General features: G+C 43.0%; 4 protein-coding genes, 1 long non-coding RNA gene and 2 pseudogenes across 5 annotated transcripts; 4 read left to right on the top strand and 3 right to left on the bottom strand.

Annotated features, from left to right (window-relative positions):
• Nucleotides 1-3583: 3583 nt before the first annotated feature.
• LOC115569831 (NACHT, LRR and PYD domains-containing protein 1b allele 3-like) lies at nt 3584-4925 on the top strand. The gene has a single exon (XM_030397995.1). The coding sequence runs from the start codon at nt 3597-3599 to the stop codon at nt 4923-4925; it is 1329 nt and encodes a 442-aa protein (XP_030253855.1). The 5' UTR covers nt 3584-3596.
• Nucleotides 4926-16251: 11326 nt separating this feature from the next.
• Nucleotides 16252-17853, top strand: LOC115569931 (NACHT, LRR and PYD domains-containing protein 1b allele 2-like). Its single transcript, XM_030398172.1, has one exon. It carries the CDS (start codon nt 16264-16266, stop codon nt 17593-17595), a length of 1332 nt encoding a protein of 443 aa, XP_030254032.1. The 5' UTR covers nt 16252-16263; the 3' UTR covers nt 17596-17853.
• Nucleotides 17854-21031: 3178 nt separating this feature from the next.
• On the bottom strand, nt 21032-22442 carry LOC115569941 (NACHT, LRR and PYD domains-containing protein 1b allele 3-like; annotated as a pseudogene).
• A 9663-nt stretch (nt 22443-32105) lies between these two features.
• On the top strand, nt 32106-35445 carry LOC115569918 (NACHT, LRR and PYD domains-containing protein 1b allele 2-like). The gene has a single exon (XM_030398150.1). The coding sequence runs from the start codon at nt 32262-32264 to the stop codon at nt 33912-33914; it is 1653 nt and encodes a 550-aa protein (XP_030254010.1). The 5' UTR covers nt 32106-32261; the 3' UTR covers nt 33915-35445.
• A 4163-nt stretch (nt 35446-39608) lies between these two features.
• Nucleotides 39609-41249, bottom strand: LOC115570009 (uncharacterized). The gene is made up of 3 exons (XR_003981669.1): nt 40850-41249; nt 40467-40718; nt 39609-39992 (listed from the first exon to the last, which is right to left on the bottom strand). It is a non-coding gene; the product is annotated as an uncharacterized LOC115570009 (long non-coding RNA).
• Nucleotides 41250-44541: 3292 nt separating this feature from the next.
• Nucleotides 44542-47124, top strand: LOC115569925 (NACHT, LRR and PYD domains-containing protein 1b allele 2-like). The gene has a single exon (XM_030398159.1). The coding sequence runs from the start codon at nt 44572-44574 to the stop codon at nt 46012-46014; it is 1443 nt and encodes a 480-aa protein (XP_030254019.1). The 5' UTR covers nt 44542-44571; the 3' UTR covers nt 46015-47124.
• Nucleotides 47125-49455: 2331 nt separating this feature from the next.
• Nucleotides 49456-50867, bottom strand: LOC115569940 (uncharacterized; annotated as a pseudogene).
• Between the last annotated feature and the right edge of the window lie 3941 nt (nt 50868-54808).

The following is a 54808-nucleotide window of genomic DNA, read 5'->3' as shown; positions in this document are numbered from 1 at the left end:
TAGATGTCGACACGATGGTGTGAGACGCATCCCTCTCTCACTGTCCGTGATCGATATATTATTGATTTCAACTGTGTTATATGTGGTCAGCATTTAAGATGTGTTTTTAAAATCTAAAACAACTTATAAAGGATTTATGATAAATAATATGATAAATTTTTTATCCTCTACTTTATTTTAGGTTCTGGGACCAGAAGAAAAACATAAAGCTGTTTTAAAAGTTTCTATTTGAGATGAAGTTGTAAAAGGAGAAGAAGAGATGGAGCAAACAGAGGGAGCACCTCCTCCTCCTCCTCCTCCTCCTCTTCCTCTCCCTGCTGAGCATGATACAGACTGTGGTGAGAAGGCAGATGACGCACCAGAGACTAAGGAAGAGCTGACGAAAGATGGAGATGAGTCATTACACAAAAATCAAGGAGGTCAAACATCCATCTCAGAAAAACAGATGACTGCAGATGAGAAGTGTTCAAAGGGAGGTGTTCAAGATGAACTGCTGAGACAAGAAGCCAGCGGTTGGCCTCGTAGACCTCCCTCCACTTTCCCTTCCCAGGTTTACGGGTCAGCCAGTGGGCATGTGGCAACATGGTCTTCTTTCTCCTTCACTCAACAATTGGTCCTAGGGTCCAGACCTAGCAAAAAATCGAAAGGACAAGTGAATATACGACCTGCCCCACGCCATCTACATCAAACTGGAATAATGTCCCTAGTACATTACCTGAACTGGCATGCGCAGGATATTCTCCTTCTCCTTACATCCATCTTCTTCCTCTAGTTTTGATTCATCTGATGAGTTAATCCTTGGAGAGAGTAAGAAACGTATCCCACTGCCAGCAGATGCTACACCAGGACACAGTCAGGATGATACCAGGAGAACTGAGCTGTATGAAACAGCTGGTCCATCCACCTTTCAGCCCTCCACCAAAGAGGACAAAGATTCAGGCTTGCTAGTTTTTATGACAGAGCACATCGTCCTCTTCAACGTATCCAATCCTATCACATTCCACCTTCCAGCAATCAGTCCATCCTCAATCCTGCATTCCAGCATGTTCCATTATCTTTATATGGGATGTCTATACCTAAACTGACTGCTGCTACTGACTTTTCTGACTACACGTTAGCTCGACCTTCACCTGGTCTACTCAGAGAAACGGTGATGAAGACTCTCTCCACTGCAGCAGACCCTACACCAGGACACAGTCAGGATGATACCAGGGAAACTGAGCTGCATGCAGCAGCTGGTCCATCCACCTTTCAGCCCTCCACCAAAGAGGACAAAGATTCAGACTCTGCTGCATGTTATGACAGAGAAAAGGGAGTTGAGTTATCTAGTAGCACATTGAATGTTCTTGATAAACTGCCAAGACAAGAAGTCAGCGGTTGTTTTCCAGATCTGCCTCCACTTGCTCTTTCCCTGTTTATGGATCATCCAGTGTAATCAGGGGGGATGGTCTTCCTTTTCCTTCACTCAAACATAAAAGTAGGCTCAAAGCATCTTCCCGGTTGTCCGCTATAGAAAAATTGTCCAGACCAGTGCCTTACAATACTTACGCAGGCGCGTTATATGTTTCCCCTTTTTCTTCGCCTACATCAAACTGGAATAATGCCCAAAGTCCATATATACCATCATATGAAAGGGCACACACAGAACATTCTCCTTCTCTTAACATCCCACCCATTGAACATTTACCTACCGACTCGGATTGGAGAATGGGAAAACAAATGGGAGCTTCCCCTTGTTTTCATTCAGCTGATGAGTTAATCCTTGGAGAGAGTAAGAAACGTATCCCACTGCAGCAGATGCTACACCAGGACACAGTCAGGATGATACCAGGAGAACTGAACTGTATGAAACAGCTGGTCCATCCACCTTTCAGCCCTCCACCAAAGAGGACAAAGATTCAGACTCTGCTAGTTTTTATGACAGAGAAAAGGGAGTTGAGTTATTTGGTAACACAGTGGATGTTTATGATAAACCGCCAAAAATAATTATAAACAGTACGCCTCATGTTAAACCATGGACTAAAAACAGTGCCCAGGATCTCAAAGTATCCATCAGTGGAGAAAAACAGAAAGAACAGGCCACCCACAATGTACTACCTCAACCAGGACTGTTATATGAAGGATTAGTCGGAGCACATCGTCCTCTTCATGGTCTCCAATCCTATGACAATCCACCTCCCAGCTATCAGTCCATACTCAAAAGTGCATTCCATTTTCCACGTTCTTCCTACGCGTCCACCGCTGGAGCATATGCTAGGCCAGGACACAGTCAGGATGATACCAGGGAATCAGCCAGTCCAGGGAAGCTATTACTTGGAACATCAGGCAGTGGATATTTTCTGCCTGGTTCCAGTTCAACACAATTACACTCTGACCCTCAAAAGCCTGAATGTAGTGCCAAAGGACAAATGTTTCCACCTGCTACTGCTGGGAACTTCTCAACTGAAAACCCTCACCTCAAACAGCATTCACCTCTCTCTCGTTCTAATCACACATCCTCACTGAGTCAAGTACCCTCTGCTAAGAACAGCACCTTAACACAGGCTGAATACGTGTCCAACATGTCATTGGACTTATCTACGAAGCATCCTACAGCTGCTACAGAGTCCTGTAACTACACGTTAGCTCGACCTTCACCTGGTCCACTCAGAGAAACAGTGATAAAGACTCTCTACACTGCAGCAGATGCTACACCAAGTCAGATTCAGGATGATACCAGGGGAACAGCCAATCCAAGGAAGCTATTACTTGGAACATCAGGCAGAGGATATTTGATGTCTGGTTCCAGTTCAACACAAATACACTCTGACCCTCAGAAGCCTGACGGTAGAGCCAGAGAAGAAATGTTTCCACCTGTTACTGTTTGGAACGATACTCAAGTTCAAAGGTATTCACTTCTCTCTTGTTCTTATAACACTTCCTCAATGAGTGAATCTTATTGTGACACTTCTAAACGCAGCAAAATAAAGTCAGCTGTGAAACATAAAAGAAAATCAAAAATCCAAATCTCCAGAAGGAAGAAGAAATCAAAGAAATCTTCCCCTGGTGTTGCTTCTACTGTTGATCACTCTGACTACATGCTAACTCGACCTTCACCTGGTCCACTCAGAGAAACAGTGATAAAGACTCTCTCCACTGCAGCAGATGCTACACCAGGACACAGTCAGGATTATACCAGGAGAACTGAGCTGTATGCAGCAGCTGGTCCATTCCTTTTTGAGAAATACAACTGGTGGAGCCCTTATGTCTACACAGCAGAAAGTGCAGAAAATAGATCTGAGATAATGTCTGTGCAGTCTGAAAGTGCGTCAGGAGCTGAAAGTGATGCACAGATGGATATGGAGACATCTCTAACAGATGTGAAGTCCTCAGCCACAAACACCTTGTCAACTGTGTCAGCTGTTCAATCCTCCCTTCAACTACCAGACTTCCAGGTTCAATCAGAATTTTCCGACTTAGATCTAGAGTTTCAATACAATTATCAGAACCGTAACTTCTCTACTACTGTCAACACTGCAGGAAGTGGAGAAAATATAAATGACAAGCCTCAACCGTCTGAATGTGAGGCAGGAGGTGACGATGACGTCTTGGTTAAAATGGAGGCTCCTGTTACAGCTGTGAGCTCCTCAGCCACAAACACCCAGCCGACCCGTCCTCACCTCCAGCTGTCCTCAGATCCTGGTTGGAGTCAAAGAGGCTCCAGCTGTTTGCCTCGTTCTCACAGCGTTCCCTCACTGAGTCAAATAAGCTGTGCAGAGAACAAGACCTTCAGACCATCACAGAGCTTACCTGACATGCTGTTAAAAAGCAGCTTTGAGGAGTTTACACCTGATATCACTGTTGATGACAACGATGAAAGCTACCGGTTCCTGTGCTCCTGCCCAGGCCTGTACCAGTGCAGTGTGACGGGCCTGGTGTTCCACATGGAGGGAGAAGGGGACGTGGTTTACAGGATTGTCTCTTGGGACAGGAGGCTACTGGCCCAACATCACAAGAAGCCTGCAGGACCCCTGTTTGACATCAAATGTCTGCAGCAGTCTGTGTGTCGGCTTCATCTCCCACACTGTGAGATCCCATCCACAGCTGGATGTCCATTCTTGTCAGTCGCTCACCTGAATGATGAGGGCATCGAGTTCATCCCCCCTCATAGGATAACAGACACTCATGTGATCATCAACATCTCAGGGTTTTCTGCTTTCGGTAACGTCAAGGATGAAGACTCACCTCCTGAGCCGGTCCGAGCGCTGGTTCTGCTGTTCTACAGGCCTTTGTCTGATCAAAATCTCACATCATTCCTGAATGTGTTGATGCTTCCGAGGAATGTCGTGGTCCGGGATGTGCGACGCACCAGAAAGAAATTAGTTGGAGATGAGCTCTACATAGAGACGTCCTCACACTGTAAACTGCTGCCAAAGCAGGAATACACACTGTCCACTTGTCCTGAAGACGACTCAGTTCTAGTTCAACCGAAAGATGCAGAATTTGATGAGGAGTCCTATGACAACTACATCCCGTCATTCCAGGTGACGTTAAAAACAATCATGTTGAATATGAAGGTGCTTCTGAGAGACACCAACAGCTCTCACATTGTGTGGCAAAGAGAGGTTTGTCTTCCGTCTGCTGGACTAAAGAGACCCTGTGTGCAGGGCAGCTCAGTCCAGATTCTGAAGGACATACGGAGCAGCTTCATCGAGGGGATATCAGGACCTGTTCTCAAGAGTCTGCTGGACAAACTGTTTGAGAAAAAGGTGCTGACTGATTCTGAGAGGGAGTCAGCGGATGACAAGCACAACAGAGAAGACAAAGCTCGTTTTGTTATCGACACAGTGAGGAGGAAAGGTGAAGCTGCCAGTTTAGAGGTGATAGAGTTCCTCCGTGAGGTCGACCCCTTCCTCTGTAAACATCTTGGCCTGATAGTCATCTGAATGAACAGGTGATACCATCAGAGCAAACCCATTTTCCCAGAACTCTGACCTCCTCCCAAACCCTGAACTTCAACTTCAATCCCTGTACCCTGAGTTTAAATTTGGAGAAAAAGTCAGAAATCCAAGCTCAAACCAAGAATCCTGACCTAAAATACAGAGCTCTGACTTCAATCCCAATACTCCAACCTTTTTCCTAGAACTCTGACCTTCCTTCCAAAATTCCGACCCCAATCCCAGAACCCTGAGTTCAAAGTCATAATCTGGAGGATATAATCAGAACTCAAAGTCCAAAACCAGAATTCTGTCTTCAATCCTTAAACTACAACCCTTTTCTGAGAACTCCGTCTTCTTTCCCAGAACTCTCAGTTCAAGGTAAGAATTAGGAGCAAAAAATCAGAAGTCCACACCCAAAACCAGAACTCTGAATTCAATACCAACATTCTAACCCTTTTCCAGAACTCCGACTTCTTCTTTTGAACTCTGACCCCCTCTCACCACAATCCACGCTTAAACCCAGAACCCAAACTGTTTTCTCGGAATTCTGATCTTCCTCCCAGAACTCCGACCCCAATCCCAGGACCCTGAGCTCAAGATCAGAACTCTGAGAACAAAAGTCAGAATTGTAGATATGGACAGTTTTTAAATGTTGAATCTATTTAATATTTTTTAACTAATGAATCTTTATGACATTTTTAACCTGATATCTTGAACACAGTCTGTTTAACTGTTATGATGTTTATCAACTGATTCTTTGATCACTGAGTCTTCGTTTGTTTGATTTCAGCACTTCTGTCTCTTTATTTTCTTACATTCTGTGTTTGTTGCTGTCGTGTTGCGTTCTGTAAAGTCCCCAACAAGAACCAGGTGTCTTTAAATCTGAACTCCAGCTAAAATCTAATGGGACTCCTCAGGTACAGCAGGTAGAGCGTCTGTATTCAGGTAGCCCTTTTATTTAGATGTCACTTATTGTCAGTAGTGTCAGTAACACTGTGACTCTGCAGCTGAGTCACATTGATTCCAGGTGAGATCATGACTTCATGTGGGTGAAGAGAAACAACACTTTTCAGCCTGGTGTGAGTCTTTAAATTCATCTTAAAGGAACTTAATGTCCCTCCTCTTATTCTGTTGTTCAACAAATGATCTCATCTTACAGTGTGTCAAAATAACAGCTGTCTTTAGTTGATGTTATACCTTCATCAGCCAGCAGGGGGAGTCACCTGCTGGTTAATAATGTGAGAGCTGTTTGGACCGAGTCAGAACTTTACTGTCATGAAACCAAATGAGTGGCTTCTGTTTAAAACACTGCTCTGACAAATAAGCACATGTATGTAAAAGTTAATATCCTTTAGTACTAATATTGTTTAAGTCTCAGGTGTTGGATGATTTGTTTCCAGTGGGTGAAAAAGGAACAAAAAAAGGAAGAACCCATGTTTTTGTACTGAGTATCATTGTGACTGTATCACTGAATATTCATGTCAGTAAATACTCTCTAATATTGAAACTGACGGTGGTCTCAAAAGTGCATTTCTTGTTGGACTATAAGATTGAAATTTGTCTCATTTTGGATACAGAATGATTTACATTCATGAATATTTATGAAACTGAATTTAAGACATTTTAAGGCTGTTTAAAGGATCTGTGCTGTCATCAAACCTACAGGAGGATTTATTGGTGCATCATGGATGTGTTAAGAGATTAGTAGTTGTGCATTAAAGTCATTAAGTGGTAACACCATCTGTAACCCAGTACTCAGTAAATCACACCAGATTTGAACGAAAGGTTGTCTCAGTTCAGACCTCAGGTGAAATGTCTGTTGTAATTTCTATTAAAGATATCTGGTCTGTTTGTTGAGTGTCTGCTTGGCTGGTCTGAACAAACAACAGCTGGATGTAAATCTCTCGGTAGGCCCAAAATCTGTTGTGCCAAATAATTCATCCACCTCGTGAGTTCTTTTATGAAACTTTGATGTGAAACACTGACCAGCTCACGTTGTGGGCTGTTGTGATTGAAATTGGAGAACTTCACATTCACTAACACTCATCTATGCTGAAAAAACACGTGGACGCACTTATTAAGTTTGATTTCAAGACCTTCAGGGTAAACCCTGTTTCTGGTTCATATTCTAGCCTGATGTGACTCATTTAACTCCATATTTCTGATATTAGCTACAAGTCGCGGCAGATAAATGGACAAAATTTTATTTTTCAGCACTTGAATGAACCGTTTATGCTCGTCATTGTGAATATCAGGTCACAGTAAGGACACAAACAAACAAACTGTGACAGTAATCACCAGCTCATACTTTATTTGACTGAATGTATCTGTCGAAGTCCCACCACCCACCCATCAGAACATTTTGAGAACTGCAGCATAAATCTCTGCATTTTGACAGAACCAATGAACAATTAGGAAATTATATCAGTGCCAGCAAATAGATGAAAATTAGACTCAAATTCTGGCAGAAGACAAAGAAGTTACAAATATGGCCAATGTTGACTTAACGGTATTAAACTGATTTAATCTTATTTCTATGCTAAAAAGTACTGACACCAGTAACACTATAATGACCATCATTAATAAATGGTACATTTATAGTTAATCAAACTTCAATTAACAGCGATTTCACTTTTAAGAAGCAACAAAATGCTTTATAAACCATTTATTTGAAGTTGTTTATTGAGAAGTTGTTTATAAAACTGTAGATCATTCATAAATAATATGTAGTTCATTTATCAACAATTACTTAATACATGTTTTATGAATAATTTCATTGTTTCTTAACAGTGAAATTATTTAACTAAATCCAGTTAACTATACATTTACTATTTATTTATGATTATTATAATAAAGTTACTATAAAGTATAAAGTTTTTGTTTTATTTGCTAAAATTGTCATTATGATCTGACAGTAGAATCAGACACAGGTCAACTGTCTGTGGCTCCACCCAGTGGCCATAATTGATTTGGGGGAATCCACCTTTCTGGCTAAATACAACCAATCAGAGCCAAGGAGAGTGTCTGACAAGTGTCAATCATTCTGGTGCCTACCTGCTGGCAAAGTGCCTGCTCTCACCTGGTCAGATAAGCTCCCTCTAGAGTTCTCAACGGGCCTGAAAATTACAACCCGACCCGACCCGGCACGCAGGTTTTTAAGCCCGAACCCGACGCATCCCGACACACCAGCATGAATTGTCTGCCCGAACCCGGCCCGAACCTGACCCCCCCCACGCGCCTGCATTGTTGTCCTCATACACTTGTTATCGTAACTTTACGCAGCAGCGTCAGGTCCACGTCTGCCCCTCCCCATGAAGCAGGCAGCCAGACTCTTCATCACAAGTGAACAGCGATGATTGATAACAAACAATAGGTCTATATAATTTACAACCTGTAAGAAATGTGTTTTATGAAATGTGTTTTATAAAAAAGGAAACCCGAGGCCCAACCCGACCCGGACCATTTGCGTATTTTTTTTTGGCCCGAATTCGGTCCAAACGGGGTCTGGTCGGGTTTGTCGGGCCAGGCCGACCCGTTGAGAACTCTAGCTCCCGCTCAAACTGTAAACAGTGGCAGAGAACAGACAACAACAACAGAGACTAATGCCCCACCATTGCCCACGTCAAAGAGAAGACATAAGTAGACTGATGAAGAAAGCAGTGTAAAAACAAAGAACTGGACCGAGTCAGAGAGAAAACTAGGATAAATATCTGAGCATCATTTCAGAGGTGGAGGAGCTGCAGGATCTGTAAGGACTTTTTCTGCAGGACAGGTAAGAACCCCTGCTTGTTGTATGTTTCATTCTATGTTTTAACCACGAAGCTGAGTAATACTTGCAATAGCGTATATCACTTAGCACTTTAAGATTATATCACTTTGAGATTTGTTTAAATGTAAAGTGCATTACAAATTAAATGTATGATTATTATTATTATTGTTATTATAATATCGCTGTACAATGTTGCTGTCGAGCTGAATTTGTTTATAGAACTAAAGTTCATGCTTCAGAAAGGCAGCATGGTGATGATGATCACCTGAGTGATTACCTGTTAACTTTGTCTACAGCAATGTGAGGAATATTGTTTGTTACTCTGGATATCTACAGTGATCTGCATGAGGCACTCCTTATTGTAATAGAGCTGAACAGTGAGGTTCCGGAAGTTAAAATGCCATTCATATTCTGCATAGAGATTTCGATCATTGGCCATAATGTCGTAACCATCCAAAGTAGACTCACCACGAGTTATCAGACTGTCAAACGATGACATATGATCCTGTAGAAGCCACAAGTCCGTATGATATTAACCTTGTTTTAAGAAAAACATGCTTTATTTGCGATGTCATGCAGAAGTACTACACTACCCACAATCCTATAGTGTAAAAGCGACGTATCTGATTGGTGGAGCTCGCTGTTACCATGGAAATGTTTACAGAACCTGCAAATTTCATGTTAGCTCGTTACTGCTAACACTGAACTCTACGATCGTTTACCAGCCTCCATGATTTCACTTTCTGACCTGCTGCGTTCATTTAGAGATGAGGATAAGAGTTTCTGAAGGGTTCAGCTGAACATGAAATTTGCAGGTTTGGTAAACATTTCCATGGTAACAGCGAGCTCCACCAATCAGAGACATCGCTGTTACATTCACAGTGGTTTATGGGATGAGTAGTTCCTTTACTCTTAAGATTATTATGTACACAGTCTTGTATCTTCGCTTTTTTCTCCGTTTTCCAACATTTTTTTTGCGCCGAATTAAATGTTTTATGGTCACGATTCATCTGCTAGCTGATTGGCTCGGTTCCAGGCCTAAAACTCATAATATACAGATTTTATGAAACGTCAATGGAGTAAATGAATGGCAAATTCACTTCCGGAGCCAGAGCCATTAAAAAAGAAGTGGGCGGTCACTGTTGAGCTCTATTTAGTTGTATTGGTCAGAAATAGAACAATCAGGGCTTATCAGGGCTGTTGTTGTTATTTTGAATGCGCCATCTTGGTTATCTGGCTTCCTCTGTTACCATGGTTACAAGCCTGCTCGTGCATGGCAGGCTCCTCTGTGGGAGGGGCTTTGAAGGACTGACCTGTTAGCGGTATTATTCAAATAAGTCCACTTTATTCTCAAAACTCCAGACTGCAGCTTTAAGTGATGTTTAAATGTCATTATTAAACTAAAGGGTGATTTAAGGGTGGGTATATGCTTTAACACCATAAACTCGGCACTCACTCCAACACATAGAAGTCCAGTGGTTGTGGTTCCGTCAACGCTGAAAACTCACAGCAAAATCTCCCCCGACAGGAAAACAACACAGAAAGTATAAATATAGTGTTACCAGGTCCGCCCCCTTCACTGAGGAAATGTGTCAGTTACCGGCACACATGAGCAACACTGATGGAGGAATCTGTGCGTAAAAGTCCGCCTGCGTCCTCCGACAAGATCCAAAGAGGGACTACAGCTGTCCGAACCGACCGGTGAAGAGAACACACCGAACCCAGAGAGACTCCTGAAGACGGTAAGAGACAACACTGACGGCTACACACACACACACACACACACACAGTTACTTCACAGACTTTTATTTTTACAGGATGACTTTGTCTCTGGTCGTACGACAGATTAGAGAGAACTGGACTATGTTAACTGGTCCACCGAACGCGTCTGTGGTTGTTATGTGGTTTTCCTGTTGATCCGTTTTATTTCATCATCTTCTGTAAAAACCAGCAGCTTTGATACAGCGACTGAACGTTAGACATGTTTCCTCAAACAGGAGCCAAAACGCAGTTCAGCTCTGTTTGGACAGAGAAATCCTGAACAAAGAGGCATGTCCGAGGAGAACTACGTCATCACTTCCTCAACATCTGTTGAGCAAGAAAACCACAGAAGCATTCAGCTGACAGTAACATCAGTCAGCTGAGTACTGAATACATTTTATTTATAAGTGTTTGAGTCGCTGAGCTCTGGAACAGTGTGGTCAAAGTTTAAATGTTAAAAAAGGAGAACATTTTCAGACATCTGTCCTTTTTAAAGTGGGCGTTTCTGTAGAATGACAGAAAACATAAATGTAATTAAACAAAACATTATATCAATGTAATTAAAGCAGTTTTTGAGGAACAGCAGCTGTTTCCTAAAGTCTTATTGCAGGTTTCCACACATTTAGATGCCAAAACGATGGTATGAAACGCATCCTCTCTCTTCTAGTGTCAGTGATCAATATATTATTGATTATCAACAGTGTTATAAGTAGTTAACATTTAAGATGTGATTTTAAAGTCTAAAACAACTTTTAAAGGAATTTATGTTTCAATCCTATGCTTTATTTTAGGCTCTGGGACCAGAAGAAAAACTCAAAGCTGTTATAAAAGTTTCTATTTGAGATCGAGTTGTAAAAAGGAAAAGAAGAGATGGAGCAAACAGAGGGAGCACCTTCTCCTCCTCCTCCTCCTCCTCCTCCTCCTCCTCACCCTGCTCAGCATGATACAGACTGTGGTAAGCAATCAGATGACTCACCAGAGACTGAAGAGGAAGAGCTGACGAAAGATGGAGATGAGTCGTTACACAAAAATCAAGGAGGTCAAACTTCAGTCTCAGAAAATCAGATGACTGCAGATGAGAAGTGTTTAGAGGAAGGTGTTCAAGATGAACTGCCGAGATCTGCCTCCTCTTCCTCTTTCCCTGTTTTTGAGTCATCCAGTGTGATCAGGGGGGGTATTCTTCCTTCTCTTTCATGCAAACAAAAAGTTGTTGTCAAAGGGTCCAGACCTGAAAAAAAATCAAAAGGACAAGTGACTCACAATATACCACCTTCCCCAGGCCCATCTACATCAAACTGGAATGATGTACCTAGAATATTATGTAAACATGCATCTGCAGGATATTCTCCTTCTCCTTACATCCCTAGTTTTGATTCTGGTGAGTTAATCCTTGGAGACAGTAAGAAAACATATCCCACTGCAGCAGATCCTCTACCAGGACACAGTCAGGAGGATACCAGGGGAACTGAGCTGTATGCAACAGCTGGTCTGTCCACCTTTCAGCCCTCCACCAAAGAGTCCAAAGATTCAGACTCCTATGCATTTTATGACAGAGAAAATCGAGTTGGTAGCGCAGTGGGTGGTCATGGTATACCGCCAAGACAAAAAGTCAGCAGTTTGCTCCCCGGAACTTTCTCCGCTGCCGTTGTTTACGGGACACCCAGTGTGTACAGGGGGGATGGTCTTCCTTCTCCCTCACAAAAACAACGGCTCAGCACTGTTTTCCAAGGTTCCAGACCTAGAGAGAAATCGAAAGGACAAGCGACTCACAATATATTTTCCTCGACTACATTAAACTGGAATAATGCCCAAAGTCCGTATATACCATCATTTGAAAGGGAGCCCGCAGGATATTCTCCCTCTCTTTATATCCCACCCATTGAACATTTACCTACCATCTCTGATTGGAGAACCAGAAAAAAAATTGGGGCTTCCTCTAGTTTTGATCCAACTGATGAGTTAATCCTTGGAGAGAGTAAGAAAACGTATCCCACTGCAGCAGATCTTACACCAGGACACAGTCAGGATGATACCAGAAGAACTGAGCTGTATGCAGCAGCTGGTCCATCCACCTTTCAGCCCTCCACCACAGACGACAAAGATTCAGACTTATTTTATGACAGAGGAAAGGGAGTTGAGTCATACAGTAGCACAGTGGTTGGTCATGATAAACCAGACCCAGGCCTGTCAAATGAAAGGTGGGCCATAGGATATTCTCCTTCTCTCTCCCATCTCCCATCCTATGACAACCAATGTAGCTCTCAGTCATCCCTCCATCTTCCATTCTCAGACCATCATCTATTCTCTTCACAATATGCGAAGTATGTACCTAAGGTGACTGCTGCTACTGATTCCTCTGACTACATGTTAGCTCGACCTTCACCTGGTCCACTCAGAGAAACAGTGATGAAGACTCTCTCCACTGCATCAGATGCTACACCAGGACACAGTCAGGATGATACCAGGAGAACTGAGCTGCATGCAACAGCTGGTCCATCCACCCTTCAGATCTCCACCAAAGAGGACAAAGATTTAGACTCATTTTATGACAGAGCAAAGGGAGTTGAGTCATACGGTAGCACAGTGAATGTTCGTGATAAACTGCCAAGACAAGAAGTCACCGGTTTGTTTTCCAGTTTTGCCTCCACTTGCTCTTTCCCTGTTTATGGATCATCCAGTGTAATCAGGGGGGATGGTCTTCCTTCTCCTTTAGTCAAAAATCAAAAGAGGCTCAAAGTATTTTCCCAGTTGTCTGCTGTAGAAAACTTGACTGGACCAGTGCCTTACAATGCTGACCCAGGCCCGTTATATGTTTCCCCTTTTTCCTCGCCTACATCAAGCTGGAATAATGCCCAAAGTCCATATATACCATCATATGAAAGGGCACACACAGAACATTCTCCTTCTCTTAACAACCCACCCATTGAACGTTTACCTACCGACTCGGATTGGAGAATGGGGAAACAAATGAGAGCTTCCACTTGTTTTTATTCAACTGATGAGTTAATCCTTGGAGAGAGTAAGAAAACGTATCCCACTGCAGCAGATGCTACACCAGGACACAGTCAGGATGATACCAGGAGAACTGAGCTGTATGAAACAGCTGGTCCATCCACCTTTCAGCCCTCCACCAAAGAGGACAAAGATTCAGACTCTGCTAGTTTTTATGACAGAGAAAAGGGAGTTGAGTTATTTGGTAACACAGTGGATGTTTATGATAAACCGCCAACAACAATCATGAACAGTACGCCTCATGTTGAACCATGGACTAAAAGCAGTGCCCAGGATCTCAAAGTATCCATCAGTGGAGAAAAACAGAAAGAACAGGCCACCCACAATGTACTACCTCAACCAGGACTGTTATATGAAGGATTAGTCGGAGCACATCGTCCTCTTCATGGTCTCCAATCCTATGACAATCCACCTCCCAGCTATCAGTCCATCCTCAAAAGTGCATTCCATTTTCCACGTTCTTCCTACGCGTCCACCGCTGGAGCATATGCTAGGCCAGGACACAGTCAGGATGATACCAGGGCAACAGCCAGTCCAGGGAAGCTATTACTTGGAACATCAGGCAGTGGATATTGTCTGCCTGCTTCCAGTTCAACACAATTACACTCTGACCCTCAAAAGCCTGAATGTAGTGCCAAAGGAGAAATGTTTCCACCTGCTACTGCTGGGAACTTCTCAACTGAAAACCTTCACCTTAAACAGCATTCACCTCTCTCTCGTTCTAATCACACATCCTCACTGAGTCAAGTACCCTCTGCTAAGAACAGCACCTTAACACAGGCTGAATACGTGTCCAACATGTCATTGGACTTATCTACAAAGCATCCTACAGCTGATACTGAGTCCTGTGACTACACGTTAGCTCGACCTTCACCTGGTCCACTCAGAGAAACAGGACTGATAACGACTCTCTCCACTGCAGCAGATGCTACACCAGGACACAGTCAGGATGATACCAGGGGAACTGAGCTGCATGCAGCAGCTGGTCCATCCACCTTTCAGCCCTCCACCACAGACGACAAAGATTCAGACTCTGCTAGTTTTTATGACAGAGAAAAGGGAGTTGAGTTATCTGGTAGCACATTGAATGTTCTTGATAAACCGCCAAGACAAGAAGTCACCGGTTTGTTTTCCAGTTTTGCCTCCACTTGCTCTTTCCCTGTTTATGGATCATCCAGTGTAATCAGGGGGGATGGTCTTCCTTCTCCTTTACTCAAACATCAAAAAAGGCTCAAAGCATTTTCCCGATTGTCCCCTACAGAAGAATTGTCCGGACCAGTGCCTTACAATGCTTACACAGGCCCGTTATATGTTTCCCCTTTTTCCTCGCCTACATCAAGCTGGAATAATGCCCAAAGTCCATATATACCATCATATGAAAGGGCACACACAGAACATTCTCCTTCTCTTAACAACCCACCCATTGAACGTTTACCTACCGACTTGGATTGGAGAATGGGGAAACAAATGAGAGCTTCCTTTAGTTTGTATTCATCTGATGAGTTAATCCTTGGAGAGAGTAAGAAAATATATCCCACTGCAGCAGATGCTACACCAGGACACAGTCAGGATGATACCAGGAGAACTGAGCTGCATGCAGCAGCTGGTCCGTCCACCTTTCAGCCCTCCACCACAGACGACAAAGATTCATACTCATTTTATGACAGAGGAAAGGGAGTTGAGTCATACGGTAGCACAGTGGTTGGTCATGATAAACCAGACCCAGGCCTGTCAAATGAAAGGTGGGCCATAGGATATTCTCCTTCTCTCTCCCATCTCCCATCCTATGACAACCAATGTAGCTCTCAGTCATCCCTCCATCTTCCATTCTCAGACCATCATCTATTCTCTTCACAATATGCGAATTATGTACCTAAGGTGACTGCTGCTACTGATTCCTCTGACTACATGTTAGCTCGACCTTCACCTGGTCCACTCAGAGAAACAGTGATAAAGACTCTCTCCACTGCATCAGATGCTACACCAGGACACAGTCAGGATGATACCAGGAGAACAGCCAGTGCAGGGAAGCCATTATTTGGAACATCAGTCAGAGGACATTTTCTGCCTGATTCCAGTTCAACACAAATACACTCTGACCCTCAAAAGCCTGACGGTAGAGCCAGAGAAGAAATGTTTCCACCTGTTACTGCTGAGAACTATTCAACTGAAAAGCCTCTCTTTGCACAGTTGTCATCTCTCTCTCTTTCTTATAACCCATTCTCACTGAGTGAAATACCCAGGACCTTAACACAGGCTGAATACATGTCCAACATGTCATTAGACTTATCTACGAAGCACATACCTAAAATGACTGATGATACTGACTCCTCTGACTCTGATTGTGACACTTTTGAAAGCAGCAAAATAAAGTCAGCTGTGAAACATGAAAGAAAATCAGAAATCCACAGCTCCAGAAAGAGGAGGAAATCAAAGAAATCTTCCCCTGGTGTTGCTTCTACTGTTGATCAATCTGACTACACGTTAGATCGACCTTCACCTGGTCCACTCAGAGAAACAGGACTGATAAAGACTCTCTCCACTGCATCAGATGCTACACCAGGAAACAGTCAGGATAATAACAGGGAAAATGAACTGCATGAAACAGCTGGTCTATCCACTTTTAAAATACCAGACTATATGAGTAAATCTCCTGCAAAATTATCCGACTTAGATCTAACTTTAGATACTATAGAAGAATTGAGCTGCAGCCCTATATTCTACACTAAAGGCGGAGAAAGTAGATCTGAGATAATGTCTGGGCAGTCTGAGGCAGCAGGTGACAGTGACGTCCTGGTTAAAATGGAGGAACCTGTTACAGCTGTGAGCTCCTCAGTCACAAACACCCAGCCGACCCGTCCTCACCTCCAGCTGTCCTCAGATCCTGGTTGGAGTCAAAGAGGCTCCAGCTGTTTGCCTCGTTCTCACAGCGTTCCCTCACTGAGTCAAATAAGCTGTGCAGAGAACAAGACCTTCAGACCATCACAGAGCTTACCTGACATGCTGTTAAAAAGCAGCTTTGAGGAGTTTACACCTGATATCACTGTTGATGAGGATGATGAAAGCTACCGGTTCCTGTGCTCCTGCCCAGGCCTGTACCAGTGCAGTGTGACGGGCCTGGTGTTCCACATGGAGGGAGAAGGGGACGTGGTTTACAGGATTGTCTCTTGGGACAGGAGGCTACTGGCCCAACATCACAAGAAGCCTGCAGGACCCCTGTTTGACATCAAATGTCTGCAGCAGTCTGTGTGTCGGCTTCATCTCCCACACTGTGAGATCCCATCCACAGCTGGATGTCCATTCTTGTCAGTCGCTCACCTGAATGATGAGAGCATCGAGTTCATCCCCCCTCATAAGATAACAGAAACTCATGTGATCATCAACATCTCAGGGTTTTCTGGTTATGGTAACGTCAAGGATGAAGACTCACCTCCTGAGCCGGTCCGAGCGCTGGTTCTGCTGTTCTACAGGCCCCCAAATGATCAAGATCTTGAATCTCTTCTCAATGTGTTGATGCTACCAGGTAACGTCGTGCTCAGTGATGTGCGGCGCACCAGGAAGAAACATGTTGGAGATGAGCTCTACATAGAGACATCCCCATACTGTGAGTTGCTGCCAGGGCAGGAATACACGCTGTCCACTTGTCCTGAAGACGACTCAGTTCTAGTTCAACCAACAACAACAAAATTTCACAGTGACAACTATGACAACTACTTTACATCATTCCAGGTGGATTTGGAGAAAATCCTGAAACATATTAAAGTGTTTCTGAGAGACCCCAACAGACACAGTGTCTGGGAGAGACGAGTTTGTCTTTCATCAGCTGGACTAACAAAGTCCTGTAGACAGAGCACTCTGAATCTGCCTTCACACGAGAAGCTGTTTGACATACGGAGCAGCTTCATCGAGGGGATATCAGGACCTGTTCTCAAGAGTCTGCTGGACAAACTGTTTGAGAAAAAGGTGCTGACTGATTCTGAGAGGGAGTCAGCGGACGAGATGCAAAACAAAAGAGACAAAGCTCGTTTTGTTATCGACACAGTGAGGAGGAAAGGTGAAGCTGCCAGTTCAGAGATGATCGAGTTCCTCTGTGAGGTCGACCCCTTCCTCTGTGAACATCTTGGGCTGATCTGAAGCTCAATGAACAGGTGATGCAGGCAGAACCTGTCGGCCTGGTGTTTATAGAGAAGGGTTTCCCAAGAACTTCTTTTCTGGTACTCTGAACACCTTTCCCAAAACTTAGAGCTCAAACCCAGAACTATAACAACCAAACCAGAACCCTGACCTCCTTCACAGATCTCTGACCTTAATCCCAGAACTCTGAGTCCAAAGTAAAAGTAAGGAGAAAAAAGTCATAATTCCAAGACGTATTGTAGATATGGACAGTTTTAAAATGTGGAATCTATTTAATATTTTTTAACTAATGAATCTTTATGACATGTTTCACTAAATATATGTCTGTTTAACTGTTATGATGTTTATCAACTGATTCTTTGATCACTGAGTCTTCGTATTGATTTCAGCACTTTTGTCTGTTTATTTTCTTACATTCTGTGTTTGTTGCTGTCGTGTTGATTTCTGTAAAGTCCCCAACAAGAACCAGGTGTCTTTAAATCTGAACTCCAGCTAAAATCTAATGGGACTCCTCAGGTACAGCAGGTAGAGCGTCTGTATTCAGGCAGCCCTTTTATTTAGATGTCACTTATTGTCAGTAGTGTCAGTAACACTGTGACTCTGCAGCTGAGTCACATTGATTCCAGGTGAGATCATGACCTCATGTGGGTGAAGAGAAACAACACTTTTCAGCCTGGTGTGAGTCTTTAAATTCATCTTAAAGGAACTTAATGTCCCTCCTCTTATTCTGTTGTACAATAAATGATCTCATCTTACTGTGTCTCAAAATAACAGCTGTTTTTAGTTGATGTTATACCTTCATCAGCCAGCAGGGGGAGTCACCTGCTGGTTCATAATGTGAGAGCTGTTTGGACTGAGTCAGAACTTTACTGTCATGAAACAAGATGAGAGGCTTCTGTTTAAAACACTGCTCTGACAAATAAGCACATGTATGTAAAAGTTAATATCCTTTAGTACTAATATTGTTTAAGTCTCAGGTGTTGGATGATTTGTTTCCAGTGGGTGAAAAAGGAACAAAAAAAGGAAGAACCCATGTTTTTGTACTGAGTATCATTGTTACTGTATCACTGAATATTCATGTCAGTAAATACTCTCTAATATTGAAACTGACGGTGGTCTCAAAAGTGCATTTTTTGTTGGACTATAAGATTGAAATTTGTCTCATTTTGGATACGGAATGATTTACATTCATGAATATTTATGAAACTGAATTTAAGACATTTTAAGGCTGTTTAAAGGATCTTTGCTGTTGTCAAACCGACAGGAGGATTTATTGATGTATCATGGATGTATTAAGAGATTAGTAGTTGTGCATTAAAGTCATTAAGTGGTAACACCATCTGTGACCACAGTACTCAGTAGATCACACCAGATTTGAACACAAAGCTGTCTCAGTTCATATTTCAGCTGAAATGTCTGTTGTAATTTCTGTTAAAGATATCTGGTCTGTTTGTTGAGTGTCTGCTTGGCTGGTCTGAACAAACAACAGCTGGATGCAAATCTCTCCGCAGGTCCAAAATCTGTTGTGCCAAATAATTCATCCACCTTGTGAGTTTCTTTATAAAACTTTGATGTGAAACACTGACCAGCTCACGTTGTGGGCTGTTGTGATTGAAATTGGAGAACTTCACTAACACTCATCTATGCTGAAAAAACACATGGACGCACTTATTAAGTTTGATTTCAAGACCTTCAGGGTAAACCCTGTTTCTGGTTCATATTCTGGCCTGATGTGACTCATTTAACTCCATATTTCTGATATTAGCTACAAGTCTTGACAGATAAATGGACAACATTTTATTTTTCAGCACTTGAATGAACCATTTATGCTCGTCATTGTGAATATCAGGTCACAGTCAGGACACTCAAAACGAACTGTGACAGTAATCACCAGCTCATACTTTATTTGATTGAATGTATAGATCTGCGACAGACAAGTTTCAGTCTAATAACCATAGGCGGAAATCCCGGGGGGACAGGGGGGAAGATTTAGTCCCCCCCTCCCATTCCTAGAAATGGTTGAGTCCACCCCACATTCTTTCCAATGGGCGGAGCTAGCAGCTGCAGCAGCGTGTGGGCGGAGCCTGCTACTCACACCGTGCTTGGCGTGGTAAGAGGTGTGTATACCACACAGACATAGTTACATTAGTTACAACACACATCCCATTTACAAAAAGCGGCAGGTCCAGGCTGTCTGCAACATTTATCCTGCATTGTTCAAAAGCCTACTCAATTACGAGTGCTGTTAAGCTAAGTTAGAAGCTACAGATAGTGATAGTCACAGACAGAGAGGAGAGAGAGGGAGAGGACGGGACAAGAGCAGTAATAATTATTTTTGTCATTCTAAAAGACTGTCTGGATATAAATGTCAGAATTAGATATTACTGACATTTTAGATTTATTTCCAGTAAGGTTTTATCCAGTTATCCAGAGTTAATTGTCTTGAAATATGTTCAGTTAACTAGTAGATACTGTATCTACTTTGTTTTAAAACAGATTTTTTTCATTTCTGAGCCAAATGTTGCAGTCCCTGTCAATCTCCAATTCAATTATCACAACTTCATGAATTTTCAACAGATTTTTTTAGCAGTATTGTCGCAAGTGTGAGATCCTATTATTACGCATGATATTCATTCTGGAGTTGTACACATTTGACAGTAAAAAATATTACTGCCACCTTCCACCTAATACCTTTGTTTTGTATTGCTGGGTGAATAAACAAGAACTGGTATACAGGTAGGGTAAGGACTAATACAGTATAATGCAAATATTGTAATTATCATTACTTTTGATAAAAAATTTTAAACATTTGATTTGAACATGCTGACAGTGCAAGAGTGCAACACTGCGAGAGAGAGAAAATAGTATGATAAATAATCTGATATCTTTCATCTGGAAAAAGGCAGTTATCTGATTATGACAAATCTGATAAACAAACTTAGATGTTTGCCTGATAATTAGTTTATTCATTGCATGTGTACATGTTAATTTGATTGAAATCATTTGGTTTTAAGTCTAGACATGTGCAGGTGGACTCAGCCAGTGCTAGGAAAGGTCTTCTGCCTGCCTGTTGGAGAGATAGAGAGACTAAAGCATCAAATTGTAGTAAAAGATGCTGTATAAAAGACAGGCTACAACTTTTAGTCCTTGTCCCCCCTTGGAATTATTCTCCAATATTTTACTGTTTATTGTCCCCCCCAACTATGAAATGGGATTTTCACCCCTGCTAATAACAGATGTATGGCTGCACATTAAAGGTTCCATTTGTAAGATGATTGATTACTGAGTCTCTTTCTCAACTGGTCAAATACTGACGCTTTGTGTTGGTAGGTCGTAAACTGTAGACATCATCAAGTATCAAACAGCACGCTAACATCAAACATATGAAGCGTCAGTGATCAGTCAGAATCAGGTGGTGAACGTCATAAAAATCACAGTCTGCATTCAAGATATTTGGTTTAAAAAAATGATCTGAAATGGATTCAACAATGAAACACTGTCCATATCTAAACTTCATCAAAGATCTGGGAAAGAAGTTTGAGTTCCTGGAAAATGGGTCAGAGATGAATCTGAGGTCAGGGTTCTAACTTGGTCTCAGAGTTCTGAGAGGAAGGTCAGAGTTCTAGGAAAAGAGCTGAAGTTCAGGGATTGAAGTCAGAGTTCAGTGTTTGTGCTCAGATCAGTTTCTAACCACCAGGACAACATGATCATGATCAGATCAGCCCAAGATGTTCACAGAGGAAGGGGTCGACCTCACAGAGGAACTCGATCATCTCTGAACTGGCAGCTTCACCTTTCATCCTCACTATGTCGATAACAAAACGAGCTTTGTCTCCTCTGTTTTGCATCTCGTCCACTGACTCCCTCTCAGAATCAGTCAGCACCTTTTTCTCAAACAGTTTGTCCAGCAGACTCTTGAGAACAGGTCATGATATCCCCTCGATGAAGCTGCTCCGTATGTCAAACAGCTTCTCGTGTGAAGGCAGATTCAGAGCGCTCTGTCTACAGGACTTTGTTAGTCCAGCTGATGAAAGACAAACTCGTCTCTCCCAGACACTGTGTCTGTTGGTGTCTCTCAGAAACACTTTAATATGTTTCAGGATTTTCTCCAAATCCACCTCAAATGATGTAAAGTAGTTGTCATAGTTGTCACTGTGAAATTTTGCTGTTGTTGGTTGAACTAGAACCGAGTCGTCTTCAGGACAAGTGGACAGTGTGTATTCCTGCTTTGGCAGCAACTCACAGTATGGGGATGTTCCTATGTAGAGCTCATGTCCTACTAAGCTCTTCCGGGTGCGTTGCACATTTCGGACTGAGACGTTACCTGGTAGCATCGACACATTGAGAAGAGATTCAAGATCTTGATCATCTGCAGGCCTGTAGAACAGCAGAACCAGCGCTCGGATCGGGACAAGTGGCGATGCTTCATCTCTAACATTACCATAACCAGAAAACCCTGAGATGTTGATGATCACATGAGTTTCTGTTATCTTATGAGGGGGGATGAACTCGATGCCCTCATCATTCAGGTGAGCGACTGACAAGAATTGACATCCAGCTGTGGATGGGATCTCACAGTGTGGGAGATGAAGCCGACACACAGACTGCTGCAGACATTTGATGTCAAACAGGGGTCCTGCAGGCTTCTTGTGATGTTGGGCCAGTAGCCTCCTGTCCCAAGAGACAATCCTGTAAACCACGTCCCCTTCTCCCTCCATGTGGAACACCAGGCCCGTCACACTGCACTGGTACAGGCCTGGGCAGGAGCACAGGAACCGGTAGCTTTCATCGTTGTCATCAACAGTGATATCAGGTGTAAACTCCTCAAAGCTGCTTCTTTACAGCATGTCAGGTAAGCTCTGTGATGGTCTGAAGGTCTTGTTCTCTGCACAGCTTATTTGACTCAGTAAGGGAACGCTGTGAGAACGAGGCAAACAGCTGGAGCCTCTTTGACTCCAACCAGGATCTGAGGACAGCTGGAGGTGAGGACGGGTCGGCTGGGTGTTTGTGACTGAGGAGATCACAGCTGTAACAGGTGCTTCCATTTTAACCGATCTATTTTCTGCACTTTCAGTGTAGAATTCAGGGCTGCGGCTACGACTGTTGCAGCCTAAAGGGGCGTTCAGACCGAACGCGATAGACGCGAATGGAGCGGCAACTCTACATTGAAAATCAATGTAAATGGCGCGATGACACGCGATTCAGGCGACGGCGGCGCGAATGGAGCGTCTGGTGCGGCACGAATGAAGCGTCTGAAGCGTCTGGAGCGTCTGGCGCGGCGCGAATGAAGCGTCTGAAGCGACATCCAATCAGCGACGAGTTCAAGCCGACGATGTCACTTCCATCACGTACGGTTGTTTACGGTTGCTCAGAGCAACGATGGAGGAGAAGCTAGTTGTAGCTGTGTGTGGGCACCCGGTGCTGTACGACACCGCAACTCACCTCAGACAGATGGACAGGCGCTCCGCAGCTGAGATGGAGTGCCTGTAGTTGGTGTCCAGGCGGGAGATCCTGGCATCGACCCGAGCTAACAGGTCCTCGAACTGGGCTCGGGTCAGCCTGAGGTACCGATGGAATCGGTCGTCATCCAGACGGAGCTCCTGGAGGAGACAGTGACATTCCCCCAGCACCGTGTGTCTCTGGAGGACTTCATGAATCCAGACACGACGGCGGGTGGTTTTCCGGTGTTTCTGGGACAGCAGGTACAGTGCAGCAACGGTGGTGATTGAGAAATACCGGTTCAAAAATGAGCGGGCAAGCGCGAATGACGCGAATGACGCGAATGAAGCGAATAGTCCAAAATGATCACGCGGCGCGAATGGAGCGTCTGGCGCGGCGCGAATTAAGCGTCTGAAGCGATTGTATTCGCGTTTGGTCTGAACGCCCCATAATGTTTTCAGATGATCATCAATACAGACATTGAGAGCCATGAAGGGTTGAAGGGTGTCAACTCCTGACACACCTTCACATTGCAAAGACATCAACTCAGATGCATCTTGTACTCCACTTTCCTTAGTGCAGACAGTTAAGTCATCCTGATCGACTGTCCTACCTTTTTTCTTTCTTCTGTCTCTGAAGTGTCTGGAGTTTCCCTCCCAGGGTTGAGAACTTAAAGAAGATGGGGAGGAAAGAGGGATCACCAAAGGGAGGGGCTGAGGGTAAGTGTCAGTGTTGATAGGGTATGAGGTAGGGTCAAATTCAGATTGCGTAACGGTCTTGGTCTTTGCAAGAGCTATTTGTTCCCGATCAGAAGGCAAGTAGACTTCTATTCCGCTCCTAAAAGAATCTGAGTGTTGTTGAAGGTGAGAACTGACAAGTAGAGAGTCTTCAGTCAAGTTGTTCCCAGCAGTAACAGGTGACAATATTTCTTCTAAAGCACTACATTTGACTCCAAGCTTTATTTTTAAGTGCAATGGAATTCCACATTGACCTTGTGTTAAGCGTTCTCCAGACATTTGAGTGGAACCGTGACCAGTGTCATACCATGGTATAGATTGGAATCTGGATCCTTTGAGAACCACATGCCTGTTTCCTAGTCCCAGGAATTTGCTAACTGACAGCCCACATGAATTCATATTCATTTTACCAGAAAGCATAGCAGATTGTTTTATGTCTGGGTCACAGTAGACTGCTGAGGATACAGCTCTTTTTATCTCCACAACCTCACTGTTAGTGTTGCTGTAGTAGATAGGACTCCTGTTGAGTAGCTGGTTGAGGCTTGACGATTTCAGCAATTGCTGTTGAAGGCTGAAGACAAATTTTGACATTAAACTACCCTCCTCGGATAACGTATCATCTGCAGTCATCATTTTGTCTGAGATGGAACTTTCACCTGCTTGATTTTTGTATAATAACTTTTCCTTCAGCTCTTCCTGAGTCTCTGGTGTGTCACCTGTCTTCTTACAACTTCCTGCCTCATACCCAGCAGAGACGGCACAACCAGATTTTCCACTTTTTTGTCCCATCTTTTCTGGATTCTTGAAACACCTCTTTCGTGTTGGCTTCTGTGCTTTTCATCTGGCACCGCACACTAAAATAAAGCAGAGCATGAAAAAAATCAAATCCTTTTAAATGTATCATGTTGTTGGCTGTTTTCACATTTACGCTTATGTGCAGGTTACAATTTCGAGAAAGCACACATACACACACACGGTGCAGGTGCAGACTAGTGTGAAATGCCAGTGTGGAATAAAGCTAAAAGCATTTACTGTACCACCGAAATCAGACAAAATAAAAACCTATAGTTCCTATAGAATTCCTTTATTTGTCCCACAAACAGGGACATTTCTGAATCGAGTAACCAAAGACGTCAGGGCATTGATCACTCTGTCAGACTGGCCCAGAGAGTTCAACCCAGCCAACATTAGCCAACTGCAGTTACTGCCACTGTGCAGTGAAACGTATAGTTCAGTCGCACAACAGGATGTGTTATTGGGTCATAGCTATAGTTCTGGTAACCAGAGCTTCCTCTAAAATGTTGAAGTTTGACAGAGAACATGAAGATGGACATGAAACAAACACTGATCATTTGATCATGAAACCTGATGTAACTCTGTGCAATCGTCAAGTTTAGCAGTAAAATGTCAGAACTACACTGCAGACGTGGTTCTCCATTAACAGCAGAGAGACAGCTGTCTCATATGAACCGGTCCATCACTGTTTGATGAGAATCAGTAGGTCCACACACATGTTCATCTCATAAATGGACGTCATGAATGTAAATATTGCACTTTCACTCCACTACATTTAGGCCGTTTGATCTGATGAGCTACTTGTTACTTTAAAGATTCAGAATATTAACACAAAACACAATAAGCTAATAATAAATTAATAATCATTATGGATTACACTACCAAATAGTATATAAAGTATTTACTGATATACACGTGATTCTGAAATGTAAGATTGACATGTAATGTACAGAGATAGAAGATGAAATGTAATCATCCATGTAAACTCTGTAGCTTGCATGTTACCACATGTGGAAGAAGAAGTAGTTTCTATCAATACACTGGTGATGGTAGTTCCTCTCTACTGTGTCGACCGTTGATGAGTTTACGTATCATTCCTTTAAAATGAAAGTCGTTCCTACAGAAGAGAAACTTTTGGATTTTGGAAGTATCGATCCGCACAACACATTGATCTGTGTGTGATTAATACATCAACATAAATAAAATTTACAAAACTTTACTGCCATTTTTGTCAAAAACTGTGCGTGTGTGTTTGTGTGTGTGTTTCAGTGTGTGTAAACATCAGTATCTCTTACTGTCTTCAGGAGTCCCTCCAGGTCAGTGTGTTGTCTTCACCGGTGGGTTTGGACTGCTGTAGTCCCTTGTTGGATCTGATCAGAGGAAGATTTCTCCGTCTCTGTTGTTCATGTGTGTCTATGACTGACACCTGTAGGCTTACACGATGTACCTCAGGCTTCCGTGTCATGTTGCTGAAGGGTATTTCCAGCATACATGGCACTTCCATGGTAACATCAAACATCATTTTAAAAGCTTAACATGTTCACAAAAAAGCTGAAAAGCATTTTTTCACCCTCACTCATTAAATCTCACCTGGAACTATAATAACAGTGTCGCTTTCCTCTGACAAGACTCGACTCTTTCACAGGTTTATGTCTCTATTTATTACTATAAGGCTGAAACACACAAACATCTATGAAAACCTTTAAATCCTGCAGATCTGCTACATTGCAAGAACTTTCTAACCTCCACCTGAGACACAATCATCTCATTTTCTGTGCCATAAATATTAATTTTCTTCGTCCCCCCGTTTATGGTGCAAATATGATTAGAAACTTAAGTCAAACAAATTGACACAACAATTCTTTATTTAAACAAAAATCTTTGGTGCTAAAGGGAAGATGTCGATGTGAGCACCACTTCACCTTAACAACTTCCATCGTCTATGACTAACTGTAACCCACACTCAGACATGCGCAATCATGTAAATCACAAACCACAACCCCAGCAGGGGTGGCCGACCGTGCTTCAATCAACGTGAATGATTGTGAAACAAAAAGTGAGAAGTCGCAAAAACACAAGCAACAGAGATAAAAGTGTTAAAGTTCGACCAGATCCAACAAGGGACTCCCGCTGTCCGAACCCACCGGTGAAGACAACACACCGACCTGAAGAGACTCCTGAAGATAGTAAGAGACAAAACACTGATGTCTACACACACTGAACCACACACACAGGAAACACACACAGCTTCAACACACACACAGGAAACACAGGACACAGTAACTTCACAGACTTTCATTTTTACAGGATGACTTTGTCTCTGTACATATGACAGATCAGAGAGAACTGGACTATGTTAACTGGTCCGCTGAACGCGTCTGTGGTGGTACATTGGTTTTCCTGTTTATAACATTTTCTGTTACAACCAGCAGCTTTGATACAGCGACTGAACGTTAGACATGTTTCCTCAAACCTGTTTCACATCTGTTGAGCATGAAAACCACAGAAGCATTCAGCCGACAGTAACATCAGTAGTCAGCTGAGTACTGAATACATTTTATTCAAGTGTGTTTGAGTCGCTGAGTTCTGGAACAGTGTGGTCAAAGTTTAAATGTTAAAAAAGGAAAACATTTTCAGATGTCTTGCCTAGGGATGTCCCGATCAGGTTTTTTTTACCCTGATCCCGATCCAAGTCCTTTAATATTCAGTATCTGCCGATACCGAGTCCCGATCCGATACTCAGCCTTAACTAATACTTTCCTGGATGATACAGCTGCATTAAGAAAAAATATACCTGCATCCGAGCTGTTCCTTAATAGGTTATTTTATTTTGTTGAAACAAAGTATATACTTTCATATGGCTCTTTCTTATTCTGCATATGGTATTACAACATTGGCCTCCACCTTCCTCGTGTTAACAGGTGAGTGTGTGACGCTGCACTGTGACAGCAGACTCTCGTGTACAGCAGCTGAAGTGAGTGAGACGCAGCCCACACTTGGTACCTTCATATCATCCACTGCTTTTTACATATTCTTTACGTTGTCATGTAAAATGACGTGGACACGTTGCTTGTTTATTTCAAACACATTCAGCATCTCCTTGATTGCCTGTTTTACATGCTCTGCCATATGAGACCTACCAAACTAGTGCACATACCAGCACGCTGAAACTCAAAAGTGGAGTAAATGTAATGCAGAGATGGTCGGGCATACCGGGAATAACTCCAGGTGACGAAGAAAACCCTGATCCTCTACCACAGGGATGAGCTGGTTATCCAGAGCGATTCATTTGATGACCCTCTTGGTAATATTTGTGAACATGTCGCCGTCTCGAGGATATTTCTCTTAACTTTTGAAAGTATCCCCGACTGTTTGCTGCTTCGGTGTCTTTGCCTGTACTCTTGAGTAAACACGATGTATTCTTTGAGTTTTTGTTTTTTATAAGCCATATCAACTGAGTAGTATTAAATGCAGCTCCGTGAAACAGCTGTATAACAGATGTTAGGCTACATGTCGCTGTTGGACTGCTTTCGCTTTCTAATTTAAACTATTTCCACTCTGCAGACACTTTATTCACAGGTTTGCCAGAGTAACGTTACTGGCGTCTGCATTCTGCCACAAATTTTCCCGACGTAAAAAAGAAAAAAAAAACGGGCTTGGGTCCACGTTCAAAATTGCCGATTCCGATCAGCATAAAAATGCCCAGATCCTTCGATCCCAATCGGATCGGGACATCCCTAGTCTTGCCCTTTTTAAAGTTGGCGTTTCTGTAGAATGACAGAAAACATAAATGTAATTAAACAAAACCTAAATGTAATTAAAGCAGTTTTTGAAGAACAATAGCTGCTTCCTAAAGTCTTATCGCAGGTTTTGGCTCGTTTAGATGCCGACACGATGGTGTGAGACGCATCCTCTCTCTTATAGTGTCCACGATTGATATAGGATTTTAAAATCTAAAACTACTTATAAAGGAATTTGGAGTTTAATTTTCAATCCTATGCTTTATTTTAGGTTCTGGGACCAGAAGAAAAACACAAAGTTGTTTTAAAAGTTTCTATTTGAGATGAAGTTGTAAAAGGAAAAGAAGAGATGGAGCAAACAGAGGGAGCACCTTCTCCTCCTCCTCCTCCTCTTCCTCTCCCTGCTCAGCATGATACAGACTGGGATAAGAAGTCGGATGACTCACCAGAGACTGAGGAGGAGCTGACGAAAGATGGAGATGAGTCATTACGCAAAAATCAAGGAGGTCAAACTTCCATCTCAGAAAAACAGATGACTGCAGATGAGAAGTGCTCAGAGGAAGGTGTTCAAGATGAACTGTCGAGACAAGAAGTCAGAGGTTTGCCTCACAGATATGCCTCTACTTTCTCTTTACCTGTACTCAGGTCATCCGGTGTGATCAGGGTGGATGGTCTTCCTTCTCCTTCACAAAAACAACGGCTCGGTGTTGTTTTCCAAGGGTCAAGACCTAGAGAGAAATCGAAAGGACAAGCAACTCATAATATATTTTCCTCGACTACATTAAACTGGAATAATGTCCAAAGTCCATATATACCATCAGATGAAAGGAAGCATGCAGGATATTCTCCCTCTCTTTACATCCCACCCATTGAACATTTACCTACCATCTCTGATTGGAGAACCAGAAAAAAAATGTGGGCTTCCTCTAGTTTTGATCCAACTGATGAGTTAATCCTTGGAGAGAGTAAGAAAACGTATCCCACTGCAGCAGATCCTACACCAGGACACAGTCAGGATGATACCAGGAGAACTGAGCTGCATGCAGCAGCTGGTCCGTCCACCTTTCAGCCCTCCACCACAGACGACAAAGATTCAGACTCTGCTGCATGTTATGACAGAGTAAAGGGAGTTGAGTTATCTGGTAGCACAGTGGGTGGTCATGATCAACTGCCAAGAAAAGAAGCCAGCATATTGCCTTCCAGAGTTTCCTCCGGTTTGTCTCCCCTTGTTTTGGGGTCATCCAGTGTGTACATGGGGGATGCTCTTCCTTCTCCTACACAAAAATATCCAAACCGTGCTAGTGTGCGAGGATCCAGAACTACAGAAAAATCGAAAGGACAAGTGCCTCACAATATAGTACCTCACCGCCGCTTCCCGTTAGATGTTTCCCATTTTTCCTTACCTACCACATCTACATCACACAGGAATAATTTCCTAAGTCCATATATACCATCACGTTTAATGGCACACGCAGAATATTCTCCTTCTCTTTACATCTCATCCATTGAACATTTACCCACCATCTCGGATTGGAGAACAGGAAAACAAATGAGAGCTTCCTCTCGTTTTGATTCAGCTGATGAGTTAATCTTTAATGAATGTCAGGAAACGTATATCATTGCAGCAGATCCTACACCAGGACACAGTCAGGATGATACCAGGAGAACTGAGCTGCATGCAGCAGCTGGTCCATCCACCTTTCAGCCCTCCACCAAAGAGGACAAAGATTCAGGCTTTGCTAGTTTTTATGACAGAGCACATCGTCCTCTTCAACGTATCCAATCCTATCACATTCCACCTTCCAGCTATCAGTCCATCCTCAATCCTGCATTCCACCAAGTTCCATTATCTTTATATGGGATGTCTATACCTAAAGTGACTGCTGCTACTGACTTTTCTGACTACACGTTAGCTCGACCTTCACCTGGTCTACTCAGAGAAACGGTGATGAAGACTCTCTCCACTGCAGCAGATGCTACACCAGGACACAGTCAGGATGATACCAGGAGAACTGAGCTGTATGCAGCAGCTGGTCCGTCCACCTTTCAGCCCTCCACCAAAGTGGACAAAGATTCAGACTCTGCTGCATGTTATGACAGAGAAAAGGGAGTTGAGTTATCTAGTAGCACATTAGGTGGTTATGGTAAACCACCAAGAAAAAAATTCTTCGGTTTGCGTCCCGTAACTTTGACCGCTTTCAATGACCTCAGGTCATCCCGTGCGATCAGGGGAGGGGGTCTTCCTTCTCCTTCCCAAAAACAACGGCTTGGCGCTGTTTTCCGAGGGTCCAGAACTAGAGAGAAGTCGAAAGGACAAGAGACTAACAATATACTTTCATCGCCTACATCAAACTGGAATAATGTCCAAAGTCTATATATACCACCAGATGAAAGGAAGCATGCAGGATACTCTCCATCTCTTTACATCCCACCCATTGGTTCCTGTAGTTTTGATTCAACTGATGAGTTAATCCTTGGAGAGAGTAAGAAAATGTATCCCTCCACTGCAGCAGATCCTACACCAGGACACAGTCAGGATAAAACCAGAGAAACAGCCAGTCCAAGGAAGCCATTACTTGGAACATCAGTCAGAGGATATTTTCTGCCTGATTCCAGTTCAACACAAATACACTTTGACCCTCAAAAGCCTGACGGTAGTGCCAGAGAAGAAATGTTTCCACCTGTTACTGCTGGGAACTTCTTAACTGAAAACCCTCACCTTAAACAGCATTCACCTCTACATTTTGGAGCAGTGGGTCTTTCTTATAACACATCCTCACTGAGTAAAATACCCTCTGCAAAGAACAGGACCTTAACACAGGGTGAATACTTGTCTGTGATACCATTAGACTTGTCCACAAAGCGTATATCTAAAATGACTGCTGATACTGACACCTCTGACTCTGATTGTGACACTTTTGAAAGCAGCAAAATAAAGTCAGCTGTGAAACATGAAAGAAAATCAGAAATCCACAGCTCCAGAAAGAGGAGGAAATCAAAGAAATCTTCCCCTGGTGTTGCTTCTACTGTTGTTCATTTTGACTACACCTTAGATCGACCTTCACCTGGTCCACTCAGAGAAACAGTGATAAAGACTCTCTCCACTGCATCAGATGCTACACCAGGTCACAGTCAGGATGATTCCAGGGGAACAGCAAGTCCAAGGAAGCCATTATTTGGAACATCAGTCAGAGGATATTTTCTGCCTGATTCCAGTTCAACACAAATACACTCTGACCCTCAAACGCCTGACGGTAGAGCCAGAGAAGAAATGTTTCCACCTGTTACTGCTGAGAACTATTCAACTGAAAACCCTCTCCTTCATCTGCCTTTACCTATCAATTGTTCTCTTAACTCATCCTCACTGAGTGAAATACCCTCTGCAAAGAACAGGACCTTAACACAGGCTGAAAATTTGTCTGTGATGCCATTAGACTTATCTACAAAGCATATATCTAAAATGACTGCTGATACTGACACCTCTGACTCTGATTGTGACACTTCAGAACACAGCAAAATAAAGTCAGCTGTGAAACATAAAAGAAAATCAAAAAGCCACAGCTCCAGAAGGAAGAAGAAATCAAAGAAATCTTCCCCTGGTGTTGCTTCTGCTGTTGATCAATCTGACTACATGTTAGCTCGACCTTCACCTGGTCCACTCAGAGAAACAGGACTGATGAAGACTCCCTCCACTGCAGCAGATGCTACACCAGGACACAGTCAGGATTATACCAGGAGAACTGAGCTGCATGAAACAGCTGGTCCATCCACCCTTCAACACTCCTCGGCCTCCGATGACTCTGATCCTCAAAATGTTTTCGGTCAGATCAGCAGTCCTGAGGATGATGACGGGTGGAGCTGCAGCGCTGTCTGCAGCCCTGGCTGCAGCGCTGTCTGCAGCCCTGTCTGCAGCCCTGTCTACAGTGCAGGAAGTGCAGAAAATAGATATGAGATAATGTCTGTGCAGTCTGAAAATGCGTCAGGAGCTGAAAGTGATGCACAGATGGAAATGGAGACATCTCTAACAGATGTGAAGTCCTCAATCACAAACACTTTGCCAACTGTGTCAGCTACTTCAACCACCCATCAACTACCAGACTTCCAGGTTCGGTCAGAATTATCCGACTCAGATCCAGAGTTACTTCTGGATTGTTCAGATCTGGACTTCAGCTTGCTCTTTGAAGATTTTTTTAACACTGAAGGAAGTGGAGAAAATATAAATAACAAGCCTCAACCATCTGAATGTGAGGCAGGAGGTGACGATGACACCCTGGTTAAAATGGAGGCTCCTGTTCCAGCTGTGAGCTCCTCAGGCACAAACACCCAGCCGACCCGTCCTCACCTCCAGCTGTCCTCAGATCCTGGTTGGAGTCAAAGAGGCTCCAGCTGTTTGCCTCGTTCTCACAGTGTTCCCTCACTGAGTCAAATAAGCTGTGCAGAGAACAAGACCTTCAGACCATCACAGAGCTTACCTGACATGCTGTTAAAAAGCAGCTTCGAGGAGTTTACACCTGATATCACTGTTGATGACAACGATGAAAGCTACCGGTTCCTGTGCTCCTGCCCAGGCCTGTACCAGTGCAGTGTGACGGGCCTGGTGTTCCACATGGAGGGAGAAGGGGACGTGGTTTACAGGATTGTCTCTTGGGACAGGAGGCTACTGGCCCAACATCACAAGAAGCCTGCAGGACCCCTGTTTGACATCAAATGTCTGCAGCAGTCTGTGTGTCGGCTTCATCTCCCACACTGTGAGATCCCATCCACAGCTGGATGTCCATTCTTGTCAGTCGCTCACCTGAATGATGAGGGCATCGAGTTCATCCCCCCTCATAGGATAACAGAAACTCATGTGATCATCAACATCTCAGGGTTTTCTGCTTTCGGTAACGTCAAGGATGAAGACTCACCTCCTGAGCCGGTCCGAGCGCTGGTTCTGCTGTTCTACAGGCCTCTGTCTGATCAAAATCTCACATCATTCCTGAATGTGTTGATGCTTCCGAGGAATGTCGTGGTCCGGGATGTGCGACGCACCAGAAAGAAATTAGTTGGAGATGAGCTCTACATAGAGACTTCCTCACACTGTAAACTGCTGCCAAAGCAGGAATACACACTGTCCACTTGTCCTGAAGACGACTCAGTTCTAGTTCAACCGAAAGATGCAGAATTTGATGAGGAGTCCTATGACAACTACATCCCGTCATTCCAGGTGACGTTAAAAACAATCATGTTGAATATGAAGGTGCTTCTGAGAGACACCAACAGCTCTCACATTGTGTGGCAAAGAGAGGTTTGTCTTCCGTCTGCTGGACTAAAGAGACCCTGTGTGCAGGGCAGCTCAGTCCAGATTCTGAAGGACATACGGAGCAGCTTCATCGAGGGGATATCAGGACCTGTTCTCAAGAGTCTGCTGGACAAACTGTTTGAGAAAAAGGTGCTGACTGATTCTGAGAGGGAGTCAGCGGATGACAAGCACAACAGAGAAGACAAAGCTCGTTTTGTTATCGACACAGTGAGGAGGAAAGGTGAAGCTGCCAGTTTAGAGGTGATAGAGTTCCTCCGTGAGGTCGACCCCTTCCTCTGTAAACATCTTGGCCTGATAGTCACCTGAATGAACAGGTGATACCATCAGAGCAAACCCATTTTCCCAGAACTCTGACCTCCTCCCAAACCCTGAACTTCAACTTCAATCCCTGTACCCTGAGTTTAAATTTGGAGAAAAAGTCAGAAATCCAAGCTCAAACCAAGAATCCTGACCTAAAATACAGAGCTCTGACTTCAATCCCAATACTCCAACCTTTTTCCTAGAACTCTGACCTTCCTTACAAAATTCCGACCCCAATCCCAGAACCCTGAGTTCAAAGTCATAATCTGGAGGATATAATCAGAACTCAAAGTCCAAAACCAGAATTCTGTCTTCAATCCTTAAACTACAACCCTTTTCCGAGAACTCCGTCTTCTTTCCCAGAACTCTCAGTTCAAGGTAAGAATTAGGAGCAAAAAATCAGAAGTCCACACCCAAAACCAGAACTCTGAATTCAATACCAACATTCTAACCCTTTTTCAGAACTCCGACTTCTTCTTTTGAACTCTGACCCCCTCTCACCACAATCCACGCTTAAACCCAGAACCCAAACTGTTTTCTCGGAATTCTGATCTTCCTCCCAGAACTCTGACCTCAATCCCAGGACCCTGAGCTCAAGATCAGAACTCTGAGAACAAAAGTCAGAATTGTAGATATGGACAGTTTTTAAATGTTGAATCTATTTAATATTTTTTAACTAATGAATCTTTATGACATTTTTAACCTGATATCTTGAACACAGTCTGTTTCACTGTTATGATGTTTATCACCTGATTCTTTGATCACTGAGTCTTCGTATGTTTGATTTCAGCACTTCTGTCTGTTTATTTTCTTACATTCTGTGTTTGTTGCTCTCGTGTTGCGTTCTGTAAAGTCCCCAACAAGAACCAGGTGTCATTAAATCTGAACTCCAGCTAAAATCTAATGGGACTCCTCAGGTACAGCAGGTAGAGCGTCTGTATTCAGGTAGCCCTTTTATTTAGATGTCACTTATTGTCAGTAGTGTCAGTAACACTGTGACTCTGCAGCTGAGTCACATTGATTCCAGGTGAGATCATGACCTCATGTGGGTGAAGAGAAACAACACTGTTCAGCCTGGTGTGAGTCTTTAAATTCATCTTAAAGGAACTTAATGTCCCTCCTCTTATTCTGTTGTACAATAAATGATCTCATCTTACTGTGTCTCAAAATAACAGCTGTCTTTAGTTGATGTTATACCTTCATCAGCCAGCAGGGGGAGTCACCTGCTGGTTAATAATGTGAGAGCTGTTTGGACCGAGTCAGAACTTTACTGTCATGAAACAAGATGAGAGGCTTCTGTTTAAAACACTGCTCTGACAAATAAGCACATGTTAATGATTTTATATCATGTTTATGTATGAATGTAAAAGTTAATATCCTTTAGTACTAATATTGTTTAAGTCTCAGGTGTTGGATGATTTGTTTCCAGTGGGTGAAAAAGGAACAAAAGAAAGAAAGCAAACATGTTTTTGTACAGAGTATCATTGTTACTGTATCACTGAATATTCATGTCAGTAAATACTCTCTAATATTGAAACTGACGTTGATCTAAAAGTGCATTTTTTGTTGGACTGTAAGATTGAAATTTGTCTCATTTTGGATACAGAATAATTTACATTCATGAATATTTATGAAAATGAATTGAAGACATTTTAAGGCTGCTTAAAGGATCTGTGCTGTCATCAAACCTACAGGAGGATTTATTGGTGTATCATGGATGTATTAAGAGATTTGTAGTTGTGCATTAAAGTCATTAAGTGGTAACACCATCTGTAACCCAGTACTCAGTAGATCACACCAGATTTGAACGAAAGGTTGTCTCAGTTCAGACCTCAGGTGAAATGTCTGTTGTAATTTCTATTAAAGATATCTGGTCTGTTTGTTGAGTGTCTGCTTGGCTGGTCTGAACAAACAACAGCTGGATGTAAATCTCTCGGTAGGCCCAAAATCTGTTGTGCCAAATAATTCATCCACCTCGTGAGTTCCTTTATGAAACTTTGATGTGAAACACTGACCAGCTCACGTTGTGGGCTGTTGTGATTGAAATTGGAGAACTTCACATTCACTAACACTCATCTATGCTGAAAAAACACGTGGACGCACTTATTAAGTTTGATTTCAAGACCTTCAGGGTAAACCCTGTTTCTGGTTCATATTCTAGCCTGATGTGACTCATTTAACTCCATATTTCTGATATTAGCTACAAGTCGCGGCAGATAAATGGACAAAATTTTATTTTTCAGCACTTGAATGAACCGTTTATGCTCGTCATTGTGAATATCAGGTCACAGTCAGGACACAAACAAACAAACTGTGACAGTAATCACCAGCTCATACTTTATTTGACTGAATGTATCTGTCGAAGTCCCACCACCCACCCATCAGAACATTTTGAGAACTGCAGCATAAATCTCTGCATTTTGACAGAACCAATGAACAATTAGGAAATTATATCAGTGCCAGCAAATAGATGAAAATTAGACTCAAATTCTGGCAGAAGACAAAGAAGAAGTTACAAATATGGCCAATGTTGACTTAACGGTATTAAACTGATTTAATCTTATTTCTATGCTAAAAAGTACTGACATCAGTAACACTATAATGACCATCATTAATAAATGGTACATTTATAGTTAATCAAACTTTAGTTAACAGCGATTTCACTGTTAAGAAGCAACACAATGCTTTATAAACCATTTATTTGAAGTTGTTTATTGAGAAGTTGTTTATAAAACTGTAGATCATTAATAAATAATATGTAGTTTATTTATCAACAATTACTTAATACATGTTTTATGAATAATTTCATTGTTTCTTAACAGTGAAATTATTTAACTAAATCCAGTTAACTATACATTTACTATTTATTTATGATTATTATAATAAAGTTACTATAAAGTATAAAGTTTTTGTTTTATTTGCTAAAATTGTCATTATGATCTGACAGTAGAATCAGACACAGGTCAACTGTCTGTGGCTCTACCCAGTGGCCATAATTGATTTGGGGGAATCCACCTTTCTGGCTAAATACAACCAATCAGAGCCAAGGAGAGTGTCTGAGAAGTGTCAATCATTCTGGTGCCTACCTGCTGGCAAAGTGCCTGCTCTCACCTGGTCAGATAAGCTCCCTCTAGAGTTCTCAACGGGCCTGAAAATTACAACCCGACCCGACCCGGCACGCGGGTTTTTAAGCCCGAACCCGACGCATCCTGACACACCAGCATGAATTGTCTGCCCGAACCCGGCCCGAACCTGACCCCCCCCACGCGCCTGCATTGTTGTCCTCATACACTTGTTATCGTAACTTTACGCAGCAGCGTCAGGTCCACGTCTGCCCCTCCCCATGAAGCAGGCAGCCAGACTCTTCATCACAAGTGAACAGCGATGATTGATAACAAACAATAGGTCTATATAATTTACAACCTGTAAGAAATGTGTTTTATGAAATGTGTTTTATAAAAAAGGAAGCCCGAGGCCCGACCCGACCCGGACCATTTGCCTATTTTTTTTTGGCCCGAATTCGGTCCAAACGGGGTCTGGTCGGGTTTGTCGGGCCAGGCCGACCCGTTGAGAACTCTAGCTCCCGCTCAAACTGTAAACAGTGGCAGAGAACAGACAACAACAACAGAGACGAATGCCCCACCATTGCCCACGTCAAAGAGAAGACATAAGTAGATTGATGAAGAAAGCAGTGTAAAAACAAAGAACTGGACCGAGTCAGAGAGAAAACTAGGATAAATATCTGAGCATCATTTCAGAGGTGGAGGAGCTGCAGGATCTGTAAGGACTTTTCTGCAGGACAGGTAAGGACCCCTGCTTGTTGTATGTTTCATTCTATGTTTTAACCACGAAGCTGAGTAATACTTGCAATAGCGTATATCACTTAGCACTTTAAGATTATATCACTTTGAGATTTGTTTAAATGTAAAGTGCATTACAAATTAAATGTATGATTATTATTATTATTGTTATTATAATATCGCTGTACAATGTTGCTGTCGAGCTGAATTTGTTTATAGAACTAAAGTTCATGCTTCAGAAAGGCAGCATGGTGATGATGATCACCTGAGTGATTACCTGTTAACTTTGTCTACAGCGATGTGAGGAATATTGTTTGTTACTCTGGATATCTACAGTGATCTGCATGAGGCACTCCTTATTGTAATAGAGCTGAACAGTGAGGTTCCGGAAGTTAAAATGCCATTCATATTCTGCATAGAGATTTCGATCATTGGCCATAATGTCGTAACCATCCAAAGTAGACTCACCACGAGTTATCAGACTGTCAAACGATGACATATGATCCTGTAGAAGCCACAAGTCCGTATGATATTAACCTTGTTTTAAGAAAAACATGCTTTATTTGCGATGTCATGCAGAAGTACTACACTACCCACAATCCTATAGTGTAAAAGCAACGTATCTGATTGGTGGAGCTTGCTGTTACCATGGAAATGTTTACAGAATCTGCAAATTTCATGTTAGCTCGTTACTGCTAACACTGAACTCTACGATCGTTTACCAGCCTCCATGATTTCACTTTCTGACCTGCTGCGTTCATTTAGAGATGAGGATAAGAGTTTCTGAAGGGTTCAGCTGAACATGAAATTTGCAGGTTTGGTAAACATTTCCATGGTAACAGCGAGCTCCACCAATCAGAGACGTTGCTGTTACATTCACAGTGGTTTATGGGATGAGTAGTTCCTTTATTCTTAAGATAATTATGTACACAGTCTTGTACCTTTGCTTTTTTCTCTGTTTTCCAACATTTTTTTTGTGCCGAATTTAATGTTTTTTGGTCATTATTCATCTCCTAGCTGATTGGCTTGGCTCCAGGCCTAAAACTCTTAATATACAGATTTTATGAACAGTCAATGGAGTAAATGAATGGCAAATTCACTTCCGGAGCCGGAGCCATTAAAAAAGAAGTGGGCGGTCACTGTTGAGCTCTATTTAGTTGTATTGGTCAGAAATAGAACAATCAGGGCTTATCAGGGCTGTTGTTGTTATTTTGAATGCGCCATCTTGGTTATCTGGCTTCCTCTGTTACCATGGTTACAAGTCTGCTCGTGCATGGCAGGCTCCTCTGTGGGAGGGGCTTTGAAGGACTGACCTGTTAGCGGTATTATTCAAATAAGTCCACTTTATTCTCAAAACTCCAGACTGCAGCTTTAAGTGATGTTTAAATGTCATTATTAAACTAAAGGGTGATTTAAGGGTGGGTATATGCTTTAACACCATAAACTCGGCACTCACTCCAACACATAGAAGTCCAGTGGTTGTGGTTCCGTCAGCGCTGAAAACTCACAGCAAAATCTCCCCCGACAGGAAAACAACACAGAAAGTATAAATATAGTGTTACCAGGTCCGCCCCCTTCACTGAGGAAATGTGTCAGTTACCGGCACACATGAGCAACACTGATGGAGGAATCTGTGCGTAAAAGTCCGCCTGCGTCCTCTGACAAGATCCAAAGAGGGACTACAGCTGTCCGAACCGACCGGTGAAGAGAACACACCGAACCCAGAGAGACTCCTGAAGACAGTAAGAGACAACACTGACGGCTACACACACACACACACACACACACACACACACACACACACACAGTTACTTCACAGACTTTTATTTTTACAGGATGACTTTGTCTCTGGTCGTACGACAGATTTGAGAGAACTGGACTATGTTAACTGGTCCACCGAACGCGTCTGTGGTTGTTATGTGGTTTTCCTGTTGATCCGTTTTATTTCATCATCTTCTGTAAAAACCAGCAGCTTTGATACAGCGACTGAACGTTAGACATGTTTCCTCAAACAGGAGCCAAAACGCAGTTCAGCTCTGTTTGGACAGAGAAATCCTGAACAAAGAGGCATGTCCGAGGAGAACTACGTCATCACTTCCTCAACATCTGTTGAGCAAGAAAACCACAGAAGCATGCAGCTGACAGTAACATCAGTCAGCTGAGTACTGAATACATTTTATTTATAAGTGTTTGAGTCGCTGAGCTCTGGAACAGTGTGGTCAAAGTTTAAATGTTAAAAAAGGAGAACATTTTCAGACATCTGTCCTTTTTAAAGTGGGCGTTTCTGTAGAATGACAGAAAACATAAATGTAATTAAACAAAACATTATATCAATGTAATTAAAGCAGTTTTTGAGGAACAGCAGCTGTTTCCTAAAGTCTTATTGCAGGTTTCCACACATTTAGATGCCAAAACGATGGTATGAAACGCATCCTCTCTCTTCTAGTGTCAGTGATCAATATATTATTGATTATCAACAGTGTTATAAGTAGTTAACATTTAAGATGTGATTTTAAAGTCTAAAACAACTTTTAAAGGAATTTATTTTTCAATCCTATGCTTTATTTTAGGCTCTGGGACCAGAAGAAAAACTCAAAGCTGTTATAAAAGTTTCTATTTGAGATCGAGTTGTAAAAAGGAAAAGAAGAGATGGAGCAAACAGAGGGAGCACCTTCTCCTCCTCCTCCTCCTCCTACTCCTCCTCCTCCTCACCCTGCTCAGCATGATACAGACTGTGGTAAGCAATCAGATGACTCACCAGAGACTGAAGAGGAAGAGCTGACGAAAGATGGAGATGAGTCGTTACACAAAAATCAAGGAGGTCAAACTTCAGTCTCAGAAAATCAGATGACTGCAGATGAGAAGTGTTTAGAGGAAGGTGTTCAAGATGAACTGCCGAGATCTGCCTCCTCTTCCTCTTTCCCTGTTTTTGAGTCATCCAGTGTGATCAGGGGGGGTATTCTTCCTTCTCTTTCACGCAAACAAAAAGTTGTTGTCAAAGGGTCCAGACCTGAAAAAAAATCAAAAGGACAAGTGACTCACAATATACCACCTTCCCCAGGCCCATCTACATCAAACTGGAATGATGTACCTAGAATATTATGTAAACATGCATCTGCAGGATATTCTCCTTCTCCTTACATCCCTAGTTTTGATTCTGGTGAGTTAATCCTTGGAGACAGTAAGAAAACATATCCCACTGCAGCAGATCCTCCACCAGGACACAGTCAGGATGATACCAGGGGAACTGAGCTGTATGCAACAGCTGGTCTGTCCACCTTTCAGCCCTCCACCAAAGAGTCCAAAGATTCAGACTCCTATGCATTTTATGACAGAGAAAATCGAGTTGGTAGCACAGTGGGTGGTCATGGTATACCGCCAAGACAAAAAGTCAGCAGTTTGCTCCCCGGAACTTTCTCCGCTGCCGTTGTTTACGGGACACCCAGTGTGTACAGGGGGGATGGTCTTCCTTCTCCCTCACAAAAACAACGGCTCAGCACTGTTTTCCAAGGGTCCAGACCTAGAGAGAAATCGAAAGGACAAGCGACTCACAATATATTTTCCTCGACTACATTAAACTGGAATAATGCCCAAAGTTCGTATATACCATCATTTGAAAGGGAGCCCGCAGGATATTCTCCCTCTCTTTACATCCCACCCATTGAACATTTACCTACCATCTCTGATTGGAGAACCAGAAAAAAAATTGGGGCTTCCTCTAGTTTTGATCCAACTGATGAGTTAATCCTTGGAGAGAGTAAGAAAACGTATCCCACTGCAGCAGATCTTACACCAGGACACAGTCAGGATGATACCAGGAGAACTGAGCTGCATGCAGCAGCTGGTCCGTCCACCTTTCAGCCCTCCACCACAGACGACAAAGATTCATACTCATTTTATGACAGAGGAAAGGGAGTTGAGTCATACAGTAGCACAGTGGTTGGTCATGATAAACCGGACCCAGGCCTGTCAAATGAAAGGTGGGCCATAGGATATTCTCCTTCTCTCTCCCATCTCCCATCCTATGACAACCAATGTAGCTCTCAGTCATCCCTCCATCTTCCATTCTCAGACCATCATCTATTCTCTTCACAATATGCGAAGTATGTACCTAAGGTGACTGCTGCTACTGATTCCTCTGACTACATGTTAGCTCGACCTTCACCTGGTCCACTCAGAGAAACAGTGATGAAGACTCTCTCCACTGCATCAGATGCTACACCAGGACACAGTCAGGATGATACCAGGAGAACTGAGCTGCATGCAACAGCTGGTCCATCCACCCTTCAGATCTCCACCAAAGAGGACAAAGATTTAGACTCATTTTATGACAGAGCAAAGGGAGTTGAGTCATACGGTAGCACAGTGAATGTTCGTGATAAACTGCCAAGACAAGAAGTCACCGGTTTGTTTTCCAGTTTTGCCTCCACTTGCTCTTTCCCTGTTTATGGATCATCCAGTGTAATCAGGGGGGATGGTCTTCCTTCTCCTTTAGTCAAAAATCAAAAGAGGCTCAAAGTATTTTCCCAGTTGTCTGCTGTAGAAAACTTGACTGGACCAGTGCCTTACAATGCTGACCCAGGCCTGTTATATGTTTCCCCTTTTTCCTCGCCTACATCAAGCTGGAATAATGCCCAAAGTCCATATATACCATCATATGAAAGGGCACACACAGAACATTCTCCTTCTCTTAACAACCCACCCATTGAACGTTTACCTACCGACTCGGATTGGAGAATGGGAAAACAAATGAGAGCTTCCACTTGTTTTTATTCAACTGATGAGTTAATCCTTGGAGAGAGTAAGAAAACGTATCCCACTGCAGCAGATGCTACACCAGGACACAGTCAGGATGATACCAGGAGAACTGAGCTGTATGAAACAGCTGGTCCATCCACCTTTCAGCCCTCCACCAAAGAGGACAAAGATTCAGACTCTGCTAGTTTTTATGACAGAGAAAAGGGAGTTGAGTTATTTGGTAACACAGTGGATGTTTATGATAAACCGCCAACAACAATCATGAACAGTACGCCTCATGTTGAACCATGGACTAAAAGCAGTGCCCAGGATCTCAAAGTATCCATCAGTGGAGAAAAACAGAAAGAACAGGCCACCCACAATGTACTACCTCAACCAGGACTGTTATATGAAGGATTAGTCGGAGCACATCGTCCTCTTCATGGTCTCCAATCCTATGACAATCCACCTCCCAGGTATCAGTCCATCCTCAAAAGTGCATTCCATTTTCCACGTTCTTCCTACGCGTCCACCGCTGGAGCATATGCTAGGCCAGGACACAGTCAGGATGATACCAGGGAATCAGCCAGTCCAGGGAAGCTATTACTTGGAACATCAGGCAGTGGATATTGTCTGCCTGCTTCCAGTTCAACACAATTACACTCTGACCCTCAAAAGCCTGAATGTAGTGCCAAAGGAGAAATGTTTCCACCTGCTACTGCTGGGAACTTCTCAACTGAAAACCTTCACCTTAAACAGCATTCACCTCTCTCTCGTTCTAATCACACATCCTCACTGAGTCAAGTACCCTCTGCTAAGAACAGCACCTTAACACAGGCTGAATACGTGTCCAACATGTCATTGGACTTATCTACAAAGCATCCTACAGCTGATACTGAGTCCTGTGACTACACGTTAGCTCGACCTTCACCTGGTCCACTCAGAGAAACAGGACTGATAACGACTCTCTCCACTGCAGCAGATGCTACACCAGGACACAGTCAGGATGATACCAGGAGAACTGAGCTGCATGCAGCAGCTGGTCCGTCCACCTTTCAGCCCTCCACCACAGACGACAAAGATTCATACTCATTTTATGACAGAGGAAAGGGAGTTGAGTCATACGGTAGCACAGTGGTTGGTCATGATAAACCAGACCCAGGCCTGTCAAATGAAAGGTGGGCCATAGGATATTCTCCTTCTCTCTCCCATCTCCCATCCTATGACAACCAATGTAGCTCTCAGTCATCCCTCCATCTTCCATTCTCAGACCATCATCTATTCTCTTCACAATATGCGAAGTATGTACCTAAGGTGACTGCTGCTACTGATTCCTCTGACTACATGTTAGCTCGACCTTCACCTGGTCCACTCAGAGAAACAGTGATGAAGACTCTCTCCACTGCATCAGATGCTACACCAGGACACAGTCAGGATGATACCAGGAGAACAGCCAGTGCAGGGAAGCCATTATTTGGAACATCAGTCAGAGGACATTTTCTGCCTGATTCCAGTTCAACACAAATACACTCTGACCCTCAAAAGCCTGACGGTAGAGCCAGAGAAGAAATGTTTCCACCTGTTACTGCTGAGAACTATTCAACTGAAAAGCCTCTCTTTGCACAGTTGTCATCTCTCTCTCTTTCTTATAACCCATTCTCACTGAGTGAAATACCCAGGACCTTAACACAGGCTGAATACATGTCCAACATGTCATTAGACTTATCTACGAAGCACATACCTAAAATGACTGATGATACTGACTCCTCTGACTCTGATTGTGACACTTCAGAACGCAGCAAAATAAAGTCAGCTGTGAAACATAAAATAAATCAAGAAGCCACAGCTCCAGAAGGAAGAAGAAATCAAAGAAATCTTCCCCTGGTGTTGCTTCTACTGTTGATCAATCTGACTACACGTTAGATCGACCTTCACCTGGTCCACTCAGAGAAACAGGACTGATGAAGACTCTCTCCACTGCATCAGATGCTACACCAGGAAACAGTAAGGATAATAACAGGGAAAATGAACTGCATGAAACAGCTGGTCCATCCACTTTTAAAATACCAGACTATATGAGTAAATCTCCTGCAAAATTATCCGACTTAGATCTAACTTTAGATACTATGGAAGAATTGAGCTGCAGCCCTATATTCTACACTAAAGGTGAAGAAAGTAGATCTGAGATAATGTCTGGGCATTCTGATGACGCAGCTGACAGTGACGTCCTGGTTAAAGTGGAGGAACCTGTTACAGCTGTGAGCTCCTCAGTCACAAACACCCAGCTGACCCGTCCTCACCTCCAGCTGTCCTCAGATCCTGGTTGGAGTCAAAGAGGCTCCAGCTGTTTGCCTCGTTCTCACAGCGTTCCCTCACTGAGTCAAATAAGCTGTGCAGAGAACAAGACCTTCAGACCATCACAGAGCTTACCTGACATGCTGTTAAAAAGCAGCTTTGAGGGGTTTACACCTGATATCACTGTTGATGAGGATGATGAAAGCTACCGGTTCCTGTGCTCCTGCCCAGGCCTGTACCAGTGCAGTGTGACGGGCCTGGTGTTCCACATGGAGGGAGAAGGGGACGTGGTTTACAGGATTGTCTCTTGGGACAGGAGGCTACTGGCCCAACATCACAAGAAGCCTGCAGGACCCCTGTTTGACATCAAATGTCTGCAGCAGTCTGTGTGTCGGCTTCATCTCCCACACTGTGAGATTCCATCCACAGCTGGATGTCCATTCTTGTCAGTCGCTCACCTGAATGATGAGGGCATCGAGTTCATCCCCCCTCATAAGATAACAGAAACTCATGTGATCATCAACATCTCAGGGTTTTCTGGTTATGGTAACGTCAAGGATGAAGACTCACCTCCTGAGCCGGTCCGAGCGCTGGTTCTGCTGTTCTACAGGCCCCCAAATGATCAAGATCTTGAATCTCTTCTCAATGTGTTGATGCTACCAGGTAACGTCGTGCTCAGTGATGTGCGGCGCACCAGGAAGAAACATGTTGGAGATGAGCTCTACATAGAGACATCCCCATACTGTGAGTTGCTGCCAGGGCAGGAATACACACTGTCCACTTGTCCTGAAGACGACTCAGTTCTAGTTCAACCAACAACAACAAAATTTCACAGTGACAACTATGACAACTACTTTACATCATTCCAGGTGGATTTGGAGAAAATCCTGAAACATATTAAAGTGTTTCTGAGAGACCCCAACAGACACAGTGTCTGGGAGAGACGAGTTTGTCTTTCATCTGCTGGACTAACAAAGTCCTGTAGACAGAGCGCTCTGAATCTGCCTTCACACGAGAAGCTGTTTGACATACGGAGCAGCTTCATCGAGGGGATATCAGGACCTGTTCTCAAGAGTCTGCTGGACAAACTGTTTGAGAAAAAGGTGCTGACTGATTCTGAGAGGGAGTCAGCGGACGAGATGCAAAACAAAAGAGACAAAGCTCGTTTTGTTATCGACACAGTGAGGATGAAAGGTGAAGCTGCCAGTTCAGAGATGATCGAGTTCCTCTGTGAGGTCGACCCCTTCCTCTGTGAACATCTTGGGCTGATCTGAAGCTCAATGAACAGGTGATGCAGGCAGAACACTGTCGGCCTGGTGTTTATAGAGAAGGGTTTCCCAAGAACTTCTTTTCTGGTACTCTGAACACCTTTCCCAAAACTTAGAGCTCAAACCCAGAACTATAACAACCAAACCAGAACCCTGACCTCCTTCACAGATCTCTGACCTTAATCCCAGAACTCTGAGTCCAAAGTAAGAGTAAGGAGAAAAAAGTCATAACTCCAAGACGTATTGTAGATATGGACAGTTTTAAAATGTGGAATCTATTTAATATTTTTTAACTAATGAATCTTTATGACATGTTTCACTAAATATATGTCTGTTTCACTGTTTTTATTTTGTTTATCAACTGATTCTTTGATCACTGAGTCTTCGTATTGATTTCAGCACTTTTGTCTGTTTATTTTCTTACATTCTGTGTTTGTTGCTGTCGTGTTGATTTCTGTAAAGTCCCCAACAAGAACCAGGTGTCTTTAAATCTGAACTCCAGCTAAAATCTAATGGGACTCCTCAGGTACAGCAGGTAGAGCGTCTGTATTCAGGCAGCCCTTTTATTTAGATGTCACTTATTGTCAGTAGTGTCAGTAACACTGTGACTCTGCAGCTGAGTCACATTGATTCCAGGTGAGATCATGACCTCATGTGGGTGAAGAGAAACAACACTTTTCAGCCTGGTGTGAGTCTTTAAATTCATCTTAAAGGAACTTAATGTCCCTCCTCTTATTCTGTTGTACAATAAATGATCTCATCTTACTGTGTCTCAAAATAACAGCTGTTTTTAGTTGATGTTATACCTTCATCAGCCAGCAGGGGGAGTCACCTGCTGGTTCATAATGTGAGAGCTGTTTGGACTGAGTCAGAACTTTACTGTCATGAAACCAGATGAGTGGCTTCTGTTTAAAACACTGCTCTGACAAATAAGCACATGTATGTAAAAGTTAATATCCTTTAGTACTAATATTGTTTAAGTCTCAGGTGTTGGATGATTTGTTTCCAGTGGGTGAAAAAGGAACAAAAAAAGGAAGAACCCATGTTTTTGTACTGAGTATCATTGTGACTGTATCACTGAATATTCATGTCAGTAAATACTCTCTAATATTGAAACTGACGGTGGTCTCAAAAGTGCATTTCTTGTTGGACTATAAGATTGAAATTTGTCTCATTTTGGATACGGAATGATTTACATTCATGAATATTTATGAAACTGAATTGAAGACATTTTAAGGCTGTTTAAAGGATCTTTGCTGTTGTCAAACCGACAGGAGGATTTATTGGTGTATCATGGATGTATTAAGAGATTAGTAGTTGTGCATTAAAGTCATTAAGTGGTAACACCATCTGTGACCACAGTACTCAGTAGATCACACCAGATTTGAACACAAAGCTGTCTCAGTTCATATTTCAGCTGAAATGTCTGTTGTAATTTCTATTAAAGATATCTGGTCTGTTTGTTGAATGTCTGCTTGGCTGGTCTGAACAAACAACAGCTGGATGTAAATCTCTCCGCAGGTCCAGAATCTGCTGTGGCAAATAATTCATCCACCTTGTGAGTTTCTTTATAAAACTTTGATGTGAAAACTGACCAGCTCACGTTGTGGGCTGTTGTGATTGAAATTGGAGAACTTCACTAACACTCATCTATGCTGAAAAAACACATGGACGCACTTATTAAGTTTGATTTCAAGACCTTCAGGGTAAACCCTGTTTCTGGTTCATATTCTGGCCTGATGTGACTCATTTAACTCCATATTTCTGATATTAGCTACAAGTCTTGACAGATAAATGGACAACATTTTATTTTTCAGCACTTGAATGAACCATTTATGCTCGTCATTGTGAATATCAGGTCACAGTCAGGACACTCAAAACGAACTGTGACAGTAATCACCAGCTCATACTTTATTTGATTGAATGTATAGATCTGCGACAGACAAGTTTTCAGTCTAATAACCATAGGCGGAAATCCCAGGGGGGACAGGGGGGAAGATTTAGTCCCCCCCTCCCATTCCTAGAAATGGTTGAGTCCACCCTACACTCTTTCCAATGGGCGGAGCTAGCAGCTGCAGCAGCGTATGGGCGGAGCCTGCTACTCACACCGTGCTTGGCGTGGTAAGAGGTGTGTATACCACACAGACATAGTTACATTAGTTACAACACACATCCCATTTACAAAAAGCGGCAGGTCCAGGCTGTCTGCAACATTTATCCTGCATTGTTCAAAAGCCTACTCAATTACGAGTGCTGTTAAGCTAAGTTAGAAGCTACAGATAGTGATAGTCACAGACAGAGAGGAGAGAGAGGGAGAGGACGGGACAAGAGCAGTAATAATTATTTTTGTCATTTTAAAAGACTGTCTGGATATAAATGTCAGAATCAGATATTACTGACATTTTAGATTTATTTCCAGGAAGGTTTTATCCAGTTATCCAGAGTTAATTGTCTTGAAATATGTTCAGTTAACTAGTAGATACTGTATCTACTTTGTTTTAAAACAGATTTTTTTCATTTCTGAGCCAAATGTTGCAGTCCCTGTCAATCTCCAATTCAATTATCACAACTTCATGAATTTTCAACAGATTTTTTTAGCAGTATTGTCGCAAGTGTGAGATCCTATTATTACGCATGATATTCATTCTGGAGTTGTACACATTTGACAGTAAAAAATATTACTGCCACCTTCCACCTAATACCTTTGTTTTGTATTGCTGGGTGAATAAACAAGAACTGGTATACAGGTAGGGTAAGGACTAATACAGTATAATGCAAATATTGTAATTATCATTACTTTTGATAAAAAATTTTAAACATTTGATTTGAACATGCTGACAGTGCAAGAGTGCAACACTGCGAGAGAGAGAAAATAGTATGATAAATAATCTGATATCTTTCATCTGGAAAAAGGCAGTTATCTGATTATGACAAATCTGATAAACAAACTTAGATGTTTGCCTGATAATTAGTTTATTCATTGCATGTGTACATGTTAATTTGATTTAAATCATTTGGTTTTAAGTCTAGACATGTGCAGGTGGACTCAGCCAGTGCTAGGAAAGGTCTTCTGCCTGCCTGTTGGAGAGATAGAGAGACTAAAGCATCAAATTGTAGTAAAAGATGCTGTATAAAAGACAGGCTACAACTTTTAGTCCTTGTCCCCCCTTGGAATTATTCTCCAATATTTTACTGTTTATTGTCCCCCCCAACTATGAAATGGGATTTTCACCCCTGCTAATAACAGATGTATGGCTGCACATTAAAGGTTCCATTTGTAAGATGATTGATTACTGAGTCTCTTTCTCAACTGGTCAAATACTGACGCTTTGTGTTGGTAGGTCGTAAACTGTAGACATCATCAAGTATCAAACAGCACGCTAACATCAAACATATGAAGCGTCAGTGATCAGTCAGAATCAGGTGGTGAACGTCATAAAAATCACAGTCTGCATTCAAGATATTTGGTTTAAAAAAATGATCTGAAATGGATTCAACAATGAAACACTGTCCATATCTAAACTTCATCAAAGATCTGGGAAAGAAGTTTGAGTTCCTGGAAAATGGGTCAGAGATGAATCTGAGGTCAGGGTTCTAACTTGGTCTCAGAGTTCTGAGAGGAAGGTCAGAGTTCTAGGAAAAGAGCTGAAGTTCAGGGATTGAAGTCAGAGTTCAGTGTTTGTGCTCAGATCAGTTTCTAACCACCAGGACAACATGATCATGATCAGATCAGCCCAAGATGTTCACAGAGGAAGGGGTCGACCTCACAGAGGAACTCGATCATCTCTGAACTGGCAGCTTCACCTTTCATCCTCACTATGTCGATAACAAAACGAGCTTTGTCTCCTCTGTTTTGCATCTCGTCCGCTGACTCCCTCTCAGAATCAGTCAGCACCTTTTTCTCAAACAGTTTGTCCAGCAGACTCTTGAGAACAGGTCATGATATCCCCTCGATGAAGCTGCTCCGTATGTCAAACAGCTTCTCGTGTGAAGGCAGATTCAGAGTGCTCTGTCTACAGGACTTTGTTAGTCCAGCTGATGAAAGACAAACTCGTCTCTCCCAGACACTGTGTCTGTTGGTGTCTCTCAGAAACAGTTTAATATGTTTCAGGATTTTCTCCAAATCCACCTCAAATGATGTAAAGTAGTTGTCATAGTTGTCACTGTGAAATTTTGCTGTTGTTGGTTGAACTAGAACCGAGTCGTCTTCAGGACAAGTGGACAGTGTGTATTCCTGCTTTGGCAGCAACTCACAGTATGGGGATGTTCCTATGTAGAGCTCATGTCCTACTAAGCTCTTCCGGGTGCGTTGCACATTTCGGACTGAGACGTTACCTGGTAGCATCAACACATTGAGAAGAGATTCAAGATCTTGATCATCTGCAGGCCTGTAGAACAGCAGAACCAGCGCTCGGATCGGGACGTGTGGCGATGCTTCATCTCTAACATTACCATAACCAGAAAACCCTGAGATGTTGATGATCACATGAGTTTCTGTTATCTTATGAGGGGGGATGAACTCGATGCTCTCATCATTCAGGTGAGCGACTGACAAGAATGGACATCCAGCTGTGGATGGGATCTCACAGTGTGGGAGATGAAGCCGACACACAGACTGCTGCAGACATTTGATGTCAAACAGGGGTCCTGCAGGCTTCTTGTGATGTTGGGCCAGTAGCCTCCTGTCCCAAGAGACAATCCTGTAAACCACGTCCCCTTCTCCCTCCATGTGGAACACCAGGCTCGTCACACTGCACTGGTACAGGCCTGGGCAGGAGCACAGGAACCGGTAGCTTTCATCAGTCGTCATCAACAGTGATATCAGGTGTAAACTCCTCAAAGCTGCTTCTTTACAGCATGTCAGGTAAGCTCTGTGATGGTCTGAAGGTCTTGTTCTCTGCACAGCTTATTTGACCAGGATCTGAGGACAGCTGGAGGTGAGGACGGGTCGGCTGGGTGTTTGTGACTGAGGAGCTCACAGCTGTAACAGGTGCTTCCATTTTAACCGATCTATTTTCTGCACTTTCAGTGTAGAATTCAGGGCTGCGGCTACGACTGTTGCAGCCTAAAGGGGCGTTCAGACCGAACGCGATAGACGCGAATGGAGCGGCAACTCTACATTGAAAATCAATGTAAATGGCGCGATGACACGCGATTCAGGCGACGGCGGCGCGAATGGAGCGTCTGGTGCGGCACGAATGAAGCGTCTGAAGCGTCTGGAGCGTCTGGCGCGGCGCGAATGAAGCGTCTGAAGCGTCTGGAGCGTCTGGCGCGGCGCGAATGAAGCGTCTGAAGCGACATCCAATCAGCGACGAGTTCAAGCCGACGATGTCACTTCCATCACGTACGGTTGTTTACGGTTGCTCAGAGCAACGATGGAGGAGAAGCTAGTTGTAGCTGTGTGTGGGCACCCGGTGCTGTACGACACCGCAACTCACCTCAGACAGATGGACAGGCGCTCCGCAGCTGAGATGGAGTGCCTGTAGTTGGTGTCCAGGCGGGAGATCCTGGCATCGACCCGAGCTAACAGGTCCTCGAACTGGGCTCGGGTCAGCCTGAGGGTACCGATGGAATCGGTCGTCATCCAGACGGAGCTCCTGGAGGAGACAGTGACATTCCCCCAGCACCGTGTGTCTCTGGAGGACTTCATGAATCCAGACACGACGGCGGGTGGTTTTCCGGTGTTTCTGGGACAGCAGGTACAGTGCAGCAACGGTGGTGATTGAGAAATACCGGTTCAAAAATGAGCGGGCAAGCGCGAATGACGCGAATGACGCGAATGAAGCGAATAGTCCAAATGATCACGCGGCGCGAATGGAGCGTCTGGCGCGGCGCGAATTAAGCGTCTGAAGCGATTGTATTCGCGTTTGGTCTGAACGCCCCATAATGTTTTCAGATGATCATCAATACAGACATTGAGAGCCATGAAGGGTTGAAGGGTGTCAACTCCTGACACACCTTCACATTGCAAAGACATCAACTCAGATGCATCTTGTACTCCACTTTCCTTAGTGCAGACAGTTAAGTCATCCTGATCGACTGTCCTACCTTTTTTCTTTCTTCTGTCTCTGAAGTGTCTGGAGTTTCCCTCCCAGGGTTGAGAACTTAAAGAAGATGGGGAGGAAAGAGGGATCACCAAAGGGAGGGGCTGAGGGTAAGTGTCAGTGTTGATAGGGTATGAGGTAGGGTCAAATTCAGATTGCGTAACGGTCTTGGTCTTTGCAAGAGCTATTTGTTCCCGATCAGAAGGCAAGTAGACTTCTATTCCGCTCCTAAAAGAATCTGAGTGTTGTTGAAGGTGAGAACTGACAAGTAGAGAGTCTTCAGTCAAGTTGTTCCCAGCAGTAACAGGTGACAATATTTCTTCTAAAGCACTACATTTGACTCCAAGCTTTATTTTTAAGTGCAATGGAATTCCACATTGACCTTGTGTTAAGCGTTCTCCAGACATTTGAGTGGAACCGTGACCAGTGTCATACCATGGTATAGATTGAAGTCTGGATCCTTTGAGAACCACATGCCTGTTTCCTAGTCCCAGGAATTTGCTAACTGACAGCCCACATGAATTCATATTCATTTTACCAGAAAGCATAGCAGATTGTTTTATGTCTGGGTCACAGTAGACTGCTGAGGATACAGCTCTTTTTATCTCCACAACCTCACTGTTAGTGTTGCTGTAGTAGATAGGACTCCTGTTGAGTAGCTGGTTGAGGCTTGACGATTTCAGCAATTGCTGTTGAAGGCTGAAGACAAATTTTGACATTAAACTACCCTCCTCGGATAACGTATCATCTGCAGTCATCATTTTGTCTGAGATGGAACTTTCACCTGCTTGATTTTTGTATAATAACTTTTCCTTCAGCTCTTCCTGAGTCTCTGGTGTGTCACCTGTCTTCTTACAACTTCCTGCCTCATACCCAGCAGAGACGGCACAACCAGATTTTCCACTTTTTTGTCCCATCTTTTCTGGATTCTTGAAACACCTCTTTCGTGTTGGCTTCTGTGCTTTTCATCTGGCACCGCACACTAAAATAAAGCAGAGCATGAAAAAAATCAAATCCTTTTAAATGTATCATGTTGTTGGCTGTTTTCACATTTACGCTTATGTGCAGGTTACAATTTCGAGAAAGCACACATACACACACACGGTGCAGGTGCAGACTAGTGTGAAATGCCAGTGTGGAATAAAGCTAAAAGCATTTACTGTACCACCGAAATCAGACAAAATAAAAACCTATAGTTCCTATAGAATTCCTTTATTTGTCCACAAACAGGGACATTTCTGAATCGAGTAACCAAAGACGTCAGGGCATTGATCACTCTGTCAGACTGGCCCAGAGAGTTCAACCCAGCCAACATTAGCCAACTGCAGTTACTGCCACTGTGCAGTGAAACGTATAGTTCAGTCGCACACAGGATGTGTTATTGGGTCATAGCTATAGTTCTGGTAACCAGAGCTTCCTCTAAAATGTTGAAGTTTGACAGAGAACATGAAGATGGACATGAAACAAACACTGATCATTTGATCATGAAACCTGATGTAACTCTGTGCAATCGTCAAGTTTAGCAGTAAAATGTCAGAACTACACTGCAGACTGGTTCTCCATTAACAGCAGAGAGAACAGCTGTCTCATATGAACCGGTCCATCACTGTTTGATGAGAATCAGTAGGTCCACACACATGTTCATCTCATAAATGGACGTCATGAATGTAAATATTGCACTTTCACTCCACTACATTTAGGCCGTTTGATCTGATGAGCTACTTGTTACTTTAAAGATTCAGAATATTAACACAAAACACAATAAGCTAATAATAATTAATAATCATTATGGATTACACTACCAAATAGTATATAAAGTATTTACTGATATACACGTGATTCTGAAATGTAAGATTGACATGTAATGTACAGAGATAGAAGATGAAATGTAATCATCCATGTAAACTCTGTAGCTTGCATGTTACCACATGTGGAAGAAGAAAGTGTTTCTATCAATACACTGGTGATGGTAGTTCCTCTCTACTGTGTCGACCGTTGATGAGTTTACGTATCATTCCTTTAAAATGAAAGTCGTTCCTACAGAAGAGAAACTTTTGGATTTTGGAAGTATCGATCCGCACAACACATTGATCTGTGTGTGATTAATACATCAACATAAATAAAATTTACAAAACTTACTGCCATTTTTGTCAAAAACTGTGCGTGTGTGTTTGTGTGTGTTTCAGTGTGTGTAAACATCAGTATCTCTTACTGTCTTCAGGAGTCCCTCCAGGTCAGTGTGTTGTCTTCACCGGTGGGTTTGGACTGCTGTAGTCCCTTGTTGGATCTGATCAGAGGAAGATTTCTCCGTCTCTGTTGTTCATGTGTGTCTATGACTGACACCTGTAGGCTTACACGATGTACCTCAGGCTTCCGTGTCATGTTGCTGAAGGGTATTTCCAGCATACATGGCACTTCCATGGTAACATCAAACATCATTTTAAAAGCTTAACATGTTCACAAAAAAGCTGAAAAGCATTTTTTCACCCTCACTCATTAAATCTCACCTGGAACTATAATAACAGTGTCGCTTTCCTCTGACAAGACTCGACTCTTTCACAGGTTTATGTCTCTATTTATTACTATAAGGCTGAAAACACACAAACATCTATGAAAACCTTTAAATCCTGCAGATCTGCTACATTGCAAGAACTTTCTAACCTCCACCTGAGACACAATCATCTCATTTTCTGTGCCATAAATATTAATTTTCTTCGTCCCCCCCCCGTTTATGGTGCAAATATGATTAGAAACTT

Source organism: Sparus aurata, chromosome 19 (genome assembly GCF_900880675.1).
Source record: "Sparus aurata chromosome 19, fSpaAur1.1, whole genome shotgun sequence".
Classification (NCBI taxonomy): Eukaryota; Metazoa; Chordata; class Actinopteri; order Spariformes; family Sparidae; genus Sparus; species Sparus aurata.
The sequence above is the reverse complement of the archived record's forward strand: the minus strand, read 5'-3'. Positions and strand labels throughout refer to the sequence as shown.

Excerpts from the sequence above, each read along its gene's own strand:
- LOC115569925 (XM_030398159.1), top strand. The coding sequence starts at position 44,572 with ATGGAAGAATTGAGCTGCAGCCCTATATTCTACACTAAAGGTGAAGAA.
- LOC115569918 (XM_030398150.1), top strand. The coding sequence starts at position 32,262 with ATGTCTGTGCAGTCTGAAAATGCGTCAGGAGCTGAAAGTGATGCACAG.
- LOC115569931 (XM_030398172.1), top strand. The coding sequence starts at position 16,264 with ATGGAGGAACCTGTTACAGCTGTGAGCTCCTCAGTCACAAACACCCAG.
- LOC115569831 (XM_030397995.1), top strand. The coding sequence starts at position 3,597 with ATGGAGGCTCCTGTTACAGCTGTGAGCTCCTCAGCCACAAACACCCAG.